Here is a 72089-nt window from a genome sequence, read left to right as displayed (position 1 = left end):
ACTGCTGCTGCTGCAAGATAAGTCCTTGTTAGAAGAAGTAGATTTTAAAGCTATTACCTTTTTCTTATGGGAAGACTCTTCCTCGTGTTGTTTCATGGTGAGTTCGTGAGTCATCAGGGATCCAAGGAGCTCCTCAAGTGGAAGCTTGTTCAAGTCTTTAGCTTCTTGGATCGCTGTCACTTTAGCTTCCCACAACCTCGGTAGACATCGAAGGATTTTCCTGACAAGCTCACTGTTAGTATAGTTCTTGCCAAGGCTTTTTAGGCCATTGACAATATCAGTAAACCTAGTGAACATGGATGTGATAGTTTCATTTGAATCCATTTTAAATAGTTCATATTTATGAACCAAGATGTTTATTTTGGATTCCTTGACTTGATTCGTGCCCTCATGGGTCACTTCAAGTCTGTCCCAAATTTCTTTTGCTGAATTACAAGTTGAAATCCTATTGAATTCATTACGGTCTAAGGCACAATAGAAGACATTCATTGCTTTAGAGTTTAATTGTGCCTTCCTCATGTCATGTTCATCCCAATCCGTTTCTAGTTTGGGTACCTTGACACCATCTATATATATGGATGGGATGTATGGGCCATTTACAACAATGGTCCACATCTCATAGTCTTGGGCTTGGATGAATATTTTCATCCTAGCCTTCCAGTATGAGTAGTCGGATCCATTGAAGAAAGGGGGTCTTTGGGTGGACTGACCCTCAATGTGAGAAGATCCAAATGGGGTTGTCATTTTGATCTTTTAACTCTTGAGTGGAAGAGTTTTTGGCTCTGATACCACTTGTTGCCCAGATAGACAACCCAAGAGGGGGGGGGTGAATTGGGTTTTAAAACAATTTGGATAATTTAAAAACTATGCCAAGTTATTTAATTAATTACTATGTGCTGTGAGCAATATGAAATGAGAAGAGGAAGAGACAATCAATCACAAACACAAGTTTTATAGTGGTTCGGAGCTATCCCTTGCTCCTACGTCCACTCCCCAAGTTTCTCTTGGGAATACACTATAACCCCCTTGGATTACAGCCGGTTGTTTTGCAAGCTCACAACCAAACTTGTTGTTTTACGAGCTAACAACGAACTCGGTCGGTTTTCCCAGGCTCACCGACTAGAACCAACCCCGATTGTTTTCCCGGGCTCACAATCAAACCCTTTCACACGTTGGTTTTAAAACTGGCTCACCAACTAACCTTTATCCCCTTGATTCAATCCCCCGATTGAACCAAGTAAATACACGTAGTAGAAAGAAAACAGAAAATAAGCTTCTCAAAAGCAGGTATGAAACAATATATTCAAGGATGAGTTTAGAAGCCCTCAAACGCTTTTAAGCTTAAGTAGAGGAATGGCTTCTTGACTCTGGTCTCCTCTTGGATGAGTGATCGACTTGAATGTAGGAGGAGGAAGCTTTGAATGCTGGGGAGAAGTTGGTGGCGCAGTAAATGCTGATCTCCCCTTTTTCTCGTTGAAGAGCACTTGCAAAGCTTGAAGACTTGAATGCTTGGAGTGGAATGTATGTTCTCTATTTTGCTACAGTCTTCTGTGGCTATTTAAGCCAACCCCCACGGAAACTAGCCGTTACTCCACTTTTTCTGGCCGTTCTGCACACTCTGCGCAGCCTGACAATGTGACCGTTGGTGGGTTGGAGTCGACTCGCGCGATCAGGAGTCGACTCGGCTGTAGCGGGAGTCGACTCAAGCTTTTCAGGAGTCGACTCGGCAACTGTTCCAAGTTTGAATTAAAGTTGCCGTCACGACTGGGAGTCGACTCGTCTTGGCCCGGAGTCGACTCGCCAACTTCTGGCGCTGACCTGGCAATTTTGGAGTCGGCTTTTCCTCTGTAGACCGTGGATACAAATTTGAATTTTGCCCTCTCGAGTCGACTCGACTGTCCTGGGAGTCGACTCGAATCTCAGAGCCCGAACTCCCGATTCTCTGTCTTTTGGCTCATCCAGTCTTGGAGTCGACTCGAACTTCCTTGGAGTCGACTCGGCTCTCAGTTTCCGAAAGTTGGTCTTCTGCCTTTTGACGTGAAGCTTGTCTTGGTGTCGACTCGAGCTGTCTGGGAGTCGACTCGAATCTCAGTGGCAGTAACATGGTTTTCTCTGTTGATGGTCGCACAATCTTGGAGTCGACTCGCGTAATGCGGGAGTCGACTCGAATCTCAGAGTCCATAAAACACTCTCTGACTTTTTCTTTGTGCACCGCTGGGAGTCGACTCGCGTTCCACTGGAGTCGACTCGAATCTCAGATCTGAAAGACTGCTCTTCTATCCTTCTGTCTGTTTTCAGTCGGAGTCGACTCATACTGATTAGGAGTCGACTCGAGCTCGTGCCAGAGACCTTGATACGCTTGGAGTCGACTCGTGAAACTCGGGAGTCGACTCGAGTCTCAGACATTGGTTCAGCAGACTTCTTAACTTATCCAAAATACTGTAAACCATGTCTAGAAACACTTGAGCAGGATTTTCACTGAAACACTCAATTGAATTCATTAGTAATCACACGATATACTCAAATGCTTTGAGCTCATCAAAATCAAACGGGGTTTTAATCAATCACTCCACACCGCCCATGCCGCTGATATTTCAAAAATTTTTCAGATGGCAGCGGAATCGGAATGCGCGAGTTCGACGTTCATCACATGAACGTTGTTTCGAGACCTTTCGTAATTAGGTAAGAATTAAAACTTTTAAAACTAATAGGAAGATCAAATCTTCACCTTGCGCGGGTAGATGATCACCGCGAATCTGAATTCGTGGTTTTAGGAAGAGGGTTCGCTTGAAGCCGTTCAAACGTCCGGCCTCTACGGGTATCCACACGAAGTAGAGATCCGATCAACGTTTCCTTGTCTCCCCGGGGTGCTAGCTCCCTTGCAGAGACTTCCTTTGATGGCTGATCTCCTCTCTTTCAATCAACTCTTGATTGTGCTTAGAAGGAGGAAGAAGAAGGATGAAGAATAGGAAGAAGATGATCCTCTACGCAGCCTTCTCTTGTTCCTTGCGTTGGATGAAGGAAGGGAAGGGAAGGAGGCCGCCAACACTTGGAGATCTTTTCCCTTGCTTGCGGCTGCAACTAAAGAGGAGGAGAGGGGGCTTCCACGGCTTGAAGAGGAGGAGAAGACTCCTCTAGGGCGCCGGCCCTAGTGCCTCTCTTATAGCCATCAAGGGCTCCTCCAAAGTAGGAGCCCTAGATGATTTTCCAAAAAGGGAAGGGGGGCGCCGGCCCCTCTCTTCATGCCGCACACAAGGAGAGGAGGGGGGGCGTGATCCCTCCTTCTTGTGTTGCCCTAATCCTCTTCCAAAGAGGATTGGGTGCCTCTCTTATGGTTAAGTCCTAATCTAATTAGGATTGACCATATTGGGTTCAATCTACGCTAGTCCTAATCCAATTAGGACTTGAATGAACCATGACTCAATTGAACTCTTCAATCCTAATCCAATTAGGAGTCATGTTGATTCATTAGATTATTAATTAATTTAGACTTAAGGAATCCTAATCCAATTAGGATTTGTTTAATTTTAGTCCTAATCCAATTAGGACTCCATTTGAATCCGAAGTCCTAATCCAATTAGGATTTCTAGGAATCCTACTCCAAGTAGGAATCCAATTCAAAATTCCTAATCTCATTAGGATTGTAGGAATCCTATTCCAAATAGGAATCCCAGTCCTACTCCAACTAGGATTCCCAGTCCTAATCCAATTAGGACTCTAGGAATCCTATCCGAAATAGGATTTGTGTTTAAGTCCAATTAATTAATTTCCTTTGTTCCTCTTCAACTTCTTATCAATCAAATTGATTTCTTGTGATTCCTAATCACGATTTCAACCATCGGATCGGTCAATACTTCTAGTGTGTGTGACCCCATAGGTTCTATTCTGACTGGTAGTGAGATATATTGTGATCTCTATCACTATATCATTGAAAACTCCTTTCAATGGGTTGGAACGATTCCAACTCAACTCATTAGGGTTTATCGATCATCAAGATAATCCCTATGAGTCCCACCATCCACCAGTGACACCTAGCAGCATGTAGTGGCTACCCAGCAGAATGGAATGATGAACCTCTAGGTGCAGTTAACGTGTGATACAGTCCTACTATCGTGGATCCCTACAGGACGGAGGTCATGGACAACTCGTCAAACCCCATCGTCTGTCATATGTCAAGATTTATTCGACTTGAGTTCGATAGTGGAAAACTCTTTCTCCACTTTACTGCCCTGGCCAAGGTCTTAGAACTCAGTCTAACAAATCACATAGGATCACTCCTCTTCTATCAAGGTCGATAGATTCCTTGTAGGTGCATACCCTACTCCTACAGTGAACCTACTGCAGCCAATCTACACTGCATGGACCCATATGGCTAGAGACCATGTATGTGTGCAGTCAAACTACAATAACCTCACTGTGAGTAGCCGAAGCACCGCAGGTCAAAGGACCAGTCACACTACTGCAACATTAAGTAAGTCACTGACGAGTGGATAGACATCCAAGTGACTTCTTGTCTTGGTCACGCTCAGTACCCTTGTTCTCTAACAAGCACCTGCACTATCACTTCAGTGTCCCTACACTGTGGACTCAAGTCTCGTCCATCCAGAAGGAAAGTGATCTGTGCACTGATCGGATCGATCACCGTCCTCGTGATGATCCATTGATCAGGAGCATTTAGAAATTAATCACCAATGATACATGGCTCAAATTCTCAACTCTTGAGAATATGTATCATCATCTTATTAATTTCTTGGACGATTCATAGACACATAAACAATATGAATGAAAAGATGCCTTTTATTTATTCAATAATAAATAGTCAAGTACAAAATTATGTCCTTAGAATCAACAATGTGTCAGCCAAATTGGCTTCTAGGGCATACATCTAACAGAGATTTCCTAAAGTTAGAATTGGAACAGATCTTCCATCTCCAACATTCAGGAATCTCTCGCTGTTTTCAAATCTCTCATTGACCTGAAGTCCTTGCAATGAATTGCATATATTAAACGGACTTCCAGTATCTAATACCCAGGTTGAATTATCACATATAGAGAAATTACAAGGTGTTATCATATAAATACCTTGATCAGCAACTGATTACCCTTTTCTCTTGCTTAGCCTGTTCGGGTCCAGTGAGGTAAGGTACTGAGGACAATTCCTCTTCCAATGCCCCTGCTTCTTACAATAGAAGCATTCTGCCTGACTTTGGTCATCCTTAATCCTTTTGGTCTGACTATGCTGAGTTTTCAGCTTTCTATACCAATTATTGAAGTTGGGACCAGTCAACTTGTCATTATCCAATAATGAGCGAAGTGACAAACTTGTGGCCATTTCTACATAAAAGAAAATTTGGCTATTAGTATATGAATTGACTAAACACAGTAGACTTGGACTTTAGTCTAAAGATACTCCCACTATTTTATACAAATTGGTAGCCTCTACCTCCAATTCGAAAAATTACTCCTAATTCTTTAGTGGGCACTAGAACCCAATAGATCGCATATAGGCCCGAGTGTGGCTCGGCTAACCCATATGCACCTATTGGTAGGTTCTAAACCAGTTGCTTCACCAAGCAACTTCTAGTGATAATTTTGCCCTAGGTTCTTCGGCAGGCGTGTGGCGCCTCCACCGAATACCCTAGTCAGGTCCAACCATTAAATGATAGGGTTAAGTCTAATCAACTAATAGACGACCAAGCCCGAGTGTGGCTCGGCTCACCTGACCGCCTATTGAAGGTACACTTAACTCATCATATATTGAATGACAATTCCAATGCTTGATAAGTACCAGGCGTGTCGCGCCTCCAATAATTATCAAAACATTGGACCCATTATCACCCAACTTAATGGGAGGCTATGACCTAGTTATCCCCATAACCATTTCATTTTAAGGACCTAATAATTTTAGAGGATTTCATAATTAGGATAGATGAGAAGATCCGGTTAGTCTAATTTCTCCCACTGACTTCACCAAATCAGATTAGACTCAAACCGGTTAAGGAGCCACCTAAATCAGTCAAACTGATTTTTCTTATAGGCATGGGCTAACTCGAATCATTAAGTGATCCAATCAAAATATGATTGACCATGTCGGCCAGGTAAGTGAGATCGGTGGAAGGGATATGCCATTAACTCGGCAAAGACGAATCAGTGCGAGTAGCTCCCAATTAAAAACCACCGGTCAAAACTGCCAAACTTACCTTAGACACCGACTGGTTAATCAATTTCGATTTGATTACTCAAATGACTCGGGCTACACCTCTGAGCCTAAATCAAGTTCCATCTTGGTCTAATCAAAGACATGGACTTGATCCATCTACAACTATTGTAAATTGATCTAGAATTTTCTTGACCTAATCTAGTTACTACTTAATTAGATTTGATCAATTAATTCTATTTGTCCATGTATGATTCTAACCTTAGGTCTAACCCAATCCTAGGAACTTGATTCAAGCTAACCCATATGCCCAAAGAATTATGCAATGTCAATTAATTGAGTTACAATTCTATTTCATAACACTTAATTCTCAATTAAGTTTAGACTTATGAAAGTTTTGATCATTGCATATTTTTTTTAATTACATATTAATTACAATCTTTCAGTTCTTAAAACATATTTTCAGATCTGAGTTTTTGTAATTAATCACATGTAATCAGATTAAATTCATGTTTAAGTCATTATATTTAATGTTCATGCATCACATATACATAACAACATGAATTAATACAAACAACATACATCTTATGTATTTGTTTTTTCACTTTTATTTTCAGATCTGATTTGTTCATTAAAATCAGAGATCATATGAATCATAAATTTTATTTAGATCTAATCTAAACAATATTATGATTTCAGATTTATTTATGTTACAAATCTTAACACAAACATGCATCATATGCATTCAAAATTTCAGATCTAGTTAATCATGCATAATCAGCAATTAAATCAATCATAAAAAATACTTTAGATCTAATCTAAGCATGCTCATGATTTCAGATTTAATTACAAGAATTAAAACATAAAAGTTTAAACATGAACCTGGCTCTGATACCACTGAAAGTGAATCCTAGGTTCTTCGGTGTTAAGCATGCGGATTTTTTTTTTTTTTTAAACCATGGCTGAACCTGATCGGGTTGCCTACGTACCCCTTCATAAGGGGGATCAAGCCATACATAGTTCTTTTTAAGTTTTAAAACGCAGCGAAAAAATCGAATCAAACAATTTAATTCATGCATGCTTACAAGATCAAATCTAGAAATCAGCACCTTAAGAACACATAGGATTATGCCGGAATCGTTTAAATAATTATGCTAAAACTTTCATGCATGATTAACTATCAGATCTGAAACTTGTGAACTCTATTCCGATTAATCTCCGAATATCCATTGAATGGATTCTGGAGATATCTCCGTGAGGAGCCCCAAAAGAGGGTAAAACCTCGGGGAATCAGACCTAGATCTTGACACCATAATAAAAGATTAATGTAGGATTAATACCTTTTATGATGGATGAAACTTGTGGATCTGATCCTCGACTTCGCAGCCACGCACACGAATGGCCTCTACGAGAAGTCCACGCGAAGTTCCTGAAGAGATCCAATCCTGCGGAAGTGCTAGCTTGCGCAGAATTTCTTGAGGCTGAAATTTGATCTTCCAAACACTATCAACTTTTGATCCGCCTTCTTGGAAGAACTTGGAGGAAAGGTTTAAAGGGATTGAAGAGGACTTAGATCTGATCTAAAGACTCTTATCAGGGACCCCTAACACTAATGGCGCGATGGACTTAGAGGAGGAAGAAGTCAGCTAGATTGAATGCAGAATTTTTCCATGCATGAACTAGGGTTCCTCTCTTTTCTTTTCCCTTTTTTCTTCTTCTTTTTCTCTCTTTTTTCCTTGAATTCGACCACCAGATGATGGAGGTCCTTTTAATGTTGCTCTCCTACCTAACTTCATGCCAACCATCCCATATTTGTGGAGGATTTTGTGGGGTTTTGAATTTTGAATTCAAAATTCAAGTTCATGTGCCATTACATGATGAAGCTTGATCTAATCTAAACCATTCATCATGTTGCCACTTTCCTCTTTCAATTTCGAAATTCCCATGCCCCTAATCAGATTAGAGGGTCACGTGGTGATTTTGTGGTGATTAAATTCGAAATTCAACCTTAATTAGAAGTGAGATAAAGATAAGGATGGCATATGTCATGAAGAGAGAGAATTTGATCTTATCCAATTCTTTTCATGAATTTATCTCTCCATTTCGACCCATCTAATGATGAAAGAGGTCCCTGATGTTGCCAAGTGTCCCATGGCACCATTAAATAAATTAAATTAATTTTTAATCATATTAAAAATCAATTTATGGCGCCATGCATGGATATGTGACAAGTGGATTTCAAGATCCGAATAGTTTCAGATCAAACCCATTTAATTTAATTAAATCCTAACAATTAGAATGATTCAATTACCATGGGTTGAACCTAATCCAATTAGGTCAATCCCTAATTAAGCACAAATTTAATCTAATTTAATTTGGTCAACCTAAGTCCTCTTGATTCAGACCTAATCCAATCAGGTCAAAAACCCTGATTGAGCCCAGAATTGAATCTAATTCAATTTGGCTCATCCTTAGTCTAATTACTCAATCCAATTGAGTTCATTAGCAATCTAATTACTAATTAATCCTCCGATAATTACTTTAATTATTTTATAAGATAATTTGCCAATCGAATTGACCAAATTACCCCCGAATGATTCTTAATCATTCATCAGCCTTCTTGATCAATCAGGAATCTTCTATGCGTGTGACCTCATAGGTTCGAACCTAAGCCGGTAGTATAGGAACGACTTCCTACACTAATCGATGTGACCATCTAGCAATGGTACCCGACGTCCGAATAGGCCGAATATATGCGAAGCAAATATTCTGGAACCCTGAACTATGGTTACTGTATAATTCAATCCCTTTGACTCTTAATGCCAGGATGACTTAGAGCTCACTGTCAACCCTATAATTAGTACATCCATTATGTGATTAACTTTAGATATCCCGTGACTCCTCACTGAGATTACCCTGGCCAAGGTTTTGCTAAATTAGTCACAAGACATTATCTCCTGTTTGCAGGAGGGGTCAATTCCATCTTGACTCACAACTGACTACGCAAGTACTTGACTGCACCCAGTGACCTTCCGTCACTGAATTAGAAATTCAGGTAGTCCGGTACCAAAGTACAGTGAGTTGCTTGCTAGTCACAGGTTGCGGTCTCAGGTCAGAGGGCCAAACTTATACCCATATCCACTCGGAACATCTCTCGACAGTAGAGCATTCCGGAATTGGTCACGTTCAGTGAAATGTACTCCTACACTTCACCTGTATGGCATACCAGTGTCTCCACACTCCTTGGTTAAGAGGACAACCAACGTATATGTCACACAACGACCTAATCTCGATAATGTTGTCGTCCTAGTAACAACATATCATTTGGTCGCGAACAAGTTTAAGGACTCAAAGATAAATTCTCCTTTATCATAACATAAGTCCTAAGGACTTCATCATATAAGAGTTCATTTGAAAATGAAATGATGAATCATGCCAAATAATACTTTATTAATTTGTCAATTTATTTACAATATTCAATCATCAATATGCTGACGATTGACATTTAGGATACAATTCCCAACAACTCCCACTTAGCCTAAAGCCAATCGGCACAGTATCTAATATCCATCTTCGACTTGTGTTCGTTGAACTCTTTGATGCCGAGGACTTTGGTAAATGGGTCAGCCAGATTTTCTTTTGTGTCAATCTTCTGAAGATCAATATCACCTCGTTCTATAATCTCTCGAACCAGGTGATAACGTCGCAGAATATGCTTGGTCCGCTGATGTGCTTTAGGTTCCTTTGCCTGAGCTATGGCTCCAGTGTTATCACAAAATATAGGAACTGGACCATCAATGGAAGGTGCCACTCCCAGCTCGGTGATGAACTTGCGCAACCATACGGCTTCCTTGGCTGCATCAGATGCTGCAATGTATTCTGCTTCACATGTAGAATCTGCCACTGTATGCTGCTTGGAACTCTTCCAGCAGATGGCCCCACCCTTAAGAGTGAAGATATATCCCGACACGCTCTTGCTATCATCTTGATCTGACTGAAAACTTGAATCGGTATATCCCTCAAGTTTTAAGTCAGAATCACCGTAGACAAGCCACTGATCTTTAGTATTTCTCAAATACTTAAGGATGGTTTTGACAACCTTCCAGTGGTTGCTACCTGGATCAGACTGGTATCTGCTCACTACTCCTAGTGAGTATGCCACGTCTGGTCTAGTACATGTCATGGCATACATTATAGATCCCACTGCCGAAGCATATGGAATTCTATCCATAGTCTCTCTTTCTTGAGAGGTTGTCGGACAATCCCTTTTAGAGAGGTTAATTCCATGGCCCATTGGAAGATAGCCTTTCTTGGAATTAATCATACTGAACCTTTTCAGTATAGTATCAATGTATGTGGATTGGGATAATCCAAGCAATCTTCTAGATCTATCTCTATAGATCTTCATCCCTAGGATGTAAGATGCTTCTCCCAAATCCTTCATGGCAAATTGAGATGATAGCCAAACCTTTATTCCTTGTAATGCAGGAATGTCATTCCCGATTAAAAGAATGTCATCCACATACAAAACAAGAAATATAATAACTGAACTATTTGCCCATTTATAAATGCAAGGTTCCTCTTCATTCTTAATGAAGCCATATGATTTGATCACCTTATCAAATCGTATGTTCCAACTCCGTAAAGCTTGCTTTAATCCATAAATGGATTTTTGAAGCTTGCACACCTTAGACTCATCTGCAGATATAAAACCTTCAGGTTGCATCATATACACCTCTTCTTCTAAATCTCCATTTAGAAAAGCGGTTTTAACATCCATCTGCCAGATTTCATAATCTAAGTGTGCTGCTATCGCAAGCATAATCCGAATGGATTTGAGCATTGCCACAGGAGAAAACGTCTCGTCATAGTCAATACCATAACGTTGACGATATCCCTTGGCAACCAGACGGGCTTTATAGGTCTCTACTTTTCCGTCTGCGCCCCGTTTTCTTTTGAAAATCCACTTACACCCTATGGGTTTAATCCCTTCAGGTGGGTCAACTAATGTCCATACATCATTGACCTTCATGGATTCCATTTTGGAGCGCATGGCTCCAAGCCATGCATCAGAGTCATGCCTCTGCATAGCATCCATATAGGTGATCGGATCCTCATTGTTTTCATCAAGTTCGACAGGATCCCCATCCTGGACCAAGAAACTGTAGTATCTGTCCGGCTGACGTGGTACTCTACCTGATCGCCTTAATGGTGCATCTAAGATGGGTTCTGGATCTGATCTAATCAAATCTAACTCAACTAGTTCAGTAGATGGTGTCGGATCTTCTACATGTTGAACTTCCCTAAGCTCAACATTAGAGCTTTTAGTTCCTTCACTAAGGAATTCTTTCTCTAAGAAAAGAGCTCTATTGCTTACGAATAACTTTTGTTCTTCAGCAAAGTAGAAGTAATATCCTTTAGTTTCTTTAGGATAACCAACAAAGAAACATTTGTCAGACTTGGGTTCAAGTTTGTCTGTCTTCAAACGTTTGACATATGCTGGACACCCCCAAACCCTAAGGTGAGACAGCATTGGCTTACGTCCAATCCACATCTCATGTGGTGTTTTATTTACAGACTTACTTGGAACCTTATTTAGAATGTAGCAGGCTGACTCAAGTGCATATCTCCAAAAGGATATGGGCAGACTTGCAAACCCCATCATGGATCGAACCATGTCTAACAGAGTTCGATTTCTTCTTTCTGATACACCATTATACTGTGGTGTACCAGGAGGAGTCCATTGGGAGAGAATCCCATTCTCTCCTAAATATGTCAAAAACTCATTGGAAAGGTATTCGCCTCCTCGATCTGATCGAAGAGTTTTAATACTCTTTCCAGTTTGTTTTTCTACTTCATTACGATACAATTTGAACATTTCAAATGCTTCAGATTTATGTCTCATTAAATAGACATAACCATACCTAGAAAGGTCGTCTGTAAACGTAATGAAATATGAATGCCCACCTCTAGCATCTGTGCTTATTGGCCCACATACATCAGAATGTACAAGGGTCAATAAATCACTGGCTCGTTCACCTTTTCCGGTAAAAGGTGATTTGGTCATCTTACCAAGAAGACATGACTCACAGGTTGTCAATGATTCACAATCATTAACATTGAGGATTCCCTCTTTACTTAACCTGTTCATCCTGTTCTTGTTAATATGACCTAGCCTATGATGCCAAAGGTAGACATCCGTGACATTATCTATTCTAGGACGCTTACTTGACGTGTACATTACATTAACAGGTTGTGATAACAAGTAGATGCCATTGCTCAATTGTCCATTCATTACAGTAACACCATTCATAATGATATCACAAAAATATTTCTTTATTGAAATTTCATAACCGTTCATGGCCAAAAGGCCTACGGAAATTACATTCAATAAGAATGCAGGACAATAGTGACAATCACTCAAGACAACTACATGAGAATTGAAAACAAGTTTGAGATTTCCTAAAGCTAGAACTGGAACAGATCTTCCATCTCCAACATTCAGGAATCTCTCGCTGTTTTCAAATCTCTCATTGACCTGAAGTCCTTGCAATGAATTGCATATATTAAACGGACTTCCAGTATCTAATACCCAGGTTGAATTATCACATATAGAGAAATTACAAGGTGTTATCATATAAATACCTTGATCAGCAACTGATTGCCCTTTTCTCTTGCTTAGCCTGTTCGGGTCAAGTGAGGTAAGGTACTGAGGACAATTCCTCTTCCAATGCCCCTGCTTCTTACAATAGAAGCATTCTGCCTGACTTTGGTCATCCTTAATCCTTTTGGTCTGACTATGCTGAGTTTTCAGCTTTCTATACCAATTATTGAAGTTGGGACCAGTCAACTTGTCATCATCCAATAATGAGCGAAGTGACAAACTTGTGGCCATTTCTACATAAAAGAAAATTTGGCTATTAGTATATGAATTGACTAAACACAGTAGACTTGGACTTTAGTCTAAAGATACTCCCACTATTTTATACAAATTGGTAGCCTCTACCTCCAATTCGAAAAATTACTCCTAATTCTTTAGTGGGCACTAGAACCCAATAGATCGCATATAGGCCCGAGTGTGGCTCGGCTAACCCATATGCACCTATTGGTAGGTTCTAAACCAGTTGCTTCACCAAGCAACTTCTAGTGATAATTTTGCCCTAGGTTCTTCGGCAGGCGTGTGGCGCCTCCACCGAATACCCTAGTCAGGTCCAACCATTAAATGATAGGGTTAAGTCTAATCAACTAATAGACGACCAAGCCCGAGTGTGGCTCGGCTCACCTGACCGCCTATTGAAGGTACACTTAACTCATCATATATTGAATGACAATTCCAATGCTTGATAAGTACCAGGCGTGTCGCGCCTCCAATAATTATCAAAACATTGGACCCATTATCACCCAACTTAATGGGAGGCTATGATCTAGTTATCCCCATAACCATTTCATTTTAAGGACCTAATAATTTTAGAGGATTTCATAATTAGGATAGATGAGAAGATCCGGTTAGTCTAATTTCTCCCACTGACTTCACCAAATCAGATTAGACTCAAACCGGTTAAGGAGCCACCTAAATCAGTCAAACTGATTTTTCTTATAGGCATGGGCTAACTCGAATCATTAAGTGATCCAATCAAAATATGATTGACCATGTCGGCCAGGTAAGTGAGATCGGTGGAAGGGATATGCCATTAACTCGGCAAAGACGAATCAGTGCGAGTAGCTCCCAATTAAAAACCACCGGTCAAAACTGCCAAACTTACCTTAGACACCGACTGGTTAATCAATTTCGATTTGATTACTCAAATGACTCGGGCTACACCTCTGAGCCTAAATCAAGTTCCATCTTGGTCTAATCAAAGACATGGACTTGATCCATCTACAACTATTGTAAATTGATCTAGAATTTTCTTGACCTAATCTAGTTACTACTTAATTAGATTTGATCAATTAATTCTATTTGTCCATGTATGATTCTAACCTTAGGTCTAACCCAATCCTAGGAACTTGATTCAAGCTAACCCATATGCCCAAAGAATTATGCAATGTCAATTAATTGAGTTACAATTCTATTTCATAACACTTAATTCTCAATTAAGTTTAGACTTATGAAAGTTTTGATCATTGCATATATTTTTTTAATTACATATTAATTACAATCTTTCAGTTCTTAAAACATATTTTCAGATCTGAGTTTTTGTAATTAATCACATGTAATCAGATTAAATTCATGTTTAAGTCATTATATTTAATGTTCATGCATCACATATACATAACAACATGAATTAATACAAACAACATACATCTTATGTATTTGTTTTTTCACTTTTATTTTCAGATCTGATTTGTTCATTAAAATCAGAGATCATATGAATCATAAATTTTATTTAGATCTAATCTAAACAATATTATGATTTCAGATTTATTTATGTTACAAATCTTAACACAAACATGCATCATATGCATTCAAAATTTCAGATCTAGTTAATCATGCATAATCAGCAATTAAATCAATCATAAAAAATACTTTAGATCTAATCTAAGCATGCTCATGATTTCAGATTTAATTACAAGAATTAAAACATAAAAGTTTAAACATGAACCTGGCTCTGATACCACTGAAAGTGAATCCTAGGTTCTTCGGTGTTAAGCATGCGGATTTTTTTTTTTTTTAAAACCATGGCTGAACCTGATCGGGTTGCCTACGTACCCCTTCATAAGGAGGATCAAGCCATACGTAGTTCTTTTTAAGTTTTAAAACGCAGCGGAAAAATCGAATCAAACAATTTAATTCATGCATGCTTACAAGATCAAATCTAGAAATCAGCACCTTAAGAACACATAGGATTATGCCGGAATCGTTTAAATAATTATGCTAAAACTTTCATGCATGATTAACTATCAGATCTGAAACTTATGAACTCTATTCCGATTAATCTCCGAATATCCATTGAATGGATTCTGGAGATATCTCCGTGAGGAGCCCCAAAAGAGGGTAAAACCTCGGGGAATCAGACCTAGATCTTGACACCATAATAAAAGATTAATGTAGGATTAATACCTTTTATGATGGATGAAACTTGTGGATCTGATCCTCGACTTCGCAGCCACGCACACGAATGGCCTCTACGAGAAGTCCACGCGAAGTTCCTGAAGAGATCCAATCCTGCGGAAGTGCTAGCTTGCGCAGAATTTCTTGAGGCTGAAATTTGATCTTCCAAACACTATCAACTTTTGATCCGCCTTCTTGGAAGAACTTGGAGGAAAGGTTTAAAGGGATTGAAGAGGACTTAGATCTGATCTAAAGACTCTTATCAGGGACCCCTAACACTAATGGCGCGATGGACTTAGAGGAGGAAGAAGTCAGCTAGATTGAATGCAGAATTTTTCCATGCATGAACTAGGGTTCCTCTCTTTTCTTTTCCCTTTTTTCTTCTTCTTTTTCTCTCTTTTTTCCTTGAATTCGACCACCAGATGATGGAGGTCCTTTTAATGTTGCTCTCCTACCTAACTTCATGCCAACCATCCCATATTTGTGGAGGATTTTGTGGGGTTTTGAATTTTGAATTCAAAATTCAAGTTCATGTGCCATTACATGATGAAGCTTGATCTAATCTAAACCATTCATCATGTTGCCACTTCCCTCTTTCAATTTCGAAATTCCCATGCCCCTAATCAGATTAGAGGGTCACGTGGTGATTTTGTGGTGATTAAATTCGAAATTCAACCTTAATTAGAAGTGAGATAAAGATAAGGATGGCATATGTCATGAAGAGAGAGAATTTGATCTTATTCAATTCTTTTCATGAATTTATCTCTCCATTTCGACCCATCTAATGATGAAAGAGGTCCCTGATGTTGCCAAGTGTCCCATGGCACCATTAAATAAATTAAATTAATTTTTAATCATATTAAAAATCAATTTATGGCGCCATGCATGGATATGTGACAAGTGGATTTCAAGATCCGAATAGTTTCAGATCAAACCCATTTAATTTAATTAAATCCTAACAATTAGAATGATTCAATTACCATGGGTTGAACCTAATCCAATTAGGTCAATCCCTAATTAAGCACAAATTTAATCTAATTTAATTTGGTCAACCTAAGTCCTCTTGATTCAGACCTAATCCAATCAGGTCAAAAACCCTGATTGAGCCCAGAATTGAATCTAATTCAATTTGGCTCATCCTTAGTCTAATTACTCAATCCAATTGAGTTCATTAGCAATCTAATTACTAATTAATCCTCCGATAATTACTTTAATTATTTTATAAGATAATTTGCCAATCGAATTGACCAAATTACCCCTGAATGATTCTTAATCATTCATCAGCCTTCTTGATCAATCAGGAATCTTCTATGCGTGTGACCTCATAGGTTCGAACCTAAGCCGGTAGTATAGGAACGACTTCCTACACTAATCGATGTGACCATCTAGCAATGGTACCCGACGTCCGAATAGGCCGAATATATGCGAAGCAAATATTTTGGAACCCTGAACTATGGTTACTGTATAATTCAATCCCTTTGACTCTTAATGCCAGGGTGACTTAGAGCTCACTGTCAACCCTATAATTAGTACATCCATTATGTGATTAACTTTAGATATCCCGTGACTCCTCACTGAGATTACCCTGGCCAAGGTTTTGCTAAATTAGTCACAAGACATTATCTCCTGTTTGCAGGAGGGGTCAATTCCATCTTGACTCACAACTGACTACGCAAGTACTTGACTGCACCCAGTGACCTTCCGTCACTGAATTAGAAATTCAGGTAGTCCGGTACCAAAGTACAGTGAGTTGCTTGCTAGTCACAGGTTGCGGTCTCAGGTCAGAGGGCCAAACTTATACCCATATCCACTCGGAACATCTCTCGACAGTAGAGCATTCCGGAATTGGTCACGTTCAGTGAAATGTACTCCTACACTTCACCTGTATGGCATACCAGTGTCTCCACACTCCTTGGTTAAGAGGACAACCAACGTATATGTCACACAACGACCTAATCTCGATAATGTTGTCGTCCTAGTAACAACATATCATTTGGTCGCGAACAAGTTTAAGGACTCAAAGATAAATCTTCCTTTATCATAACATAAGTCCTAAGGACTTCATCATATAAGAGTTCATTTGAAGATGAAATGATGAATCATGCCAAATAATACTTTATTAATTTGTCAATTTATTTACAATATTCAATCATCAATATGCTGACGATTGACATTTAGGATACAATTCCCAACAGTTTGTAAATAAACAATGAGGAGTCTGATTTGGAGTTGGAGAATCCATGAGCAAGAAGAAAATTGCTCAATTCCTTGTACCAGGTATGAAGTGCCTGTTTTAAGCCATAAATTGACTTCTTCAACTTGCACACATGAGAGGGTAAATTGGGGTCAATAGACCTCGATGGTTGAACCATATCAACAGCTTCGTGTAATGTCCAATGATGGAATGCATTGTTTATGTCCAATTGATGTAACGGCCAGCCATTCATGATAGCAAGAGAGAGGATAGTCCAAATTGTTGTGGGCTTAACTACTGGACTAAAAGTCTTAGAGTAATCAATGCCAGCACATTGGTTGTATCCTTTGGTGACCAACCTAGCCTTATACCTCTCAATAGAGCCATTGGTTTCCTTTTGATCCGAAACACCCATTTGCTTACCATCACTAGGAACCAACTCCCAAGTCCCATGTTAGAGTAGAGCATTAAACTCTTCGGACATCGCCTGACACCAATTGGGATCTTTCAGTGCTTGAGAGAGACATGAAGGTTCTATGGATGATGGCATCGGATGCTTGATAACTAGGTAAAACTATTTTGGTTTAAAAATTTGGTTCATAGAGCGAGTTACCATTCGGTGAGTTCTTGCTGGGGGTGGCTGATCAGGGGGAGATGCTTGTGGAGGGGGCCTATTTGTAGGGGAAGAGGAGGCCGGGGGGGCTCGAGCTACTTGGTGAATATGAAGATGGACCAGACTGTGACACCAGAGATATTGACCATCCCTCACCGCAACCACCTGCATTGAAAACATTAGAAGGACTGGACACAGGAGGAGGAGAAGGAATCGGTGAAGCCTGGAGAAGTGGTTGAGACGATGCTAAGGCAAGTTGTGGTGTCTCAGGTGGCATCATACAGGGAAAAATACTCTCAACTAATCACACATGACGTGAGTTATATATACGATTGGAAGTGGGATCAAGGCATTTATAAGCACTTTGGGAGATGCTGTAGCCAATGAAGATGCATGCCATGGACTTGGGTTGAAGCTTATGAAATGTGTAAGTTTTGAGCCAAGAAAAGCATTGACAGCCGAACACTCACAATTTTCGATAGCTGGGTTTTCTCTTAAACAAGCACTCAAAGGAGATTTCTCAGACAAGATAGGTGTGGGCATCCGATTTATGAGGTACGTGGCAGTTTGGAAAGCATAAGACCAATGTGTTAAGGGCATAGAGGCTTGATGCAAAAGGGTGAGACCTGTTTCAACAATATGATGACGATGCTGCTCAGTCGTGCCATTTTGTTAGGGGGTGTGTGGTGCAGTGGTGAGAAAAGAGACACCACATTTTGTCAAATAGGGTTGGGGTTTGAGACACTCGCCCCCATTGTCCATGTACAGGTTTTTAATAGGAGTGCTGAATTGTTTTTCAAGAAGAGGTTTGAGTTGTGTGAAAATGCCATACACATCAGATTCATGTTGGATAGGAAAGAACCAAATGTACTTGTTAAAGTGATCCACAAAAACAAGTAAAAACGGGAGCCATCAAGAGCAATCACACATGTTGGTCCTTAAACATCAGCATATAGATATTCTAAAGCCCTCCCCTGTTGGGGAGGAAAGGGGCTTGGTGAGGGGCTTTGGACGTGCAAGGGGGAGGGAGTCTCCCGATTGAAATGCCTCCCTCCCCTGTTTCGAAAGTTTTTCCTCTCCTCCCGAATCCACCGAAAGAGAGGTTATAGGGTGATAAAACCCTACCAAATCAGGAAGATCTCCTCTCTCTCTCCTGTTCAGCCTTCTCCTCTTCCGTTCCGGCCAGCTGATGCCGAGCGTGGCACCGCCGGCATGCCACAGGCCGACGACCATGGAGCGTCGCCGGCCGTGGGCCACCTACTGTCGAAGCCCCTTCTCCCCTTTCCGTCGGGAAGAAGGAAGAAGAGGGAAAGAGAAAGGGTCCTTCCAATTCCCTTCTTTTATTATATTTCCCTCTCTCTCTAGTTGGGTTCTCTCTCTACACATGGATCTGGGGAGAGCATTGCTTTGTGGACTCTAGAAGTTCTGGGATGTTAGATCTTAGAGGACCCTTTAAAGGAATCAAACAGGGTCCTAGATTATCATATATCCTTGATAAATTTTAATGATGATTTGGTTCTGTAGGGGGACAATTTATTGGACGAGAGGACGCTGAGCGGAGTCCTGCGCATTCCGGTTCATAGATCGCTGTGCGGGCAGGTGATTAGTTGTCTGAGTTTTCAACAAAGGGTAAGAATTCTTGTATGCCAATTCTACATGATAAAAATATATTTTTACATCATATATGTTTAATATGCTATGATCTAGACAAAGCAGAAATAGTTTTATATAAAATTATATTTTGATCGTGTTGGCTTATGATTGGTACTATGGTGGATGCATGTATGCGCATAACCTACACCAACGTATTTGGATTTATAAATGGGGTTCCCATGATATGATGGTATTAAATCGTATTTTGGTTATATTTGTTTGTAATTGACAGTATGGTGGATACAATCCTGAACATAATTTACATTTACATAATTGGACTAATAGATATGGTGGATGGACTAACCATGTTATATTGATTGCCCTGTCACGGGCCAGAAACTGTTGGAAATTGTATCCTAAGAGTCAATCGTCAGTGCGCTGATGAATAAATTTTGTAAATGAATTGACAAATTAATAAAATATTATTTGGCATTGTTCATCATTTCATTGTACATCTTCAAATGAACTCTTATATGATGAAGTCCGTAGGACTTGTTTTATGATAAAGGAGGATTTATCTTCAAGTTCTTAAAACTGTTCACGATCAAATGATATGCTGTTAGTAGGACGACAATATTATCGAGATTAGGTCGTTGTGTGACATATACGTTGGTTGTCCTCTTAACCAAGAAGTGTGGAGACACTGATATGTCACACAGGTGAAGTGTAGGAGTACATTTCACTGAACGTGATCAATTTCGGAACGCTCTACTGTCAAGAGATGTTCCGAGTGGATATGGGTATAAGTTTGGCCCTCTGACCTGAGACCACAACCTGTGACTAGCAAGCAACTCACCGTACTTTGGTACCGGACTACCTGAATTTCTAATTCAGTGATGGAAGGTCACTGGGTATAGTCAAGTACTTGCGTAGTCTGTTGTGAGTCAAGATGGAATTGACCCTTCCTGGAAACAGGAGATAATGCCTTGTGTTCAATTTAGCAAAACCTTGGCCAAGGTAATCCTTGTGAGAAGTCACAGGATTTCTAAAGTTGAATCACATCATGGATGCACTTATTACAGAGTTGACAGAACTCTGAAGTCATCCTGGCATTTAGGAGTCATAGGGATAAATTATACGGTAACCATAGTCCAAGGATTCTTGAATGTTGCTTTGCAATCATTCAGTCTATCCGGACATCGGGTACCATTGCTAGATGGTCATTTTGATTAGTATAAGAAGTTGTTCTTGGGCTACTAGCTTAGGTTCGAACCTATGGGATCACACGCATAGAAGTTTCTAGATTGATCAAATGGCTGATTAATGATTAAGAATCATTCAGGGGTAATTTGGTCAATTCAATTGATAAAATTATCCTAAGCAAAAATTGCATTAAAATAATTATTGAATTATTGGAGGGTTAATTAGTAATTGGATTACTAATAAATTTAATTTGATTGAATTATTGGACTTTAATTAAGCCAAATTGAATTAGATTCAATTTGGGCTAAATTAGGGTTTGACTTAATTCGATCGGGTTCGACCCGAGCCGATTGGGCATAACCTAATTGATCGAACTTGATCCAATTGGATTGGGATTGACTCTAGTCAATTAAGAGTCATTATTATGAAGAATTAAGTGGAATTAATTGCAATTGGATTGCAATTGGGCTGATTTAATGAGCCAAATCAAATTGGGTTCGACCCAAATTAATTTGGGTTCATGATTGGGTCAATTTGATTAAACCAAGGTTTGTGCGGATTTTAAAGACCACATGTCATCGTAGGATGAATATGACTTAAGTCATGTTCACACTATGCGGACTTTAAAGTCCACATGGCGTCGTAGGATGCATGCTCCCAAATCAATTAATTCTCCTAATGAGATTAGGAATCCTAATGTGATTAGAAAATTAATCAATTGATTAAGTGGACACATGTCATGCATCTATGAGCACAAGGATTGGACACTTGGCATTAATCCAAGGGTGGGTTATAGTCCCATACTCCTAATAAGATTTGGAGAAGCCCTAAACCTAATCTATAAAAGGGTAGCAATAGAGACATTATGAATGAATTCTCTCCTCTTCCTCTCCATGCCAAGGGTTTAGTGATTATGATTTTTTTTATGAACTTAGAGTTCTGAAAAATTCAGAAAAGGGTCACTTCATTACTTGTCCTCTTCTTCTTCTTTATCTTCTTCCTTCATCTCATAAGATCAATCAAAGATTGATTAATTTTAGGAAGAACAAAATCAGCCACAGCAGGATTCCGCGCAAGCTAGCACTTCCGCAGGATCAGATCAACCCGGAGCTTCGCGTGAATCATCCGTAGAGGCTAGACACGTGTGTAGCTACGAGGCTCGACTTTCAGATCTTCAAATCCAACCTCTTCATCATAAGGTATGAGATTTATTTTATCTTAGTTAGGTTTAGAACTTAACAAGGATTGCTGATTTTCTAATTCTATGATTAATCATGCTTATAGTTATTTTTACATAAATAGTTTAAACGTTCCTGTAATTTATTTTTGAGATATGATCTCCCTTGCACGCTTGGAATTAAAGAGTTTAATTCTAGCTTTCCGCTGCATTTTTTTGAAAATTTTTAAAATTGCATGCATGCAAAAATCGGATTTTTCCTTCAAAAACGTGACCTTGGTTAGTCTAGGCCGAATATAAGATGGAAAAAGGAATTGATGTGTGTATGTGAATTTGTTAAATGAGTATAGACTTTGGGCTTATCTCGTTAGTTTTGATTGCCTCATCACAGGCTGGAAATGTGATACTATCGATTGCCCCGTCACAGGCTGGAAATGTGACACTATCGATTGCCCCGTCACAGGCCGAAAATGTGATACTATCGATTGCCCTGTCACGGGCTGAAAACGTGACCGGGATGTAGCCCAAAATTGGAAAGATAATTGATCCGGATCAAGTTAACATAGAATGAAAAGAAATAGCATTGAAAACAGTCGTAATGATTTATAAGCTATTATATACTATATCATTCTTATGTGGCTGGACTTTCATTGATGTTTGATGTATAATTATGGACTTTTATTGATGTTTGATATACATAATTATATTGATTATTTGAGTCTTTTGAAAACTGTTTATGATTTCATGAATGTGCATCAATTTATCGTGGTTTTCAAATTCATATTATTATTGTGTTGGTGTGGATGTATAGGGATTCTTACTGGGCTGTAAAGCTCACCCCCTCTTCTTCTTTTTCTTTACCAGAGTTGCAGGATGCATAGATTTGGATGGGATAGGCGCAGAGTGCGAATACCAGAGTCATTAGTTAGTTAGTTTGTTTATCCTTCTTTGATGTTGATGAACATTTGAAGATCTTGTAATTAAACTAATTTGTTTATTTGAACATGTCGAATTTGTTTATTTGAGTCAATTAAATTAGTTATGGATTTATTGGAATTTTGTTAATCATAGGCCTTGCATGATCTTTAGGGCACTGCTCTAGGGCTCATGCGGCCGGTCGCATCCTGGACTAGGGTGTTGGGTTCAGGGTGTGACAGAGTGGTATCAGAGCTTAAGGTTTAGGTATCCTAAGGTTTAGGTTCAGGCGAGTGTGAGTAGGGGGAAAAATATCTAATGACATATTAAAGTACCCTCTAGATACATTTTCTTTGCAATCTTAAAATGCTAAAAGTAACTTGTGTAGGTTGATATGGCACGAGGGAGTGGACGTGGGCGTAATAGGAGGCTGACTCACTTTGCCGAAGGCTCCGCTGCTTGGACGCCCTCCGAACAACAAGAAGGTGCTCCACCCTCGCCGGCCAGGAGTATGCACCCGCAGGAACAGCACGTCAACCCTGTTGGTAGTGCTCTGGAAATGGGAACCCCGGAAACTCCAAGGACAGGAACCTCGGGTGAGCCTGGAATTCAGCCTAATGAACCACTGAGTGCTTCTCAGATGTTGCAAACAATGATGCAACAACAAGCAACTTTCCGTTCAGACATGATGAGAATGATGGAGATGCAACAACGCTTCATGGAACAACAGCAACAATTTATGCAGCAACAGTTACAACACCAGCAGCAGCAGGTGTCTCCTCAGTATCTACAGGGGGCTACAAGTCGGCAGGAGCATCATGTTAGTTTAGCAGAATTCAAAAAGTTTGCACCTTCAGCTTTTAAAGGCACTTATGACCCTTTAGAGACTGAGACTTAGTTGAATGAAATGAAAAAAGTTTTCAATGCCCTGAGATGCCCTGATGAGGATAGAGTCACTTTTGCTTCTTTTATGCTGCCGGGAGAAGCAGATATTTGGTGGAATATGGAAAGAAGAAAGATGGGACAGAACGCTACATCTTTGACTTGGGAAGGATTTAAGGAGCTTTTCCGTGACAAGTATATTCCCCAAAGTGTGAGACGGCAGAAATTCCGAGAATTTACCCGATTAGAGCAGGGGAACATGACGGTCGCAGAGTATGCTGCCAAGTTTGAGGAACTGGCCAGATATGCTCCAGGACAGGTGGAGAATGAAAGAGAACGAGCTGAGAAGTTTGAAAGTGGACTCAGAGCCCGAATCAGACAACAGGTGTCTACCTTCGAGCTTTCTTCCTACAAGGACGTGGTTAACAAGGCTTTGGTAGTTGAAAGGGGCTTGAATGAAACTCAAGAAGAGAGGGAAAGAATTTTGAAAAAGAGGAACAGACAAGCTGAGTTACCAAATAAGCATGGCAAGGATACTAAATCGAGGCCCAAGAAACAAACTACTGTGAATGATAAAACTCAGCGCAAGGATATTGTAAAATGCTATAGATGTGGCGGCCCCCACTATCGAAGAGACTGTCACTGGTTTAATGGGAATTGTTTTTCATGTGGCCAATAGGGCCATAGGGCAGACACTTGTCCTAATCGCAGAGAGCAACAAACTCGACAGGCATCTCAGCCTATTCAGGAAGCTCCAACCAACCAAGCAACTCAGAATGAACAACAACGAGGAGGACAGCAGAGGCCTAGAACTGAGGAGCGAGTCTATGCTCTTACACAACAGGATGCCGACGCCTCTAACACTGTGGTGATAGGTACAATTGAAATCTCATCCATCAATGCCTATATTTTGATTGATCCTGGAGCTACCCATTCTTTTGTATCTGCTGATTTTGTCAAAGAAATAGTACATTATTTTCTTTGCCATTAGAGATTGAACTGTGTGTCTCCATCCCTAATGGAGATGTAATCTTAGTTAACTCTATCTGCAAAGATTGTATCTTGAATATTGAAGGTAGGGAAATGAAAGTAGATTTACTAATCCTAGAGATGAAGGATTTCGACATGATCCTTGGGATGGACTGGTTGGCAGCATATCATGCCACTGTTGACTGCTTCGAGAAAACAGTAAGATTTCAAATTTCTGGACAGCCAGAGTTTACTTTTAGTGGCAACAGAATGTTACCTCCGCCAAAAGTAATCTCAGCCATACAGGCTAAGCGACTCCTTCAAGAAGGTGATGAAGGATTTTTAGCCGTGGTAATGGGCACTCAGTTGGAAGAACTCAAACTAGAAGCTATTCCTATTGTGAGGAAATTCCCTGATGTCTTTCCAGAGGATTTGCCAGGGTTACCCCTGATAGAGAGGTTGAATTCTCCATTGATTTGATTCCTGGCACTGGACCGATTTCTAAGGCCCCATACCGGATGGCTCCAGCTGAATTAAAAGTGCTAAAGGAACAACTACCGGAGCTGTTGGACAAAGGTTTTGTCAGGCCTAGTGTTTCTCCTTGGGGTGCTCCTGTACTATTTGTGAAAAAGAAAGATGGCAGTTTTTGGCTTTGCATAGATTATCGAGAAATAAATGGAGTAACAGTGCGGAACAAATACCCTTTACCGAGAATTGATGATTTGTTCGATCAGCTGCAAGGGGCACAAATCTTCTCAAAACTTGATCTACGCTCCAGATATCACCAGTTGCAAATAAAGGCTGAAGACATATCGAAGACAGCATTCAGAACTAGATACGGACACTATGAGTTTTTGGTTATGCCTTTCGGGTTAACAAATGCACTGGCAGCCTTTATGGATCTTATGAATCGGGTGTTCAAACCCTACCTGGATCAATTTGTGGTAGTGTTTATTGATGACATTCTAGTATATTCAAAAAGCCCACAAGAGCATGAGGAACATTTGAGGATAGTATTGCAAACTCTTAGAGAAAACAAGCTTTATGGCAAGTTGCAGAAATGTGAGTTCTGGTTAAACAGTATCACCTTTCTCGGGCACGTGATCTCCAAAGATGGCATCTCTGTCGACCCAAAAAAAGTAGAGGCAGTAGTGGATTGGAGTAGACCTACTAATGTGTCCGAGATGCGCAGTTTTTTGGGGATGGCGAGATACTACCGGAGATTCGTTGAGGGATTCTCTCGTATTGCCATGCCTCTATCTCGCCTAACCCAAAAGCAAGTAAAATTTGAATGGAAGGAGGATTGTGAGCAGAGTTTTCAAGAGTTGAAAAGACGATTGGTGACAGCTCCGATATTAGCCATTCCATCTGGGACAGGAGGCTTCAGCATTTATAGTGATGCTTCACGCAGGGGCCTCGGTTGTGTTCTTATGCAGAATGAGAAAGTGATAGCCTATGCTTCAAGACAGCTGAAACCGTATGAGCTAAATTATCCTACTCATGATTTGGAGTTAGCAGCTGTGATCTTTGCTTTAAAAATATGGAGGCACTATTTATATGGCGAACATTGTGATTTTTTACGGACCACAAAAGTTTGAAATATATCTATACTCAAAAAGAGCTGAATTTGAGGCAAAGGAGATGGTTAGAGCTATTAAAGGATTATGACCTAACTATCGATTACCATCCGGGGAAAGCAAATGTTGTGGCCGATGCTCTAAGCAGGAAATCTTCAAGTAAATTAGCGGCTCTGATCACTACACAAAGAAATATTTTGATGGACTTGGAGAGATATGAAATTGAAGTATGACTGCATGATCCTCAAGTACGACTTGTTAATCTTATGGTGCAGCCTACCTTGATTGAGAGGATTAAGTCATCTCAAAAAGAGGATTTAGAATTACAGAGGGTAAGGGGAACAATAGAATCTGGTATCCAAAGCGAATTTCATGTGCATGAGGATGGTTCCTTAAGATTTGGTAGCAGATTGTGCGTCCCTAAAATTCCAGAATTAAGAAATAAAATTTTAGAGGAGGCTCATAGCTCAGTTTATACAATGCATCCAGGAGGCACAAAGATGTATCAGAATTTAAAGAAACATTTTTGGTGGAGTGGTATGAAAAAGGATATTACTCAATTTAAAAGCAGAACATCAGAGACCTGCAGGACCATTACAATCTCTACTTATTCCTCAATGGAAGTGGGAGCATATCACCATGGACTTTGTGACTAGTTTGCCAAAAATCCTACGAGGTAATGATGCCGTGTGGGTAATTGTTGACCGGCTAACCAAATTAGCACACTTTTTGCCTTTCAGAGTTGGTTTCTCCTTAGAGAGATTGACAGGTTTATATATAGAGCATATTGTGAAGTTGCATGGGGTCCCAGTTACCATTGTGTCAGATAGAGATAGTAGATTTGTGTCATAGTTTTGGAAGAGTCTTCATAAGGCTCTTGGAACCAAATTGAGTTTTAGCACAGCTTTCCACCCCCAAACCGATGGACAATCAGAAAGAACCATCCAGATTTTGGAAGATATGTTGAGAGCCTGTGTCATGGATCTAGGAGGAGCGTAGGATGGCCACTTATCACTAATAGAGTTTGCTTACAATAATAGTTATCAAACAAGTATACAAATGGCTCCTTTTGAGGCGTTGTATGGTCGGAAGTGCCGATCTCCTATTTGTTGGGATGACGTGGGCGAGAGAAAATTGTTGGGCCTAAAAATAGTACAACAGACTGTTGATAAGGTGCAAGTGATCAGAGAACGACTTCGTACAGCTCAGAGTCGCCAGAAGAGTTATGCTGATAATAGAAGGAAAAAACTGAAATTTTAAATTGGAGATCATGTTTTCTTGAGAGTGTCACCCACAAAAGGTGTGATGAGATTTGGGGTTCATGGCAAATTGAGCCCTAGGTATGTTGGTCTGTTTGAGATTTTGGACAAGGTTGGGGAGGTGGCATATCGACTGGTTTTACCACCGGCTTTATCCGGTGTGCACAATATTTTTCATGTGTCAATGTTGAAGAAATATGTTCCAGATCCGAGTCATGTGGTAGTATATGAGCCATTACATCTTCAGGAGGATTTGACCTATGAGGAGTTCCTGATACGAATTGTGGACAGAAAAGATCAGGTACAACGACATCGAACCATTCCTTTTGTGAAAGTACAATGGAATAATCATACAGAAAGAGAGGCTACTTAGGAGCTCGAAGAAAAGATGAAAGTCGAATATCCGCAGCTTTTTGAAACCTCAGGTATGTCAATTACGAGGACGAAATTTTTTTTAGGGGGAGAGAATGTGAAGGCCCACATTTGAGTTGGGCCGGCCTTTGAGCAAGGGCGGCCCAACACGTGCAAGAGGGAGGGAGTCTCCCGATTGAAATGCCTCCCTCCCCTGTTTCGGAATTTTTCCTCTCCTTCCGAATCCACCGGAAGAGAGGTTATAGGGTGATAAAACCCTACCAAATCAGGAAGATCTCCTCTCTCTCTTCCCCTAGGGCATCAACCGAGGGCTCTTCCACACAAAAAAAAAAAGAAAAAGAGATTGGAGTTCTACCTTGCCATGGGAGGGATCGGACTGTTCGCCGTCGATCTAGTCAGGAGGACCTCGCCGGAGGCAAGGTGAGCACCTCCTCCTCCTCCTCCATCATCTTTGGCCATTACCTCTTGGGGATTGTAGCTGGGAAGCCGCCGGACTGAATGGGGAAAGCTGAACCCTGTTCAGCCTTCTCCTCTTCCGTTCCGGCCAGCTGATGCCGAGCGTGGCACCACCGGCACGCCACAGGCCGACGACCATGGAGCGTCGCCGGCCGTGGGCCACCTACTGTCGAACCCGCTTCTCCCCTTTCCGTCGGGAAGAAGGAAGAAGAGGGAAAGAGAAAGGGTCCTTCCAATTCCCTTCTCTTATTATATTTCCCTCTCTCTAGTTGGGTTCTCTCTCTACACATGGATCTGGGGAGAGCATTGCTTTGTGGACTCTAGAAGTCCTGGGATGTTAGATCTTAGGGGACTTTTTAAAGGAATCAAACAGGGGTCCTAGATTATCATAAATCCTTGATAAATTTTAATGATGATTTGGTTCTGTAGGGGGACAATCTATTGGACGAGAGGATGCTGAGCGGAGTCCTGCGCATTCCGGTTCATAGATCGCCGTGAGGACGGGTGATTAGTTGTCTGAGTTTTCAACAAAGGATAAGAATTCTTGTACGCCAATCCTACATGATAAAAATATATTTTTACATCATATATGTTTAATATGCTATGATCTAGATAAAGCAGAAATAGTTTTATATAAAATTATATTTTGATCGTGTTGGCTTATGATTGGTACTATGGTGGATGCATGTACGCGCATAACCTACACCTGCGTATTTGGATTTATAAATGGGGTTCCTATGATATGATGGTATTAAATCGTATTTTGGTTATATTTGTTTGTAATTGACAGTATGGTGGATACAATCCTGAGCATAATTTACATTTACATAATTGGACTAATAGATATGGTGGATGGACTAACCATGTTATATTGATTGCCCTGTCACGGGCCAGAAACGTGACCTTGGTTAGTCTAGGCCGGATATAAGATGGAAAAAGGAATTGATGTATGTATGTGAATTTGTTAAATGAGTAAAGACTTTGGGCTTATCTCGTTAGTTTTGATTGCCCCATCACAGGCTGAAAATGTGATACTATCGATTGCCCCATCACAGGCTGGAAATGTGACACTATCGATTGCCCCATCACAGGCCGAAAATGTGATACTATCGATTGCCCCGTCACGGGCCGCAAACGTGACCGGAATGTAGCCCAAAGTTGGAAAGATAATTGATCCGGATCAAGTTAACATAGAATGGAAAGAAATAGCATTGAAAACAGTCGTAATGATTTATAAGCTATTATATACTATATCATTCTTATGTGGCTGGACTTTCATTGATGTTTGATGTATAATTATGGACTTTGATTGATGTTTGATGTACATAATTATATTGATTATTTGAGTCTTTTGAAAACTGTTTATGATTTCATGAATGTGCATCAATTTATCGTGGTTTTCAAATTCATATTATTATTGTGTTGGTGTGGATGTGTAGGGATTCTTACTGGGCTGTAAAGCTTACCCCACCTTCTTCTTTTTCTTTACCAGAGTTGCAGGATGCATAGATTTGGATGGGATAGGCGCAGAGTGCGAATACCAGAGTCATTAGTTAGTTAGTTTGTTTATCCTTCTTTGATGTTGATGAACATTTGAAGATCTTGTAATTAAACTAATTTGTTTATTTGAACATGTCGGATTTGTTTATTTGAGTCAATTAAATTAGTTATAGATTTATTGGAATTTTGTTAATCATAGGCCTTGCATGATCTTTAGGGCACTGCTCTAGGGCTCATGCGGCCGGTCGCATCCTGGACCAGGGTGTTGGGTTCGGGGTGTGACGACAAGAAAATAGAAAGGATGAAATTCAAGTAAGACATTATTCGCTTTTGTAAAGTGATGAACAGAGATCAAATTCTTTTTAATCGAAGGCACGCATATGGTATTAGATAAATAAAAGGAGCGATTTTTGGTAGGTAAATCCATAGAACCTAGATGTGTAACTCTCAAACTTGAGCCATCACCAATGACAACCTCATCTGTGTCATCATACTCACTATAAATGTTAAGATTAGAGAAATCACTAGTTATGTTGTGGGAAGCACCCGAGTCCATCAGCCAGAAAGTTTCCTTGCCAGAATTAGATGCAGCAAAGTTTGCATTCGCTTGTGCATTCAGAAATGCGCGACATTGTTTGGCACTGTGACCCGTCTTGTCACAAAGTTGGCATACAACATTAGACTTCTTGTTGCCTTAAGAGTTCTTTTGCTTGGATTTCTGGCCTGTAGAATCGCCGGTTGGTTTCTTAGACGAAGATTTGCCTTGATTGTTATACCATTTGTGAGAATTGTTAGCAGTAGCAACCAAGGTCTGTGTGGTACTCTCAAGCCTTTTGAGATAGCTTTCATGGCCAACAAGGAGGTCATGAAGCTGTTCAAACGTCAATAGTGATTCCCTGGCCCAGATAGGAGCAGCAATATCAGCAATCTATTTGATTGCTTGAAGAAAATCTGAAACAGAACGGTTCCCGCACTGCATGAGGGCAAGATCCTCTTTGAGTTGCATGACTCTGGTGCGAGAATTGTTGGCATAGAGTTGATGGAGCTTCATCCAAGCATCTCGGGACATCTCACAACTAGCGATAAGTGGTAGCACAACATCAGAAACCGAGCCCGTTTAGCAAGAGTTTGTCCTGCTGGTACCAGTGCGTGTGGGTAGCAATCTGAGTAGTCGTGGAGGTAGTCATAATGGTAGGCTGAGGAAATGTATCATCTAGGTATCCCATGAGATCATAGTCGATCAGCAAGGATGATACTTGAGCTCTCTAAGATGAAAAACTGGTCGGAGTCAGCTTGAATGGGAGTTGAGAACTAGCGTTAATGGAGATGAGGGTTGCTGATTCAGACTGGTTGCTTTGGTTAGGTTGAGCATGATTCAGACTGGTCGAGCATGATTTGTTGAATAAAGTAGATGCTACACGAACTAAGAAAAAACCGACTAAAGTTTTGAGATATTTTTCTTTTATACCTAAATTGAAAAGGATGTATGCATCATCGAAGACGGCTTCTTCGATGAGATGGCATGATGAAGGCCGTACAAAAGATGTAATGTTAAACACCCAGCGGATAGTTTAGCATTGAAAGCATTTGATGATAGGCATCATGAATTTGCTTCTGATGTTCGCAATGTTAGACTGGGTTTGGCTACTGATGGGTTTAATATATTCCGAACGATGAGTTCTACATACAACACTTGGCCGGTTGTTTTGGTTCCATATAATTTGCCACCATGGATGTGTATGAAACAGTCTTCACTCATTCTGTCAATAGTTATTTCAGGTGATAAGGGCCCAGGTAATGATATTGATGTTTTTTTCAGCCTTTAATAGCAGATATTGAAATAGTTATGGGAGGGTATTGATGCTTTCGCTGGTCAAACATTCAAATTGCGTGCAGCTCTTATATGGACTATCAATGATTTTCCTACATATGCTAGTTTATCAGGTTGGAGCACTAAGGGGCGTATTGCATGTCCTTCTTGTGGAGATTCAACCCATTTGTATTGATTAAAACATGAAAAAAAGTTATGTTAGATGGGCCATCGTCGATGGTTAGAACCAAACCATCAATTTCGATTTCAGAATGATTTGTTTGATGGTATCACAGAGTTGCGTTCTGTCCCTATTCCACCAACTGGTACCGAAGTATACATTGAATGATTATTTTTTTATTACTAATTCATTTAGTATTTAATTATTATTTAACTGATATTGATACATTTTCATGCATATTAGGTAACAAAATGCCTCGAGAAAAATAATTTAGAGATGTGGAGTTTCAGTAGTCTCAGGTGGGATCTTCTTCTGCTCAGTCCATGCGATCCTAGCAGCATGAGTCCGAGTCTCAGTGAGTTTTCTAGTCTCAGCACGAGCCTCCAAAGAGCCATGATTACCCAGGCCAAGAGGTTATGGATGACTTGCAGATCCAGAATAATTTGATTTAAAGTTCATATACTAAGTTTTGTTGCAATCTAATTATTTTAATTAATTTGTCTCCAATGTTTTAATCGATATTTTATTATTTTTAATAGATGGACAGGGGAGAGTGAGGACGACATGGGGTTCCTCTCGAGCAAGGGATGTGTGGCAACTTCGTGATGATGAGAAGATCGTCGTCGGATGCAACGAACTAGGGCAGCCTATTAAAAAGGTTGGAAGCTTTTTATCAAGTTTTCTAGGATCGATTGCACATAGGGGTCAGTTATGTCTGCTCAACTATTATAAGTGGAATAATATGCTTCCTTCATATAAAGTTGAGCTTCTTAAAGTTGTACAGGTAATGAATTGAATTTAATATTGTTAATTTGATACCTATTGTTTGTTAATTTGCTTATTATTACAATTTTAACTTTTCGATTTAACATTGTTATATTATTCTTTACTTTGGTATAGAAACAGTTTGTGCTCCCTTCAGAGAGCCATGATTGGGTGCTAAAGTCCCTCAACCGCAAATAGAAAGAATATAAGTCGAAGTTGAAGGCTGACTGGAAGCACGAGGGTATAACAAAGGAGGTCGCTCGTGTTTGTCCTCCTGATGTATACCCTCATTCGTGAAGGAAGCTTGTTCACTATTGGTTTTCCAAGAGAGGACAAGTTGTGTATACTCTCTCGATACCTTATATAATATTTAATACATTTAATATATTACATTGTTTACTTTTTCTATGGTAGACATATTATGATATTGGTCGAGCTGTATGAGCATCTCAGACAGTTCTTTACACTTCAAGCTCGAAGAGTTATGTGAGGCTCAGAGCTGAATTCGTAAGTTTCTTTAAAACTCTTTGAAACTCTTGTATCATATAGCATGTATCATGATATATAGCACTCCAATATACTTTTTGTTGTAGATGGAAGAGTAATGGAGGGAGCCTGGTGAGGTGGAGTTCTATAAGATGACTCACACCCACCGAGATGGCAGCTTTGTCTGGAAAAAGTTGAGAGATATAGTTGTATGTATTCATTAATGATTTGTGCAATAATTTTTTATGAATTTCAATTTTTAAAAATTAATTTGATTATTTTTTAGAGATATAGGACAGGGCTACATCACTTATTTCAGAGCGTATCGGGGAGTCATCTTTAATCGGCAATACCAGATATATCGAAGCTCAAGTGTTTACCGAATTGATGGGAGCGTTATGGTCGAGTGAGGGGTTCTGGCATTGGAGTTACCCCCACTCAGTTGTTTGCAGTACGTAGATATACTCAAGATGCCAGACAGAGTAGTAACACTGCAGAGGTTAATGATCTGAAGGCAGAAATACAAGAGTTGAAGCAGAGCCATCAGACAGAGATACAATCTTTGAGGGCTCAGATTGATCAGATTACATCTTTATTGCATTAGTTTGTCCCTCCTTAGGTAAATAACTACATCTACTGGAACATTTTACATAAGTATCATATTTTTTTTAATGAGCTTAACGATTTTTGTATTCTTAACTTCTTAAGTTTTTTTTTACAGGTTCCTGATACTTTATCTGCGCGTAGAGATGATGATGCCATCGACCCTGATAGCTTTTATTTTGGAGTTTTATATGTATTTTTTTTTATGTTTTTTGAAGTATATTGTAAATATAAATTGACAATATGAATGCAATTTGACAATATGAATATTTAGATAAATATATTTGATTGTGACATGTGGATATCGCGTTTATTGTGTATGCATTTGATTTTGTAAACAGAGTTTTAAAAAAATTTTAAAATTTTGTTAAAAAAAATTACCCTAACGACACTTTAAAGTGTCGTTAAAATCAGGAAGATATATCAATTAGCGATGCTTTAAAGCGTCGGTAAATTTTAATTAACGATGCTTTAAAGCATCGCTAAATCCGAACATTTATCGGTGCTTTAAAGCGTCGCTAAATTTGGTGGTTCATTGGTGGCACTTCTAAAAAGCGTTGCTAAATTGCAAGTAATTACCGATGTTAAAAAGCATCGGTAAAGCGTCGCTACGTACCGACACTTTTGAAAACATTGGAAAATATTTTTTTTACTATTATATAGGCGATGCTTTACCGATGCTTTGGAAAGCGTTGGACCGTTTTGCCGGTGGTTTTTATTTTTGTGTAATTAATGCATCTGCATAGTTCCGACAACTGACATGGGTCCATGGAACTTATGCATGCTAGCTTCAGGTAGGTAGTTGATTATTTATTAAATTGAAATAGACATATGCGGTGGATCAGGACACCACATGCAAGCATCACAACTTCTGTAAGCGAGTGGTATGATGTTGTTATTCGTGTTATAACAGGCACATTCCCGTCATTTGATGGCCATATATTTTGACTATGACGAAAAATTAATCTGCCGATTATCCATACACTACAGAAAAAAAAGACCTATCCCGGCGCTTTTTTGGACCTTTAGCTATGCTTTTTAGCATCCGCTAAAGTTCCACCGACGCAACAACAAGCGTCGCCAAAGCGTTGGAGGTACCAGAGTGGCAAAAGTTTTTGCCGATGCAGGAGAAAAGCGTCGGCAAAAACCTGGCTTTACCGACGCTTGTTTAGCGTCGGCAATAACCCGACGGACAATTCCGTCGTGGGTGTCCTGCTGGTTTTCCCCGACGCTTTATAGCGTCGCTTTATAAGTCTCATCATCCTCCTCTGCTAACCCTTTTCCCATATTATACAAGTTTCTAGGTTTAGTCTTAATACCAAAATCCTCTGAACATTAAAAGGCAGACACTGAGTATAACCCTTTTCCCATATTCAGATTTTAATCTTCGAAAGGTACAAGAATCTTGATGTAAACAATAGGAATGCCATTTAACAAGGAGGTGTTCTGCGAATATTATTTGATGATAAGAAAATAAGAGACATAAACTTATATGTGGAAAGGAGAAAAAAGAAAAAAAAGCAAAACATCAATGAAAGATAAACATGTGAAGCCACCAGAAGCATAAATTGACAATACGTGATAAAGAATGATGTAGGAAAGAGCTCTCCTTGTCATTTGTTAGGTTGCCTATACTTGCAGTCACACATAATATAGAACTCAATCAACAATATAAGCAAAAAAGTTACGATATCTGAAAATCCGGAATAAACACACAACAGCAAAGATACATGACAAAAGCTGAAGCCTATGTAAATGCCATTAGTAAAATATAAAGGCAAATTTGCAAGAGTAAGAATTATCCCACTCTAAGATTGTACTTAAGCCACTAAAATTGCCTCCTTTGTCAAACAGACACCTCGCCAAAATAGATATCTCGTAATAAGTGGGTTTAAGGAATACTACCATCCTCACTCATATGAAAAAAATATAATAAAAGTTGTTCTTTTTGAAGATCATAATTGGACTTTTGATCAAAAAGAATGCCAATTGTTTGTTAATTTTTGTATATGAGTCTTTGGTCCCACGGATGTGTGCTGAAACTCAATATCTTTGAAACATTTTCCTCGCGAAATATTGTAATCTAGTATGCAAAAAAGAATCAATATTAGTTAAATATTAAAAGTATAGAAATAATTTATAAATTGCAAAATAATTTAATGCATAAAACTAATGTTTTACTTACCATTAAGAAACTAGCCAGCTCTCATTCAACATCCATCCTAACCAAACTAGTAGAATTCAGTTCATCAATTGGCGGAACATTAAAAGGCATACACTGAGTATAAGTCCCATCATCCTCCTCTGCTAACCCTTTTCCCATATCATACAAGTTCCTAGGTTTAGTCTTAATAACAACAAACCAATCTTTATCTTTAGAGTCTTGCACGAAGAACACTTGTTGAGCTTGAGATGAAAAAACAAATGGGTCATCTTTCAATAGCACACCAGTATGTATCAACCTTAAAAAATTTACTAGTGTGAAGCCATTTATATCTTGCCTCAAACCTCTAGATGAGTTTATATCCACCCAATCACATCGAAATAATACTACCTTAAAGTTTCCGTAATAATCCAACTCATAAACATCTGTTAGGGTACCATAATAAAGTTTTCCGTCCGCCTCAACCATAACTCTACTATTTTGGATTTTTCTAAATTTTTCACGTTTTTTTGTATGAAATTTAAAACCATTTATAATGAACCCATCATATATGTTAACAATATTGTTCGGACCTCGAGCAAGGACTATTAATTTATTGGAACAATGTCTCTCCATCATGGTCGGTACCTAAAAAATTTAAGTCGAATAATAATTAATTTTACAAAGTTTCAATCGTAGAATATAATAAAAGATCTAATAGGATTCAACGTCTAACCTGTTTTAATAACCATTCCAGAAATAACTCAACCAACCATCTTTGCTCAATCCTTGGAGTAGGATGAATGTTATTGTTGGCGCTTCGCTGAGCCACTAAAAATTCTCTGCACGATAAAAAATACATTTGTTTTGAATATTATATCTGATATGACAGTAAATTGTGATTTCTTATAACCATACTGACATGCGATACTCAGATATTAAGTCACTGTGAAGTAAGACATAACGATGTGCCTGTGCCAATAATTTGTGATGAACTACAGTACTTTCAGCTTTCCCCACAAATCTTCCACCAGATGAGAACTTATACTCCTATGCATTATGTATAATATCGTAATTCCTTTGTGGTCGACTAAAAGCAGTTTCAACACCTTCAAGGTATCTCGAGCAAAATATCAAACACTCATCAGCAATATATCCCTCAATAATCGATCCCTCGGGATAGGCTCGATTGCGTACATATTTCTTTAAGCGTACAAGATACCTTCAACAAAAAATTTAAATGCTCAACATCAACATTGAGGAAGATAATAGGATACATATATATTAAAAATAAATATGGACATTCGAGTTTAAGAATATCACCTCTCAATAGGATACATCCAACGATAGTGAATCGGTCCACCAAATTTAGCTTCCCCAACCAAGTGAATGAGTAGATGAATCATAATAGTAAAAAATCCAGGAGGAAAGATCTTCTCCATAAGGCATAGTGTTAGTGCAACATTAGACTCCAATTGATCAAGCTTCTTGGGATCAAGAACTTTGGAACATAATGCCTTAAAGAAGGATGATAATTGAGACGCAATTACAAGAATTTGTTTCTGTGTTAACGATCTTAAAGCCAATAGAAAGATATCTTGCATCAAAATATGGCCACCGTGACTTTTAAGATTCGAAAGTTTTCGCTCTTTAAGATTAACGCATCTTGAAATATTCGATGCATACCCATCTGGAACTTTCATATTTTTCAAAACCGTTAAAAAAAGATCTTTCTCTGGAGTAGACATTGTATAACATGCAGGAGGTATAAAATATTTATCATTGGGTTGTTCTTTCGGATAAAGCTCTTGTCTTATGCCCATGTCTCTCAAATCAAGACGCGCTTTCAAGTTGTCTTTGGTCTTTCCTTCAAGATTTAACATTGTTCCAATCAAGTTATCACAAATATTCTTTTCTATATGCATGACATCAAGATTATGTCGAAGAAGATTATACTCCCAATAAGGTAATTCAAAAAAAAAAATGCTTCTTTTTTCCATAACTGCTTCTGTGTAGATACCGAGTTTGTGCCATCGTCATTTTTCTGTCCATAAACGTTGTCATCATTATCGAAGTTGTCAGCGTCTTCAAAAACCTGTGTCATTGAGCTGCCAACATCCCCCCTTCCCCGCTTCTTTGAATTGTTGGATACCTTACCAGGTATATAGTTAGTGCCATGAGTTTGTTTAAGAACTTCAGTTCCAGTTGGCGGAATAGGTGCATATCGCAACTTTATGGTGCCATCAAACTGATTATTCTGATGTCAAAATGGATGGTTTGCTTCTAACCATCGACGATGACCCATATAACAGAATTTTTCTCCATATTTTAACCAATATGAATAAGTTGAATCTCCACAAGAAGGGCATGCAATACGCCCCTTAGTGCTCCAACCGGATAAATTAGCATATGCAGGAAAATCATTGATTGTCCAGATAAGAGCTGCACGCAATTTGAATGTTTGGCCAGTGAAAGCATCAAATGCATCAATACCCTGCCATAACTTTTTCAATTCATCTATTAAAGGCTGCAGAAAAATATCTATATCATTACCTGGGCTCTTATCACCGAAAATAACCACTGACAGAATAAGTGAAGACTGTTTCATACACATCCATGGTGGCAAATTATATGGAACCAAAACAACTGGCCAAGTGCTGTATGTAAAACTCATCGTTCGAAATGGATTAAATCCATCAGTTGCCAAACCCAGCCTAACACTGCGAACATCAGAAGCAAATTCGTGATGCCTATCATCAAATGCTTTCCATGCTAAACTATCCGCTGGATGTCTTAACATTCCATCCCTTGTACGTCCTTCATCATGCCATCTCATTAAGAAAGCCGTCTTTGATGATGCATACATCCTTTTCAATCTAGGTATGAGAGAAAAATACCTCAAAACTTTAGCCGGAATTTTTTTAGACTGTTTAGCATCCACTTCATTCGACAAATCATGCTCATTTTCATTTTGTTTTTTCCATCGTGAAGATCCACATGTTCGTCCCGAATCTTCATTAATATTTTCACCACGGCATAAAATACAGTCATTTGGACAACTGTGTATCTTCTCATATCCAAGATTCTGTGTATCTTCTCATATCCAAGATTCAAGTTTTTTACTAGTTTTTTGGCTTCATAAGAAGTTGATGGCAAAATAACACCTTCTAGAAATGCATCTTTTAATAATTGAAGAAGCATAGTAAAGACTTCCCAGACCATCCATTCAAATATTTCAAATGGAATAAATGCACCATAAAAGAAATCTTCGTAAAATTCTTACAACCCGGATATAGTTCTTTATCACAATCTTTCAGCAAGTTATGATACCGAGTTATGTTATCTTCAGAGTTTATAGGTTCCTCAACATGTATAGATTCAGTAATGGTATGCTCATCACCTATTGGAGCTCCTTCTTGCTCTCCACTAAAATCTGTTAAATTTCTAATATTATGTTCAAGAGCATCTCTGAATAAGCCCCTCATATCATCTTCTACAAAAGGATTTCTATCCGTGCTACTAGATCCAATACTAGCAGTGTGTTCTATAATTAAGGGTTCGTTAGATGAAGACGACAATTTAGACTCTCCATGAAATATCCATTCTGTATAACCCTTCAGAAAACCATTCCATACTAAATGTTTTTCAACAGTTTGTGGAGCGATAGCAAAACAATTTACACATTTTTGACATGGACAAAAAATATTCCCATTCATTTCAGATTTCTCAAAAGCAAATTTAACGAAATTCTGAACTCCATTCAAATATTCGGCACTGGATCTCGACTTATTTATCCAACTTTTGTCCATGCTATTAAAATACTGATTGAACTGCAACTAATATAAAATAATAATAAACAAAATTAGGGTATGAATCACCAATATGAACTCATGGTATAAAAATAACTATGCTGGCTCAAAAGCGAGACAACTCAAAAGTGATGCATTTTACTGCATAGAATGGAAGAGGCAAAGACATATACAGTTGGAGTGTTCATTGATGGAAAATGAATGGCTTCCACTTACTGGTGTTCCTTTCAACCTAGGCCTAGAATGCTGATCTGATGCTACATCACAAAGCATCTTAGTGATATTACAGAATTAGTATGCTTTGTATATAAATAATAGAAATACTATTTGATGTAATGCATTTCTTAGCACTTCCTTGTACGAAATCCTTGCAACAGCCCTATTGATTGTATACATACATGGCCTAGTAATTAATCATGGCACTTTCTTAAATGCACTTAGCCAGCAATACAACTAAGAAATTACTCAGGAAGTTTTAGAAATCAGCTAAAGTAAATTTTTCCCTCACAAAATTTGAAGCATCTTAAACTACAGCTTAAACAAGAAATGAACATGCATTTCATGATGGTGGTAAACTTTGTACTTTTGCACCTATTTGTGTGGGTTAATTTAGTTTTTTCTATTTGAGTGTCATATTAATTTTGGCTATCAATCCCGTATCCCCTCCAGATATAGACAACGGCTCTGCTTATCGATTTAGGAGAAAGGTGCCAAATGTCTGTAATTGAATCCTTCTCGGCGAATAGATAAATTAATGCACGTCAGTGAACAATTGTACAAGATCATAATATGATCCAGTTTTGAAGCTTTAAGGAGCTAGAAGAACACGAAAAGTTAGAAGAAGTCACTTTGATTCTATAGTAGTTAGAAGAAGTTAAAGCTGGTTTTATATCTCTTCCTCGAGCTAGAATTATCTAAGGAGCTGTCCTTGCGCAAACCATCAAAACCAATGATGACACTGTAGATCAAACAGCAGAATGCATCGTCCGCATTGAGCATACAGCAGTTTAGAAGCACATTTAGACTCAGAAAGGATAACAATGGAATATATGCTCAAACTAGATGTCCCTATGCAGCTAAATCTGATCTGGGAGCGGAGTAAACGGCGCAAGATGGAATATATGCTCTTATCTATAAATAAGCCGTAAAAACCCTAATCCAATACCTTCTAGGGATCCACAAAAATAAAAATCCAACAAAAGGTTTCTTCCCAAATGATCAAACACAAGAGGGATTCAATCAAACATACCAAGAATCTGATCAAACCGAACGAAAATAATGGAATCGAAAAGGGGGAAGAACAATAATACCTTCAAGGCTCTCCCGGTCGGCGCCGCAGAGGAGGGAGTAGGAGAGGAGGTTGTGCCGCAGAGGAGGGAGGAGGAGAGGAGGTCACTTGGCGCCGGAGAGGAGGGAGAAGGACGGGACAAGGGTCGGTGCCGGAGAGAAGGGAGGAGGAGGGAGAGGAGGGTCGGCATAGGGCTTGATCGATCGAGGATGGAGGAGGGGGGACGGCCGCGGGTTTTGATGGAAATCTGGTTTTCAACGACGCGAATAAGCGTCGTAATAGGCCAAGTCTACGACGACGCTAATAAGCGTCGTATAGTGCCGACGCTTTTAAAAAGCGTCGGCAATTGTAGGCGCTGTGCTGGAAATTGCCGATGCTTTATACAAGCATCGGCAAAAATAGGTCGTTAATACCTCTTTTTCCTGTAGTGATAGATGCAAGCCAAAAAAATATACTGCCAATATTAGCTTTTTAGATTCAATGACCATGCCATCATTGTCATATTGGTTTCCTCTATGACTTTCTATATAATGTCACTCTACTATCTCAAAATAAGACAATTAATGAACTTTTGATTAGTTCCCCTTCTTTTTTTCGTAAGTCAAAAACGACCAAAACCCTTCTATTATGTCATATCAACATGTATTAGCTATCATTGCTTTTGAATTGTATGGAAAGTATGCCTACCTCATATATATAAGTAACAAAAAGGATATAAAGGGTTGTCCAAAGTTAAGCAGTAGTTAGAAGAGCATTAATGAGCGCTGCTGGCACTTCCCGAAAGCCATATTCCTCCAATAACCTTAGAGCTCGTTTGGTTTGTAGGAAAAGGAGGAGAAAAAGTATGCTCAATGGAAAAGTAATGGGATGCCTTTTGTTTGGTTGGAATTTTCAAAGGAGAGAGACGAAAAAGTTGTATTCTCATAGAAATATGATTTACACATTTCATGAAAAAGTCTTTTACATGAGAAACATGGAAAAGTTACTTTTTCATGAGCCGAAAATCATTTTATTTTTATTTTTTTCCAAAAAGGCCCTTTAACATTAAACAGGCATTAAAAATCTAATTTTTATTAAGTATTTTTTTCAGGCATACTCTTTCTAGAAATCTGCTTCTTAAGAATTATATTTCTAAGAGAAAAAATGCTTCCCGCGAACCAAATAAAATTCTACCAGAAAAACAAGATTTGGCAATGTTTTTTAAGACTTTTACCGATGCTTATAAGCGTCAGTAAGTTTTCTTCGGACGCTTTTAAAAGCGTCGCCAAAGTGTCGGCGGTGGAAAAAAGAATTGCCGACGCTTTTAGAAAGCATTGCTAAGGGGTTTTTAGCAACATTATTTAGCGACGCTTTTAACCTTTTAGTTAAAACCCAGTTAGCGTCGCTAAAAATTGTCGCTAAAAACCCAGCTAGCGATGCTTTAAAGCATCGGCTTTTAACCTTTTGGTTTTTAGTTAGCGACGCTTTAAAGTATCGTTATAAATATTTAAAAAAATATATATTTAAAAAATAATTTTGAATGAAAGCTGCATTTTTTTTTCTTTTACTTTTTTGGCTGACAAAGGCCTATGTAGCATTGAGAGTGTCAAAAAGAGCACAGCACCACCATCAACAAAAAGGCTCGAGGATGATGAAGGCACCATTTGAAATATGGCAAAAAAAACAAAAATCTACTTCCATTTATTCTCAGATAATACACGGTTTCGTTATTGATCCAGCAAAAAATAAACTACATCCTAGATATTTGGAAGGGTATCATTTCTGACATTGCCTCCCTTAATACAATCTGGAAACGATCCGAGATACCATGCTGCAATAATATATGCCTTCGGCAGTCTTCGGCAGCTAAGATACCTGATGTATAAGCTCCAAGAACAGACCCAGAATGATCAACACTTGCTGCTTCCCCAGCAAAATATAAATTATCCACAGGAGTGCGAAATCTCTCATACAAATCAGCTAGCTTCCCAACCAGATCACAAGAATAGGACCCAAGGGAATCTGGATCTGTACCCCACCGAGAAACCAAATACTGAACCTGAAAAAGAAAAATTACAGTTAAAAAAATTAGTCTGAAGCTAAAATCACCATTGGAGTACAACACAAATACAAATGAATACAGGTGATAGAATCTTATCGGCTCTATGGCATATGGTAGCATTTTCTTAAGTTGTAGCATCACAAAGTTAACAGCTTCTTCATCAGATAGATTCTCAATGTCATGAGCAAACCTTCCAGCAGCCATGTACATAAGAACAGGATGTCCTGTAGCTTTGTGGAGATTGAGAAAATAGCCACAGACATATGATGTTGGAGCAACCATTCCTAAAACTTCTACATTAGGCCAAAAGGCAGTACTAAAGTGAAGAGCTATCTTGTTCTCATTACCAGTATAGCCACTCAACATGCAATAATGCTCTGAAAAGTAAATAACAAAATCTCAATTAGATGTCACTATCCCAAGATTAGCTATTGCGAGGGGGTTCTGTAAATTTCAATGTACATCAAAAATTTTGTATGTACTATGTCTCTCTTCAGCATTCCATCGAATAGATGTCGTGCTTGGCTGCCTGCCACTCTTCTCAAGTCAGAAGGCTGAGAATATTAAATCCGTGGCAAGCAAGGAGAACAGCGGTGAGGGAGGTGGAGTTCACCGGAGATCCGGCACGGCCAGATCCGCATACTCCCAGTATAGTTGGTCAGCAAGCTGCATAAAGATTTACAGTTCGAGAAGAGAGAAGAAAAATTAAATGAAAAACTATCCATATTTCTCAACATACCTTATTGAGGGCCAACTCCTCGATCAACCGGGCCTTAGTGCGCCGAATCTCGGCATTCATCGCCACCGCCACCGCCCTATTTTTCTCCTCGGCCGCCATCTCCGATTTCTACACAACAGGGAAAAGAAAAAAATGCGCCACTAAGGAAACATCAAGAAAAAGAAACCCTGGAAGGGAGAAAGAGGAGGAGGACCTGGAGGGCATCGTCGATGTCGGACTCGACGGCGACGAAGAGGCGGGTGAAGACATCATCGCCGGATATGTTCTCTGTGCGCTGCTTCTCGACGCCACAAAGAGAAGTGGGGGAAAGAGGAGGGGAGCCGAGGATGAGGCCGCCGCCTGCGGTGATGGAGAGGGAGAAAGAGTAGTAGAGGCAGAGGTCAGAAATGCGGAGGGAAGAGGGGAATTTGAGGAGGAGGACTTGGTCGGGGAAGGAGATGGCTTCTTGAATCTGAAGGGGGTTAGGGATTTTGGGTGGAGGGGGGGAGGGGGGTGCGGCGGCTGGAGGGGTTAGGGATCACCTTTTTGAAAGCGCGCGACGGAGAGAGAGGAGAAGGGGGTTAGGAATTTGTACGAAATAGGCTCCAACGATGCTTTTTAGCGTCGTGTTAGGCGGTGACTACGCTGACGCCTATTAGCATTGTCTATTGCCGATGCTTTTTACAAACGCTGGCAAATTTTGACGCTAGACCAAAAATTGCCGACGCTTAAAAAGCGTCGGCAAAAAAGCTTCAGTAAAACTGACTTTTCCTATTACAAGCGTCGGCAAAAAAGCATCGATAAAACCGACTTTTTCTATAGTGAAACGAGTCCTTAGTTCTTGCCCATTATATTTCACTCTCGACTAACCTTAGACCTTTTCTTTTTCTCTCCTCAATTCCTCATCTACGTACATAGACTCCATGTATGACATCATATTTATTGCTCTTTTTGCCACCCACATCATATTTATTGTTCATGATTTAAAGTTCAAACCTAGTCAAATTTTCTAGAGATATAGCATGACAGTTGATCAAATTCTCTCTCTCTCTCTCTCATACGTTTATTAAGTAAAGTTCCTCAATGAATGAATTCTTAAAAAGATTCAGATTGGCTAGTAGAATTCATAAAGGAAGTTTTGTTTTTTCTTCTTCTCTCCTTTTTATTCCTTGAGAATTAAGTTATGTTATTGGGAGAGTCTAGATTGCCATAAAAATAAGGTAATTAAAATGTAAATATGATGTGGAGTAGGTGCTTTTTAAAAGTTTTTAAAGAATACGAGTCAAATTTTAACTTACAAATTAAAATAACAACATGTAGGCTTTCACGAGAATATTTTAGATTTAAAGTATACTTTGTTTTCTTCTCTCAAGATTTAACAATCAAACCATCAAAGATGAACTGAAAGGACAGCATTTGAATAAGATAAATATTTCGAGCTAGAAAATTATGATCAAACATTCCCTAAAACAATTTTTCTTTCAAAAAGTTGTTATTTAGGGACTAGGGAGGAAATATGATGTGATATTTGGGTGCATTCAAAGTTCAAATGTTCTCGCTTGAGAAAAAAAATACATTATGGTATATTACAAAAAAAAATTAGGACTAAGGCTGAATTACACTTACACCTAATAGTTTGAAAACTTATGCTTATCCCCTGAATTTTATTTTTAATCCATAATTTAACACAACATCGGTCAAACCGTTAATTCTAAATAGGACGCAAATGAGGTATCAAAAAAAATTTCAAAATAGCCAAAATAATCTTAAGTGATATAACAACCATCCAAGGGCATAACAAAATATGTACATTTTCTCTCTACCTAAGAGTAATTTTGCTTTGTCACATGAGGTAAACGGTTTCATTCATGTCATTAATTTAACTGAGCATAAGTATTGGTTTTAGAAACTACTGGATGTAATTATAATAAATAAAAACTTCAATGGAGGTTTTGTAATTTTGCTCTTTAAAACTTTCTCCATCAAATTCAATAAAATGCATGTGCCTTATCTTTTATTTTTATTTTTCTAAGAACAAATCTTATTTATTCAGTTTATTTTTTTATGAAAAATCTTCAATGATTGCATTGTTGTTCAAATGACGATAGCTGCCGATGCTGACGCTTTTTTTTTTCTTTTTTTTTTTTTCTTTTCCAGGTTGACAAAAAGACGGCTAGTTGCAGGCACTTATAATATCATGCAGAAGGCGCAGCTAAATTGACAAGATTTGTAAATTTGGCACGAAAGAGTGGATGTGTGCAATCCCAGGATGTATGGGAAGTCAATCCTATTGATACTTTGAGCTTGGATGTATTTCTATTAGGGGCATATCATTAAATAATAACAATCCATATTTTCTCATCACCTTTAGCTTCACCACCTTTGGCTCCCCCTTACCACATCCCCTCCGCCATCCAAAGCAATTAGATAAAAAAACAAGAACACAAGAAATCCCCCTCTATCCAAAATGACACCATGACACCAGCCTGCCATGCAGGAACAAGGTCATCGCTGATGCAATCCAACCATCGATTGCCTCTTCTTTTTTTTTTTCTTTTTGGGTGCAACGGTTGCTTACATTACTCTAGCATAAATGCAGCTAATAGAATCAAAAGAAAGAAAGTGATAGAGTATTAGAAAAGAGACCCTGGTGTATCTAAAGAATCTTTCCGAAATATTGAGCAGCATAGGAGATGACCCAGCCAACGGCCCTATTCGTCTTCCGATACATATGCACGGCCTGAAGGGTACTGTACTCATCCACCATCCACCGGATGTTGCTTAGCAGAGAGTTTACAACCCCCCCCCCCCCACCTCTCCTTCTGGATCCAATCAATCACTGTAGCTGTATTCCCCTCAAGCAGAATATGCTAAGCCCTCAGCACCCGTCTCGTATAGGTAATGCCTTCGCATGCTATCCCAAGCTTCGCCCCAGTGGCTATCAATCCAGTTATGTTTTGTCTCCGGCGGCAATCAACCTTGAGCTATGACTCCTAATCACAAAACCTACTCCTACATTGTCTCCATCACCGGACAGACTACCATCGAAGTTCATCCTAAGATGGTCGGAAGACAAGGACGATCCTGAGTATTGTAATAGCAAGATAGAATTCCTAAATGTCTCTAATCATCTTAGATGAGGTCGCCGTTATAGCTCTAATGATCTTAGTTATCTGAAGCAAAGCTTTCTCCATCACACTCCTCGTGGGCACCGGACGCTCCTTATTAACCATAACCATCGGTTGCCTTCGAATGACCAAATTCTTCAAATCTTTTGCGCCATATAGGTGCTGCTTCTCAGCACCATCAATTTCTCAGCTCACAACAGTATTCCTCCATGATGGTTGTTGGAATCGGCACGAGACACGGAAATCACGTGGATAGACGTACGCAAGAAAGAAAGTGGTCTGGTGAAGAGTTTTCTGCCGATGTTTTGTGGCCCGCGGTCGCCACCAAACCATCGGGTTGTTTTGTGGCCCGCGGTCGCCACCAAACCATCGGCATCAACATGAAGTGGGTCGGATGAAGAAAAGACAAAAAAGAGTGGGCACTCTGTCGGTCTGGTCTCCTCCGGTCTTCACGTGGCCGCGCCCACCGGACCTTTGGCTCCGTTCCGTTTCCACGCGCTCCCACCCGCTGTTGCACCGCCCTCTACCTCACTTTTCACGTGGCGCTCTTCCTCTTCCGGCCACCCACTGAGGCCATCGAAACAAAACGGATCGCCTTGGAACGGAATCCCTAGAATAGCAATTGATGTCATCGGGCCACGGTCCATTACGTATCACATTTGAGCCGTTAGGACAGTGACCATTGAGAGGGAGAGATCCGGGTTTCTCAAACAACTAGATACCTTGCTTTATGGGTAGTTCTAAATACACCCCCCTATTGCTCAGGACACCCCCCAAAAATTAAAAAAAAATTAAATACTCTCTACACCCCCCCCCCCATTTGCTAAGGACACCCCTAAAAAATTAAAAATTCCTAAATTACCCCCACCCTCCCCACCCCCCACCTCCCCACCCCCCGCCTCCCCCTCCTCCTCCGCCCCGCCTCTGCCTCCTCCTCCTCCCCCCTCCTCATCCTCCTCCTCCCCCTCCCCCTCTTCCCGCCCACCTCTGCCTCCCCCTCATCCCTCTCCCCTCCTCCTCCGCCCCGCCTCTGCCTCCTCCTCCTCCCCCCTCCTCATCCTCCTCCTCCCCTCCCCCTCTTCCCGCCCACCTCTGCCTCCCCCTCATCCCTCTCCCCTCCTCCTCCGCCCCGCCTCTGCCTCCTCCTCCTCCCCCCTCCTCATCCTCCTCCTCCCCCTCCCCCTCTTCCCGCCCACCTCTGCCTCCCCCTCATCCCTCTCCCCTCCTCCTCCGCCTATTCACCCTCCTCCTCCTCCTCCCTCCTCCCTCCTCCTACTCCTCCACCCCTCTACCTCCGCCCCCCATCCCCATCCCCTCTTACTCTGCATCCCCCTCCGCCTTCTCCCCCTTCTTTGCCTCCTCCTCCACCCCCTATTCCTCCCTGCTCCCATTCCTCCTCCTCCTCCTCCCCCTTCTCCCCCTTCTCCTCCACCTCCCCCTCCTCCTCCTCCTCCTCCACCTCCCCCTCCTCCAACTACCCCTCCTACCCCTCCCCCCTCCGCCGCCTCCTCCCCACCCTCCTACCCCTCCTCCCCTCCCCTCCGCCGAACAGAAGGATTCTGTTCGGTTGAGGGTTGCCGAACAGAAGCCTTCTGTTCGGCACTGGATCGCCGAACAGAAGCCTTCTGTTCGGCGATCCAGTGCCGAACGGAGCACGAAACGGAGGAGGAGGAAGGGGGTGTACTGAGAAAATTTCAAGGGCAATATGGTAATTACACTAAAGGTTAGTTTGGGTATTTTTTTTTTAATTTTTGGGGGGTGTCCTGAGCAATAGGGGGGGGGGGGTATTTAGAACTACCCCTTGCTTTATTAATGCCAACCACATGGGTCCGGATCTGATGCTGAACTACAAAAACTGTCAAGGATCAGCGGTCACTAACTGCTGCTAGTGCTGGAAATGGGCCGTGCCGTATGGGCCACACCCTGCCCAGGTCCAGCTTGAAAGTTTTTCAAGGCTTGGGAACAGGCATAGGCCAGAAACTTTTTGGAAATAGTGGACCGCGGCCGGGCCGGAACCCGGTCCCAAATCCTGCAGCGTGTGGCCTTCATGTGAAGCACGGTTGTAAAACTTATGTGCATCGTAGAACTTCCACAGGCACCACCCATCCATCAACTGAAGCCCAGGCTGACCATGGTCCATTTTCTCCTCATCCCACTGAAAAGATCCCATACACGCACACGCACTCTCTCTCTATCTATCTCTATCAGCTGAAGCCCATGCTGCCCTAGGCCAGCTTTCCCACTCTAATCTCATATCTCTCTCTCTCTCTCTCTCTCTCTCTCTCTCTCGCAATTCCCTAATAGAAGTGATGATACATTCAGCATGGAGTTACATGATTATCACAATCACATTCGCAGGAATTTTGAGATGGTTCGAAAACAATCCTACCTGTTGATTGATGAACAGAGGGCAGAGCGCAAAAGCAGCTAATATTTAGAATTTTAAAGCATCATACCATCATAAAGAATATTTAAAACATAAATATAGCAGCAAAGAAACAAGCTAAATCTTGATTTGGTTGGTTCATGCCAAGTTACCTGCTGACGGAAGCAGGGGGAAGAAGCGCAGAAGTATCACTTATATTTTGAATTCTAAGCGTGGATGCCATGACCAAGGATTTTGATACATAATTAACACAGCAATCAAGCATGTTTTTGTTTCTCCTCCTTGTCTTTTAATTCCCCACTAGAAGTGATGATATAGTGTGCGTTGACACTTTTGCTGCATATCCTACACACGGACATCTGAATAACAGCGAAAAGAAAAGTGGCTTCTGGATGCAAGCAATGCTTATCGTCATTCAGCATCTTCAATTTCTTCATCTTCTGGTACACCACGAAGGTACAGTACATTGTTGCATCTGGAATGCCATAAATGAAATGAAGTCAAAGACGATCATCCCCAAATCACAAGCAGCAGTCAGTATGAATTATATGACAGATTAGCAAAAAGGAGTCCGCACATCAAATGATGCCACAATTTTATTTCAGCTTCTCACAGGTTTTATATCATACAAAATAGTTTTTTTTTCCACATTTTTTATTCACTTCTCTTCCTCAGTATACATGTGTATGCAGAAGAGCCCAGAGGTTTTTATTTTATTTTAATCAGAATTACTCTATGCTGACAGATAAGGCATAAGAATAGCTTTTGAACGAGCCAACGTGACTTCTAATAGCAGATGTTAATTTTCTGAACATATAAATATAGAGCAAACACATTATGGGTAACAATTAATTACCTTATTAGTATCTCCCCAAGATTCCCTGAGAATTGCCCATCAATGTATTCTTCGGTGTTGGCAAGCTGCAGAGAAGGATCTTACTGTTAAATTGATCTAATTAATCAAAAGTACTATAACAATAGCACAAGAAGAGTGGGCAAAATCCCTAAGAGTAACTTTAAGAAAAGCAATACCTGCAAATTCATATAGGAATCTACTGAGACAAGATAACCTGAAAAATTAGAACACGAAATCGAGTTACATAAGATAGGAAGGATAACACTTGACGTCATGTAACCATGACCACTTGCAGATATAAAACAAGAACGTAAAAAATTTACCTTTGTATTCCATCCCCCACTTCAGTTTCACAATTACAGGCTTCCCAGTCAAGTTGTTCAAGAAAGGTTTTGGGTTAACTGGAACAGCCTGCAACATCAATAGAGACACAAGGTTGTTGAACCTTGATAATGTAGCAAGATAACTTTTACAACAGAAAAAGGGCATACAATCGTTAGAGATAATGCTTTACACACTGAAGTAAACAAATTATTTTGTTAAATCAAGCTGTTACTTTTTAAACTCCCCATTCTTCCGGAAGAAAAGAAGCTATTACTTGGGACTCCAGACAGCATGGAAGTACTCCAGATGCCAGGATCGTTAGTGTCTGAAACCCAGGGAAATTCCTACTGGTTCATGTTTCATTTGATTGGGCAGTTAATATTAGATGATTTAGGTACCGCCCTTTCAAAAATGTACTTCAGCCTTGCCTGCAATCCCATCTCTCCAATAGACATACAACAATTGATCTACAGAGCCATGTTGAGATCAGGACAATAAGTAACGGATAAACAAAACATAGTCTGAAGCATCATCGTTTGAAGTTTAAACCAAAAGCAAGAGTTTTGCCTGAAATGTTTTTGCTTTCCAGGCCTACAAAATCGAGATATAAAGTAGGCACATGCTCATTTCAGCTTGTACTGAATGAACCCACCTTGATGTTATCCAAAACATGATTTCAAGAGGAAAAGGCTAAGTTATAATGGCATCATTTTTAACTCTATTTTTGCCTATTACTACCATAAATCAATTTGTACATTCTTGACTGCTAAGTTTTCTACAATTTTTTTCTTATAATGATTGCATATAATAAATCAATTCGAATATTATCCAAACTACTGAATATGATCTACTATCTCCAAACTGCTTACAAACCAAAAATCATGCAATTTAGAGACTCCTAACCTATGCATCATATGGCTGAAAATGCTCATTCTTGGCCATTCAATGTGAAAGCTGGAGATCTCCAAATCACATGATTTTTGGTCTATAAACAATTTGGATATATACATCACATTCAACGGCTCAAACATCGGTCAAATCCCCATCTTCCGACTCAACTGACAGGATCCAACATGAGATCCAACTGGACCCTAGTCCACATCTCTCTATCTATCTATCTATCTATCTATTTAGATATAAACATATATATTCTATGATATGCTATACAAAATCTTAAAAGTATACAACTAATACATAATGCAATTACTCTTCTTATACACAGCCATTACAACTTTTGTCAAAATTAGACAGATCCCTAATCTTCCATTCATGAGCCCTGCATACCTGAATATTGATTTATTTAATATTTTTATTTCCATAGTTTTTTCCCTTATGATTTAGAGTATAACACCCACCATTGCATTAAACTTCATACTAGGTATATGCTAAAAAAAAATAGCCTACAAATGAGATAGTGAAAGGATATGGATGACTTTATTTGGATTTAAAACAAAACTATCAAAAGCAAATTTCTTCTAATATTAGATTTTAAATTTAATTATTTAATAATAAAGCAAAAGGAATGGGCATGGTATGATCCATAATAAGGACTACTACAATATTATAATGACTACTATGGTAATTTTGGACCCTTTCTATTATGCTATATATTTTCGATATGTGACCAAGTAGCAATAATTATTTATTACTATTTCATCTTTTTGGCTATTATATAGCTATTGAGGGCCAATGTTTAGAACTCAGGGACTTGGCTCAATGATGCGGGATAGAGAATTTAGGGAACAAGATATGAAGAGAGGGGGGGGAGAAGATCTGGAATCCACCAGATTCGAGGAATCCTCCTCTAGTAGTCTCCAATCCGGGAGTATCTTTGCCAAAGCAATATTTTCATTCAAAATATTCTGACTTAAACAACAGACATAGGGTTCCATACGTAGCCCCCTATGTAACTATCCATGATCCCAACAAGTGATCATGTAACTACCCATGATCCAACAAACATCATGGGACACTAAAACAGCTAAACACTGCCATAACAAGGTGGCTAAAAACAGCAACTAACATAAGGACAAAAATGCATAATAAATAAAAAAAAAATACACAAGAAAATAACACTAGGTACACAAGGAAATACACTAGGGCTCCTGCATATGGACCAAAGTGTTATGCACGCCGGCGACGCCTGTAAACGTGCTGAAAACGGTGGTCTATGTCCTCACCAACTCCCCTCAGCTGAGAAGAGTTCGCCTCTGGCAAAACAAAGCTCTGGTAATGCTCCAACAGGTCTGAAGCAAGTCGTTGAAGCTTATCTTTGCTAATCTAGGTATCATCTGACTGAGGTCGACCATGCCATCTGACAAGATATCGCTAATATCCACCGCTCTGCGTACTAACAATCTGATCATCCAAAATCTGTTCCACTGTGTCCGTGATCTGCGGAGAAAAAGGTACAGGAGGCAAGACAGGAGTAGGAGATAGGTTTTCAAAATTGGATGTGAGGTCAGTATCAGGCTCAGTGAATGGATCTTCAGGAATAGTTGTCGGACCTCTATAAGCAACTAAGTCTTCTACATTAAAAACTGGATCAATCCCAAAATCACTTGAAATATCCACCACATATGTATTAGATCCAGCCCGTTTCAAAATTTTGTATAGACCCATATTTCGGGCATGCAATTTCCTAACGGCTCTCGGTAGAAACCATCCAGGTCTGATTCTGATCATTACATCATCACCCACTCGAAATTCTTGATAATGTCGACGCAAGTCAATGGCCATTTTATATCTCGCATTATTGATCTCAATTTTCTTATTAATCTCTTTATGCAAGTTTTGCATGTGTTGCGCAAAGGACTCGGCGGTCTCAGATATTTTGTTGTTAGGTGCTACTGGGATAAGATCAACAGGTTTTCACGGGACGTAGCCTAAAACAATTTCAAAAGGACTCAAACCAAAGATCCTGTTCACAGAGCTGTTGTAGGCGAATTCAGCTGTGGATAGGAGAAGATCCCAATTTTTCGGATGGTCACCCACTAAAAATCTTAGAAGGTTTCCTAGGCTGCAGTTGACCACCTTAGTTTGACCATCTATGGAGGTGATATGCTGTAGAATATTTCAACTTTGTGCCCATAAAATTCCAGAGGATCTTCCAAAAATAACTAACAAATTTGACATCTCTATCAGTCACTATCGATTTAGGAAGCCCGTGGAACCTAACTACCTCGTCATAGATTATCCTCGCAACCTTGGAGGCGTCAGAAGTCTTGGAAGTTGGCAGAAAATGTGCCATCTTAGAAAATCGATTCACTACTACAAGAATGGAATCATGCTTACTTCTAGTCTTTGGTAGCCCTAGCACAAAATCCATACTAATGTCCTGCCAAAGACGATCAGGGACAGGAAGGAGGGTATATAAGCCAGTATTTTGTTTGCGCTGCTTGGATAAGTGACAGTACGACACTGACTAACAATTTTTGCAACATCCCTTTTCAAACTAGGCCAATAAAATTTTTGTTCGACCATATCAATGGTCTTATTTCTACCAAAATGTCCAGCTATTCCTCCCGCATGCAGTTCCCAAACAAGAAAATCTCTAAGGGACGTTTGAGGGATACACAACTTGTTTTCTCTGAAGAAGAAAACACCTACCATGAGGTAGTCACTATTGTCCCTGGTGCGACCTGCTAACACGCTAGCATAAATCTCAGAAAGTCTGGACAAGATGCATAATCTTCAATCATACGCTCAAATCCAGTGACCTTTATGCTTACTGAAAAACGTAACGCTACACGTCGGCTTAAGGCATCAACTGCCTTATTGTCAATTCCAGCTTTATTACATAACACGAAGGTGTATTCTTGAAGAAATTCAGCCCACTTTTCATGTCGGAAACTCAATCGTTTCTGGAAATTCAAGTATCTCAAAGCTTCATGATCGGAATATAAGATGAATTCTTGAGGTAACAAATAGGGACGCAGTGCTTGTACAACTACGTAAAATTCTGTCATAGGTGGGATATTTCCGTTTGGCATCATCATTCAGCTTCTCACTAAAGTATGTGATAAGATGTTTTTCTTGGCTTAAGACTCCACCTATACCTATACCAGATGCATCACAAGAGACTTCAAAAACTTTAATAAAATCGGGAAGGCGCATGACCGGAGCTTCTGTTATTCTAGTCTTGATCTCTTGAAACGCCTTTGAGGCTGCGACGGTCCAATAAAATTCACTTTTTCGGATACAATCCGTAATAGGTGCAGTGATCGTACTAAAGTTCTTGATAAACCTCCTATAAAAGGTGGCTAAGCCGTGGAAGTTTCGCACCTCAAATAATGTAGCGGGTTCGGGCCATTCAAGAATAGCTTGGACTTTTTGTGGGTCTGCTGAAATACCCTCGGAAGACATAACAAACCCTAAGAACATAACACGATCAGTCATAAATGAACACTTCTTAAGGTTCGCATATAGGCTTTCTTTCCTAAGCGAGTTGCAGACCAAATGTAGGTGCTCAAGTTGTTCCTTGCTTTTGCTATAAATTAAGATATCGTCAAAATAGACTACAAAAAATTTTTCCATGAAAGGTCTTAGCACTTGAGTCATGATTCGCATAAATGTGCTAGGTGCATTTGTCAACCCAAAGGGCATGACTAGCCACTCGTATAGTCCATCCTTGGTCTTGAAAGCTGTTTTTCATTCATCACCAGAGCGGATACGAATTTGGTGATAACCACTCTTAAGGTCAATTTTGGAGAAGATAGTGGCACCCACCCTCATGTTGAGCATGTCATCCAATCGTGGTATTGAAAATCGATACTTAACCATTATCTTATTAATTGCCCTGCTATCCACACGCATTCTTCAGGTGCCGTCTTTTTTTGGCATCAGAAGTGCAGGCACCGCGCATGGGCTAAGACTCTCGGATAAATCCTTTTTGAAGTAGTTCATCAACTTGTCGTTTCAATTCAGCGTGTTCAATCAGATTGAGTCTATAATGAAGCAAGTTCGGAAGAGTTGCCCCTGGGACCAAATCTATGCCGTGTTGAATGTCACGCATAAGAGGGAGCTCATCAGGAAGGTCCTCAGGGAAGATATCCTTAAATTCTTCCAGAACATGATGAACTTCATTCGGAAAATCTATTTAGAAATCAGGAGCAACTTCTTTGGAAACTAACACAATAACTATAGATTCTTGGGTTGCTGCTTTCTCAAACTCCTTAGGACTAATAATTTGAAGGCACTTTTCAACCTTCACATCCTTCTTTTCAGTAATAGAGAGCCTAGAAGGCAAAGAGTTCAGACGAATTTTCTTTTCTTGGTAAAAAAAAGAACAGAAATTGGATTTGCCATAAATGGTCACATCCAAATCGTAAAGCCACGGTCTGCCAAGGATGATATGTCCAACATCCATGGGAATAACATCACCAGACCTTATCGTTATATTCAGAAAAGTTAATTTGGACTAGACAACGCCCAGTGACCAGTATGGCGGTTTTATCCACCCAAGACACATTATAAGAATTAGGATGAGGCACTGTCTTTAACTGTAGCTTCTTGATAGTTCTTGTGGATACAACATTGACGCTACTCCCTACTGTCGATGATAACTTTACAGCTATGTTCGCCACATTTGATATAGGTGTGAAATATGGATCGACGCCTCCAGTCATCATCTTCTTGGTTAAGTTGTGTAAGGATACACCTAACTACGCCTAAAAGAGTGGGACCCTCAAGTGAGGCGGGCTCCTCACCTTCATCTGAATCTTCAAGGGTCTACCTCAAAGCTCATAGACCAATTCATCTTCATCATTTCGTTCTTATTCGATGACCAGTGTTTTCTTAGTGGGACATTGGCTAGCTCTATGCCCAAAACCAAAACATCTGTAACACTGATCTCGAGAAACTTTGGGTGGTTCGCTTAAAATTTTCTTATTCTTTTGATCATTAATTTTTTGGGAACTTTGTCGCTTGATTTCTAATATTGGGCTTACCCCAAGTGTTAGTTTGACTACCGTGGGTGAACTTGTGGTTGGACTCCTTAAGATCAAAACGTCTAAAGGTTGTCTTATTATTGTAATACTCAATGTCTTCGACAAGTTGATAGGCATGTTCTAAAGAATTGACCTCGCGTAGAATAAGCTCTTTTTGTAGGTCATCTCGCAATCCGGACCTAAACTTAGAAAGAAACAACACAATCTCGCGTGCATCGCATCACATGAAGAACTCATCAAAGCGAGCGATGTACTCAAATACAGATTTGTTTTCTTGAGTCAGTCGTTGCCACCGATCTAACAAGCGACTCTTATAGGATACAGGGAGATATTTTTCCTTTAATTTTTCCTTCATTTCATCCCATTGTACCACAGGGGGTTGCCTAGCTCTAGCAAGCATGTTTTCTACTGTATTCCAATGTAACTTGGCGGGACCAATGAGCTTCATTTTTGCAAAATGAACTCTGCGATCTTCAGATAGACTATACCATTCAAAGTAATGGTCCATATCAGCGAGCCAGTCAATGAAGACTTTTGGGTCGAGGCGACCATCATAACTTGGTGCTTCTATTTTAATACTGCACATTACACGCTCATCTGGTGTCTCACGCGTTCTTAGATAGTCCCTCTGGTATTGTTGCCCAAGGCATCTTAGGCAGGGCGGTTCAAACTCACCAAGTTCAGACTCTCCATCATTGTTAGTAACTTGGAGGTTAGTGATTGAATTTTCAGCCAAAGCGAGTGTTCAATCTAGTTTCAAGGTCAGTAATCCTTGCCCCTAATCTGGTTTCTAGTGCCGCAATGGCATCTAACACCTGTTGGTTTGGGTTGGTAGACATCTTATGTGAGTAGGATGTACCGCTGCGAGTTGTCATGCTCTAGAATACGACAATCCTAAATATAAAAATTAACATTCAGATTAAATCAACAATCTTGAATAAAAGACTTATGATAGAGTCTCGGTTATTTTCGAATTAGCACAGGTGATAACTAAATATCAAGGCCTTAGATACCGCCAACTTTGGCCTGGGTCATGCAAAATCTTTGCAAGTTAATCTAATGAAAGTGGGGTCTTTCAAATTGATTAGGGCTTCAACAGATTTAAGTAAAATTTCCTAGTTGCCTTTTGAGGATTTGAAAAAAATAACTTGTGAGGCTCAATATGTGTTTTCAAGAGGCACAGGCCCCTATAAAATTAAGGTTCTATCTCAAACCAACAACATGAAGTAAAAGAAATAGCAATCTAAAGATAAACTAGTTTATAAGAAACGGCTGAAAAATTATTTAAAGGAAAGGTACGATCTTTTCTTACATATCTGAATCAGTGGAAGAGATTAGATGTCAGAGTGCGGAGCGCAGAACCGGAGTCCAACGATTTGTGGAGGAAGCAGCTGGAAGACGGCTGAACCCCTGATCCTGATCCGGGCCGCGAAGCAACAGGCCAAAAGAGCCACTCGAGCCCACGTGGAAACGGGCCAAATGCTGAGGGGGGTCGGCCCGCTTGCCCGAGAGAATTGATGTGGAAGGGATCCGAAGCTTCTGGATTAGCTTCGGATCCTTCTTGGCAGCGGAGAGAACGACGTCTGAGGAAGACGCGGAAAAAAAATCTGAGGGGGATAGAGAATCTTCGATTTGGGAGGTGATGGAAGCGGCGAGACGGTGTGGGCGGAGGCGATGACGGAGGTCGGAGGTGGCGGCGCGGAGGAAGAGGGGTCTCGGTGAGATGGGAGGGAGAAGAAAGGGGATTAGGGTTTGAGGGATTAGAGATGGGAGGGAGAGGAGTCTCGGTGAGCTAGAGGAAGAGGAAAATAGTGAACTCGAGGGTTAATGGAGGGTGGAGACAGCAGGGAAGATGAAGGAGGTGGCGTCGTGACTGGGGCAACGGCAGAGGCGGTCGCAGAGGAGATCGGTGACAGCGGACGAGAGCGGCTTCGCGGCAAAGAGGAGAGGCGAAGTGGCGGCAGCGAAGGATGGGCGCAGTGACCTGCCGGCGGCGGCTCTACGGCGGCCGGTCGTGAGGGAGACGAAGAGGTATTTCCTCTTTACTTTTTTTTTGTGACTAGCTTGTGCGACTCACGTATGACTCTCGTGGGGCGGGCACGTGCAGCTTTTTTTTTCTTTTTCCTTTTTTTTCTTTTTTTTTCTTCTTTTTTTCTTCTGGGTGGATCCAGGGCTAATGAACTTGGTAACGGATGGGGAACTTACCCATTAACCGGTGCTCCCTCAACCTCCCGACAGTTTTGGGAGGTTGTTCTGATCTCTGTGGCTACTGCTACAGAGTGGATCCTGTGGCCTGCGGTGGTGGACGACGGATGGTCACGAAACCCTTGACTGGTTGGTAAGATCATAGGAGAAGAAGCCTCCCTTTGCTCCTTCTAGTGAGAGCCGATCGAGAGGAAGGAGAAAAGGGACGTAAGACTCTCCCTTTTCTACGCACTGTGCACTGGTCGTCGGCGCTCAACACGCTCCAGCGTTCGTGGTGCAAAGTATGCCGTGAAGAACTCGTGCAGCATACGAAACAGAGGCAGCATGTCCATATGCCAGATCCCTAGGTTGATGACTGCTACGGGTGAACCGAGAGGGGGGGTTTAGGGAGGGGAACAAGGAGACAGTATCAGAGCTTTGGCACAGAGGCAAAGCCCTGGCTGGCTCTGATACCAAACTGATGCGGGACAGAGAATTTAGGGAACAAGATATGAAGAGAAGGGGGGAGAAGATCTGAAGTCCACCAGATTCGAGGAATCCTCCTCTAGTGGTCTCCAATCCAGGAGTACTTTTGCCAAAGCAATATTTTTATTCAAAATATTCTGACTAAAACAACAGACATGGGGTTTCATATGTAGCCCCCTATGTAACTACCCATGATCCCAACAAGTGATCATGCAACTATCCATGATCCAACAAACATCATGGGACACTAAAACAACTAAACACTGCCATAACAAGCTGGCTAAAAACAGCAACTAACATAAAGACGAAAATGCATAATAAATAAAAAAATACACAAGAAAATAACACTACACTAGGAAATAACACTAGGGCTCCTGCATATGGACCAAAGTGCTATGCATGCCGGCGATGCCTGTAAACGTGCTGAAAACGGTAGTCTGTGACCTCACCACTCAACTTGTCACAGGGGCTAGGTCACAAGTCCCCAATTCAACTACTGGTTAACCGGGTTCAACTAGTGGATACATATTCACTTACTCTCCTTCCCTTTCCAAACACCAATCAAGCAATATCTCCTCCCAAAATTCAAACTACCAAATTTCTCTTCCCTACCAAATGCTTGGATCCAATCCCGTCCTAAAACTAGAAAATAAAATAAAATAAAATACTTGATTTGGTCAATGTTTTTAAAACTAAACCGAACTAGGCAATTCAACCGGTTGAACTAGGAACCAATCGCTAATTCAGTCTGATTCAAAGGACCAACGAGCTAGAAGACGCTTCTTCCTCTCTCTCCTCCCCATGGAGGCATCTCTCGCCTCTCCTTCCGCCCTATCCTCACCCTCCTCCCCTGTTCCGAAGGGAAGAAGCCCTTCGACCCCAATATCAAAGCCATCAATGGCTCCTCGGCAAGGGCATCTTCCCCACTCCCAAGATCCTCCATGCCTTCCACAAGGAGACACGGAAGGCCCTCCTCCGAACCAAGAAAGAAGCTCTCGAGGATGAATCCCCTCCTCTCTTCGCATTCCAGAGGTAGGCCCTAAAGGAGAAGGCCCTTCCACACCATCTCCGTCGAGTACCACATTGCACGGAGGAGCGAGAAGGCGCTAGCGCTTGCTGGAAAGCTGTGATGCACGGAGAAGCGTGCAGGTGCTAGCACTTGCTAGAAAGCTGTGAGGGAGGTCGAATAAGATTGATTTGAGAGGATTTATGCACATGGAGTGGAGGGGGAGCCTGAAAGACAAGCATTTGGAGGAGCTCAGGGTGATGCTCGCTGAGAGGAATGGAGAGAGTTTTCAATGGCTTCTAGAGGACGACATGGAAGAGGGGTTTCAGTGGCTTCGGACTTGCTCTTCAAGGCCGACCTAACCGTCGATCGGACTGATCGACCCAAGAACCGGACAGTTTACCAGTTCGCTGTCCAATCCAGTTTTAAAAACATTGCATTTGGGTTGAAATAGCCACCAAATTGCAGGGAAGGAAAACAAGAAAATAGAAAGGGGATTCGACAAGTACATCCCGGTTCCCACCAAATCTGGTCGTGTCACCTTTGCTCCCATTGGAAGTAGCCACCATGCCTTCACTTCATAGGGATTGACCGGCATTTGATGGTTGTGCTATTATGATTAAGGGAATTGAGAGAAAGAACGATGTAGCCAAACAATGGTCATATTCTTCCCTACATCATCAACACAGTTTTTTAACCTATAGTGTAATGTGTCGAGTGGCGAATCAATTGGAACGACCTGCCTGGGTCTCCAAACATGGTTAATGTCTAATCATGAACTGCTATTATCATAAAAATTCAAACCCATCAAATTTTGATTGGGTAAAAATAGATATTAAATTTGTTCTAACAATCAATAGTAGCAACTTGGAGGCAAACAGCTAGAGAATAAAACAATTGAAGTACTAGACACACAAGGGAGGAACTCTAGATTAGCGATTACATCATCATCATAATATACTTGATTGTTATGTGACTCTTATCCAATTCGTCGATATAATTTTTTAAGTTAAATTTCCACCAAGAAAAAAAACATTTGATAAATGATACTAATCCCACAAAAATAATGAAAAATATAGAGCATTATGAAATATCATTACTGGATTTTATTTTTTAAATTAATAAAATAATTCACACAAAAAAACAAGTAGATGGTACTTCTTGAGACTATCTGAAATTTAGTTATAAATCCAAATTTAGAACAAATTTTAGCTTTCACATTTATGTAATGAATTAAATTCTTCATAATAACTGAATAAATAATCAATACACTTCTCAACGTGCATGTGCAAAGCACATGCCAAAATGACCAGCAAATATTCAAGTATCCTAGTAACCAGGAATTTATATCTCCTAATTAAATGAAATGATGTCTTTCAAGTATCCTAATAACCCTATGATCTCATTATACATCAATCCATCAAGTCAAATATAATAGTAATAATTGATAGCAAAAGCATATCATTCAAGTATGGAAAAAAGTTATAAAAAAAAAACAACAGAACGAAAGAAACTAGGAAGTCATAAGGTTAACTAAAATCCCATAATCTCCTTTGAAGAATGCAATGAAGAGGAATATAGAGAACAAAAGCACAAAAAGAAAGAAAGAAAAAAAAAATGTCACCTAATATAGCAAAAAACAATGAAGGCATATACAAAAGATCTGAGTTCAATTGCTGAAATTTCAACAAAAAATTACCACTTCCTTTCACATCTCAATCAAGAACGGTTCGAACTAAGCAATACTTATGTGCATTGCTTTCTCTAAGCTCAGCATAATGGATTCTTTAGGCCACAGGTGGTTGCAGCCCTTGCAACAAGACGGCGCGGCAAGACACCGTCATAGGGTTCTAGGGTTTGATATACGATTCCCAAAAACATTTTTCCAAAAAAAATTTCAGACAAGTTGGGGAGAATCCAGGTTTCCTATAGGAGTGTTTATGCTCTTGGAGATGAGATGTGCTAGGGCTGGGGTTACGGTTAGGGTTTGGTTTGGTACAAGAATCGGGAGAGAGATTTCCCGTTGTAAACGATGGTTTCCAATGCGAGGGAGACTTACCGCCATGGGAACGAGAAGCAAAGCTTGGAAGGAGACACGATCCTAGGAGACACGATCCCAGGAGAAGTGGAAGCGAAGAGAAAGCGAGAGATCGGACACGAGGGAGGGAGGCAGGGAGCGATCTGTTTCTCTCGCTCGCCGGATCCAAAAGGGGGTTTAGGGTTTTTAGTCGGTGTGGCGGGGATGGGCTGGGCTAGGTCATTGAGCGAGCTGAACTGAATAGGTTAAACTAGAGTTCCCGGTCCATATACATTTTCTCATCTTAGGTCTGTTTGGAGGAGCTTTTGTAGGACCGAAAAGTATTTTCTAACCTTTCAAAAATACTTTTAGATAAAAAATAGTATTTGATAAAGCTGTTTTAGCTTTTTCAGAAAGCTGAAAACAGCATTTTGGCAGAAGCTCCATTTTGGAGCTTTCCGAAAATGCTATTTTGAAATTTGTTGGAAAGCTCTATTTTTAACCAAATTACCCCTACTTAAAAAAAAAAATTCCTCCCCAACCCCCCCTCCTATTCTTCTCCCACCCCTCTCACTCTTCCCCGCCGCCGCCGCCCCCATGGTGGGGAGGTGTCGAAGAAGAGGAAGAAGGAGGGGTCTTCCCCTTCCCGCGGCCGCCGCTGGCTACGATGTCCCCGTCACGGATGGAGAGATGCCAAAGAAGAAAGAGGTCGACCGGTCGCCGCGGATGTCCCCGCCCCCACGGTGGGGAGATGCCGAAGAAGAGGAAGAAGAAGGGGGCGCCCTCCCGCTTCCTGCGGCCGCCGCCGGCCACAACCTGCCCCCTCCCGCGTCTGCGACGGGCTCAACCCCTTTCCGGCGTCGTCGACCTCGCGAGAGGAGGGCACTTCGCAGGATGCCGGCCATGGCCGCCAAGACTACCACAGGCGCCGCCGGCCACGGCCCGGCCCCCTTCCGGCCCCGCCGATCGCGTGGGAGGAGAAGAACGGAGAAGGAGGGAGAGGAAGGAAGGAGAAGAAAAGAAGAAAAAAGAAAAGGAAAAAAAGAAGAAAAAGGAAAAAAAAAGAAGAAAAGAAAAATAAATAAATAAATAAATAAATGCATTTATAAATATATATACGAATGAACGTATAAATAAATAAATAAGTAAATAAAAAATAATGAGTGAGTGGCAAATAATCTAATCTTTATGATATTGATAGGTACAGTGAATTTGTCACCATTGTTATATTATACTATAAATATAATATTATATTACATTATATCATAATAGATTAATATGTTATGTTAAATAATTTAATATTATGTTATATTATGAGAAATTAATTTATACTAATAATTATAATATTTTATACCTTTATTATTGTATTATATTATAAATATTATATTATATTACATCATATCATAATACATTAATACATTATTTTAAATAATTTAATATTATGTTATATTATGAGAAATTAATTTATACTAATAATTATATATTTTATACATTTATTATTGTATTATACTATAAATATAATATATATTACATTATATCATAATACATTAATATGTTATGTTAAATAATTTAATATTATGTTATATTATGAAAAATTAATTTACTCTAATAATTATATTACTATTATGCTATGCTATACAATGTCATATTACTATATTATAATAATATTATTTTACATTACAGTAATATTATACTATATTGTATATTATGTATTAATATATGTTATGTTTTATTATGCTCTGTTGTATAATACTATGCAATATTCTTTATGATAATTTTGTCATACAAAAGTACTTTCTCAGTTTATTTACCAAACATATATTAAAGTGCCACAGTACTTTAGAAATGTAGTTACCAAACAACAAATAGCTTTTTATAAAAGCTCTACTTCAAGCAGCTTTACTTCCAACAGCTCTACTTCCAACAGCTCTACTACCAATAACTCCCCTAAACAAGGCCTTAATAGTTTCCATTTAGGCCTCCCTATAGCAGCTTATTAAACTTCGAGATTCCATATTTTATACTAGACCATGATGCAAATAAGGTGTCCGAAGGTGTGCTGCACCCATGCTTGCAGTCTATAATCAGCCACTTGGGCTGCCACTTGGTTAGTTTGTTAGATGTAGGGAGTAGTCAAACAACTAGGTGGACTAGGGTTGCAACTGTAATAGAATTTCACCCCAAAATAGCTAGCCGAAAAATATTATTTGGATTTTTAATTCTGTATAAGTATCCAAAATCTACCCAGCGAATAACCAATGTGGAACTAAACATACGCTCGCATGGATCCTCACATACTCTCTTCGTTCAAGTCCTGACGTCCTCGTCAGACCTAGGGTTTAAATCCATTCAAATCTAATCACAAACATCACGATCGGCTAATGATCAGCCCAATAAATTCGTGCTGCAGTGTCCTCTAGTGCACATAGATTATGGGCTGGGTCCGCTTTGATACTATTTGCAACAATCCACAATCTCACCCAAAATGGCTAGCCGAAAGGTATATTTGGGTTTCTTGATCCTGTATAAGTACCCAAGATCTACCCAGTGAATAACTAATGTAGAATTAAACATATGTCTGCACGGATCCTCACTGTAGCTCTCGCACGAAAAAAAAAAGATTCACAATCTTTCACTCGAATCCACTATTGGATCGTGCAACAATCCCTTTTGAAAGCTATGCAGATGGATTTTGCAATAATTTGATATTTGTGCAGTGAGCTATCCAATAGTTGACGTCACGAGAGAAGATCAATCATTCTTTCGCGCGAAAGATACAACCAGAATCCCAACTAGGCATAGCCTAAAGTATTGATGTAGCAAGTGTTTTAGACTCGTATATGTGATGTATAATATCAGTTGATGCACAATGAAGACACCGTAAAAATTTAGTTTTTCTTGTGCGTCTTCTAAGATCCATGCTTAGATGTGCTAGCTCAATTTGTGCTTGGTTCCAAGTAGGGGTACAAATAGGTCGGGCCTCATGACTCCCGACCAAACTCGGTTTCTTGTTCGAGTCCTATTTTTGGATCCAAATCGGACCCGATGAAAAATCGGATCGGGTCGGGTCCACCACAACAATTTTTGGCCCAACGGGTCATTCGGGTCGGATCCATTTATAACGTCGACCCGACCGAAAAAAAAATCGGGTCCAGTTCCGATCAACCCATCCATGGCTTCAGAACTTGTGTTTGCAACCCCATGGGCTGCAACCCATGAGCTCAAATAATTTTACAGATTCGAGTTGGGTTAGGTCGAGTCGGGTCATAGGATTGAAAACCCAAAATTATTCAAATTTCAAATGGATTGATTCGAAATTCAAAGAACCCAGATCCAATCCGAAAAATGGAACTGATCCAATTTTAGAACCCGGCCCGGCCCCACAGGTCCTCCAAAATGAGTCGGTTCATGTCTAAAGGGGTCAGGTCGGTTCACGAGTCAACCCGACCTATTTTCAGCCTTAGTTTCAAGTATGAATTGCAAATATATGTATCTTGCATCACACCCTTTACCTATCTTCTTATACTATTGTTGAGGTTGTACAATATGGTACAGTTATTTTGTTCTTATGTAACATCCCATATAAGAATAGGAAAAACACAAGAAGGAAACAAGCATTTCATTTTCCTTAATTTATATCGCTTGGTTGTAGGGACTGCTTGGTATACCTATACTGGATATTTATCTACCGTAGCCAAAAGATATGAAATTGAGGGCAAAAATAAAATATGAAATCTAAACTACCTTTCATTAAAATTCCACATTGTTGTTAGCTAACAATTGATTGTCATATATAATGTAATTCACATGGACCCCTTCTTCCAAAGAATAAAATTCACATGGAGAAATTTTGATGCACAGAAAGTACTCATAGTGTGAGGATTTATATGCGCACTTGTTTAATCTCATATCAGCTATATACTAGATAGATCTTGAATACTTATACAAACTAAAGAATCTAAATAATACATTTTGGTTAGTCTTTTTAGATGAGGTCCTAAATTATTACAAATGGTATCAGAGCAGAGTCACTTTATGGCCAATTGTTAGATGTATGCCCTAAAAGCCAATCTGGCGGACACATTACTAATTCTGGAACATAAATTTGTACTTGACTTTATTATTATTGAATAATAGATGGGCATCTTTTCATTCATATTGTTTATATGTCTATGAATTGTCCAAAAAATTAATAAGATGATGATACATATTCTCAAGAGTTGAGAATTTGAGCCATGTATCATTGGTGATTAATTTCTAAATGCTCCTGATCAATGGATCATCACGAGGATGGTGATCGATCCGATCAGTGCACAGATCGCTTTCCTTATGGATGGACGAGACTCAAGTCCACAGTGTAGGAACACTGAAGTGATAGTGCAGGTGCTTGTTAGAGAACAAGGGTACTGAGCGTGAGCAAGACAAGAAGTCACTTGGATGTCTATCCACTCGCCCAGTGACTTACTTGATGTTGCAGTAGTATGACTGGTCCTTTGATCTGCGGTGCTTCGGCTGCTCATAATGAAGTTATTGTAGTTTGACTACACATACACATGGTCTCTAGTCATATGGGTCCTTGTAGTGTAGATTGGCTGCAGTAAGTTCACTGTAGGAGTAGGGTACGTACCTACATAGAATCTATCGATCTTGATAGAAGAGGAGAGATCCTTATGTGATTTATTAGACTGAGTTCTAAGACCTTGGCCAGGGCAATAATATACAGTGGAGAAAGAGTTTTCCACTATCGAACTCAAGTCGAATAAATCAAGACATATGACAGACGACGGGGTTTGACGAGTTATCCATGACCTCCAATCTGTAGGGATCCACGATAAAAGGACTGTATCATACGATAACTGCACCTAGAGGTTCATTATTTCATTCTGCTGGGTAGCCACTACATACTGCTAGGTGTCACTGGTGGATGGTGAGACTCACAAGGATCAACTTGATGGTCGATAAACCCTGGTGAGTTGAGTTGAAATTGTTTCAACCCATTGAAAGGAGTTTTCAATGATATTGTGATAGAGATCACAATATATCTTACTACCAGTCAGAATAGAACCTATGAGATCACACACATTAGAGGTATTGACCGATCCGATGGTTGAATGTGATTAGGAATCACAAATAATCAATTAGATTAATAAATGGATAACCCGCTAAGAGTTAGTGGTTAGAAGAAAGAATAATTACAATTGGATTGCAATTTAATTTAATTAATTGGATTTAATTAATTGGACTTGATCACGAGTCCTACTTGGAATAGGATTCATGGAGTCCTAATTAGATTAGGATTTCAAATTAAATTAGAGTCCTACTTGGAGTAGGATTTCTAAAGCCCTAATTGGCTTAGGGCTGAAATTTAATTAAATCCTAATTAGATTAGGATTATTTTAAGTCCTAATTAATTATAATTTTAATCTAATTAATTTTATAACTCCTAATTGGATTAGGATTGAAGAGTTCAATAGATTTATAGTTCAATTAAATCATAATTAGATTGGAATTTGGAGGAAATTTAAATGGGTTCACATAGATCCTATTTTAAATGGGATTAGACCCATGCATTAGACCCAAACCATCTTACCATTTAATTTGATTAAGTGGTTAATTAAAGGGGTTATGAGGGAGGGGCGTAGGCCCCTTGATTCCTTGCGTGAGAAGAAAAAAAAGGAGGGGCATAAGCCCCTCCTTGCTGCTGAACTAAAAGGATAAGGGTGAGCTCCTAAAAAATAGGAGCTCATCCTTATCCCATGGGAAGATAAAAAGAGGAAGGGTTCGACCCCTCCTCTCATGAGTTCTTCTGGGGATCTCGGTAGCAACTCTTCTCCTTTCATTCTTCCTTCCAGCTGCAAGAGAAAAGGGAGAAAAAGAAATCAAGGCGTGGCCTCTTCTTCCTCTTTTTTGGATCCAGCGTAGGAGAAAAAGAAAAGGCTGAAAAGGGCTTGTTTCTTCTTCCTTTGATCCATCCTTCTTCCTCCTCCTCCCTAGGCATTCAAGAGTTAATTGAAAGGGAGGACTTCAGCCATCAAAAGCCATCTCTGCAAGGGAGCTAGCACCCCGGGGAGATACGAAGGCTTCGATCGGTTTCAATACTTCGTGTGGATACCCATAGAGGCCGGATGCGTATGCGGCTTCCATTGAACTTTCACCAAATACCTCATGAATCAGATTTGCGGAGACCATCTACCCGCACAAGTGAAGATTTAATCTTCTTAATGATTTTAAAATGGTTTAAAATAATTTAGTTCTAATCTATCTACAAACGAAAGGTTTTAAAACACGTTCATACGATGAACGTATCCCGCATATGTTTTTCCGCTGCAATCTGAAAATTATTTCGAAATTTTCATGTCATATGAGGGATGCTAACAGTGGTATCAGAGCCATGGTTATGTAGATTAATATTAGAATTAAATTTTTCAAGGCATTTTAGATCTGAAATTTAAGGGATTATGCTTGCTGAAAATTATGTATGCAGAATTTTCAGCTTGCTGATTTTTTCTGCATACTAATTATTGGATGTTTAGATTAATGATTCTAATACTTTGATAATGTGATTACAAATATTTAGAGTCAAATCTAGCATGATCAGCAAGTCATGAGATGGAATAATCAATTAAATTACGGATTTGAAAATAATTTTTATGCATATGATGCGTATGGTGATGATCATGGATGGACCCTTTGAATGTGCTGAAATATTCTGCAATGTTCTGTGATGCATTTAATTTTAATTTTTAGATGCCTGCATGCATCTTAAATTCACGTATTAGAGACCTGCATGTCTCATGAAAAGGGTTGCAATTTATTCTTTATTTTTATTTTAATTTTTAAAGCAATCTGGGATATAATCTGTGATGTGTGTTGCACGTCGATGGTTTGATCGATATGTACATCAACAAGCTCAACATGCGCGGATCGAGATCAATGGTTGATTGAAGATGGATCAAGGAGTTGATCACAATTGGACCTAAGGGATCAAGATCGAGTCAAGAGTTGAAGACGATCAAACCAATTGATGTGCATGTGCTTGTAAAATGACCCCATCCTGGATCCATGATCATCACCATTTAATTTTTATTTTTGATAAATGCCTGGATGTTTAATGCTTATGTTTATTGCGGGTAGATTTATATTTGCATGAGATGTGAATACGCGATCGAGTGAGACCTAAATCGAAACCTCCCTAATCAGTCAAGGGTGAACCAACATGAGTTAGTCATATTAGATTAATTGATCTAATTGGTGTCTAGGCAAGCCTAAAAGGTGGTTACTTAATTAGGACCTTACTCTCTGAGTAAGGAGAGCTTCCATCTGCTTATCTAACCAATTGTTCGATCACAATGTCAGCTTCGAATCCTTTGACCCGTATCCTTAAGACCAACCGATTGACTGGAACCAACTACAAAGACTGGCTTTAGAAACCTGAAAATTGTTCTGAATTGTGAGAAACTAGGGTATGTGCTCGAGAACGATATCCCCAGGTTACCAGCACGTCCTACTGATGATCAGCATGAGATGCATCAAAAGTGGACAGATAACGACATTAGGGTCAAGTGCTACATCATGGCATCCATGACTAATGAACTTCAATGCCAGCATGAGAATATGAAGACTGCTAGAAAAATACTGGCACACCTGCAAGAGTTGTATGGTGAGCAGAGCCGCACTGCACGCTTTGAAGTGTCCAAGAGACTCTTCAAGGCAAAGATGCGCGAGGGGCAGTCTGTCCACGATCACTGTTTGACTATGATCAAGGACCTAGAAGAGCTTGAGAAGCTCGGTATGACCATGCATAAGTGTAATAACCCCAACATATTTTTTTATATAAAAAGGGATAGAATAGTCCTTTTCAATTAATATAAGGGGTAAAATTGGAAGGAATGAAAAGATAATGACATAGTTGTAGATGCGTTGAAGTGGTAAGGGTAAATTGGAAGGAATCAAAAGTTAATGGCATAACGGTAGATATGTTGAAGTATTAGAGGCAAAATGGGGAATTTAATAATATTAAAAAAAGGGTGAATAGTATCTTGATGTGATTTAATTGGAGGGTTTGGCTGGCTTTTGGAATGAAACCGAGAGAAAGAGGGAGGGGGTTCTCAGGCGTGAAACAGAGGAAAGAAAGAAAGAAAGAAGGAAAAAGAGAAGAAGAAGAAGAAGAAAGAAGAAAGAGGGAGGGGATTCGAGGTGCAAGGAAGCTCCGGTTGCGCTGCCAGCTGAAGGAAAAACATAGATCTCCTTCCTTCTACGCAAGGACCCCAAGTTTTACAAGAAGAAAAAGGTAAATACCCATCCCTACCTAGTATTCTAAAGAATTTATGCTATAGAAAGGGGTAGATGATAGTTGTAGAGGTGGTTAAAAGAGGAAGAATCGGATTTTACAAATTTTTTCCCGGCACTACGGAAAAACTATGTCGAAGTCCCAACTTCGGCGAATTATTTAGGGGGTCAAACGGCCTCCGATGATGATGCATGTTATCTCTTTGGAATCCTCTATGAGTGTAGAATGTTAGGTAAAAATTTCATCAAATTTGGAGTCCTGAAAGTGGATCAAAACTGGGATGAAGTAACCCACTGTCAGTTCGGGTTACTGTTCATCCGGGTGGAAAATAAGGGATTTCATGCCATAATAGGGTAATTAAGCCTAGATTAGGCTAAGGGAGACCTTGTACTCGTGCAAGGGAGTCCCTAATACACATAAATGGTGAGTTAATTAATTAAAAGAAAAAGAAGAAAGAAAAGAAAAGATTTAGGGAACAGGGGAGTTGAATCAATTAAAAGTTCCCTATATTATAATGGCACGTAGATTATGGCCCTTGATACAAGACTAAATATATTGTAAATGCATGTATCAGTTGGGGCAAGAAGCTAGGGAACAAGAGGAAGAAGTTCCCCACTGCCAGCTGTAGATTTGTGGAGGCGTATCAGGGCTGTGCCGGATTGACAGGTGAGTGGGAGCCATGTACTTTGCACCATGAGCATTCTTAATTCATTTTCATGAATATCGCCCAAGTGTGAATTGATTCCACTTGTGCATATTGACTGATATTGTAGTAGATTCCTCTATAATCTTGATTCTCCATGCTTGATTATTCTGTACATGCATTTGAGGGAACATTGAGAGGAATTACGAGGGGTTGAATGAGTAATCAAATTGATTCCGAATTGTGAAATGATTTCTTTTGTAAATTGATTCATTTCCTCTATTTTAAAGACTTGTGAGTCGTAGCTTGATTATACACTTTTATGAGTAATTAAATTCGGTTCCAAATTGTGAAATAACTTCTTTTGTAAATTGATTTCATTTCCTCTATTTCAAAGACTTGTAGAGCCCTTCTTTATGGTATGTTGAGTTGGCATTGTACTCCCATAATTCCTCACTCCCAACCCTGATGTTAGTTTATGATTGGGTCATGATCGAGTGAGTGATAGTCTTGATCATACTACTTTTTAGTAGAGTATGGGAGGGTGCATTATGGCATTTTATGGCAGTGGCTTGGCAAGTATCTGCAGGACACCTATAGTCGATGGGGTTGAACATCGGCCTTTTGTGCACATAGTAGCCTTCTGGGTGGGCGGAGCCCAGTCCCTTCCTAGGGGGGGAACACGGCCCTAGGCGTAGGATCGGCCGGTCTACGACTTATATTTTGCTTTGCCGCCGGCATAGTAAGACCCCGCGAGGTGCAGTATGGCTTTCCGCGGATGTAGAATTTCCCGCGAGGTGCCGTTTAGTATGTAGATGTGAGATGGATTTCTGTTCTGGATACTGGCCCAGCATTTACATGATCAGTGTGGTATCTTATCCTGCATATGCATGTGACAGTGGGGAGTTGTTGCTGGTTCGCCTGGGGCGTAAACCCACTCCCGATAGCTGTCTAGCATTTACATTATCGATATAGGTGTCTTATCCTGCATATGCATGTGACAGTGGGGAGTTGTTGCTGGTTCGCCTGGGGCGTAAAACCCACCTCCCGACAGCTGT

The 72089-nt window shown here is 39.9% G+C and overlaps 2 protein-coding genes across 10 annotated transcripts; both read right to left on the bottom strand.

Annotated features, from left to right (window-relative positions):
* Positions 1-42664: 42664 nt before the first annotated feature.
* LOC120106287 (polyamine oxidase 5-like) lies at positions 42665-44329 on the bottom strand. 8 transcript variants are annotated; one of them, XR_005508476.1, is made up of 4 exons: positions 43785-44329; positions 43508-43711; positions 43393-43422; positions 42665-43269 (listed from the first exon to the last, which is right to left on the bottom strand). XR_005508476.1 is itself a non-coding variant. In XM_039119268.1 (3 exons), exons 2-3 carry the CDS (start codon positions 43881-43883, stop codon positions 42734-42736), a joined length of 408 nt encoding a protein of 135 aa, XP_038975196.1. In that variant the 5' UTR covers positions 43884-43892; positions 43978-44313; the 3' UTR covers positions 42665-42733. The 8 variants fall into 8 exon arrangements, 3 of the variants coding, with proteins under 3 accessions (XP_038975196.1, XP_038975195.1, XP_038975194.1); XR_005508475.1 differs by having other exon boundaries at positions 43528-43711; XR_005508473.1 differs by having other exon boundaries at positions 42665-43422; positions 43528-43711; positions 43785-43892; positions 43978-44329.
* Positions 44330-49308: 4979 nt separating this feature from the next.
* LOC120106286 (probable small nuclear ribonucleoprotein F) lies at positions 49309-62342 on the bottom strand. 2 transcript variants are annotated; one of them, XM_039119265.1, is made up of 5 exons: positions 62141-62342; positions 50457-50544; positions 50310-50347; positions 50134-50198; positions 49309-49752 (listed from the first exon to the last, which is right to left on the bottom strand). In XM_039119265.1, exons 1-5 carry the CDS (start codon positions 62144-62146, stop codon positions 49689-49691), a joined length of 261 nt encoding a protein of 86 aa, XP_038975193.1. In that variant the 5' UTR covers positions 62147-62342; the 3' UTR covers positions 49309-49688. The 2 variants fall into 2 exon arrangements, with proteins under 2 accessions (XP_038975193.1, XP_038975192.1); XM_039119264.1 differs by lacking the exon at positions 62141-62342 and having other exon boundaries at positions 50457-50637.
* Between the last annotated feature and the right edge of the window lie 9747 nt (positions 62343-72089).

Source organism: Phoenix dactylifera, unplaced genomic scaffold (assembly GCF_009389715.1).
Source record: "Phoenix dactylifera cultivar Barhee BC4 unplaced genomic scaffold, palm_55x_up_171113_PBpolish2nd_filt_p 000519F, whole genome shotgun sequence".
NCBI classification, from domain to species: domain Eukaryota; kingdom Viridiplantae; phylum Streptophyta; class Magnoliopsida; order Arecales; family Arecaceae; genus Phoenix; species Phoenix dactylifera.
Note: the sequence above shows the minus strand (reverse complement) of the source record. Positions and strands in the feature narration are given on the sequence as shown.

What these genes read in the sequence shown, in the direction of transcription:
- LOC120106287 (XM_039119267.1), bottom strand. Translation starts at nt 43,411, where the DNA reads ATGTTGAGTGGCTATACTGGTAATGAGAACAAGATAGCTCTTCACTTT.
- LOC120106286 (XM_039119264.1), bottom strand. Translation starts at nt 50,622, where the DNA reads ATGCCCTTTTTCTGTTGTAAAAGTTATCTTGCTACATTATCAAGGTTC. An exon ending in GTGGGGGATGGAATACAAAG is followed by an intron (nt 50,348 to 50,456) that starts GTAAATTTTTTA and finishes CTAATTTTTCAG; the next exon opens with GTTATCTTGTCTCAGTAGAT. An exon ending in CTTGGGGAGATACTAATAAG is followed by an intron (nt 49,753 to 50,133) that starts GTAATTAATTGT and finishes ATGGCATTCCAG; the next exon opens with ATGCAACAATGTACTGTACC.